We start from the raw sequence: 72,089 nt of genomic DNA, 5'->3' as shown, positions 1-72,089 counted from the left end.
GTAGACAGAAAATAGTGATATTAGTACATCTATTATATTTTATTTTAACCAATGCTGCAGTGCAGCTAGAAACTAGATATTAAACAAAATGAGCAATCTCTCAACTAGAGCGACAATAGATGTAAAATGTTTCTCATCATTTCATTAGGCATTTTAGTAAATATCGTAAATTAAGAGCTCCACAGTATAATCATATGTTTTCAAGTTTGAGTGTGTCGTATTTGCGATGCTTTCTACAAATAAATGTCAATAGTGAGGATAATGGCCTCTTTCTTTTTTCTCCTCATGTGCCTCTGAAAGGCACACACTAATGGCCTTTTTCCAGGTGACCGTCACACAGCTGTGTGCCCATGACACATTTCATGAAGGTGGTCACTTAACTTTCTTATCGAAATATTTATGAGAGCAGTTTCCGCTACAGTAGCAGTCTCATATAAAAAAAATTCACAGGTTCGGAATTTGCGTTACAAATGTGTAGAAACAAAATCCTATAAATATAACAGTGTCCAAAAAATTTTCGCTGGCATTGTGATACATTGACGCATTTACACACCTTTCATAACTCTTAAAGTACAATTCTTGGTTTTCAACATCCTTTTTCACAAGTCAGAGTCCCTAACCACTACTTATTATTCCTTACCTTATTACACATATACATATTCGTCGACACTTCTTCAATAATTCATCATAAGAAATACGTAGCATAATCAAATTACTCATATACGGTAGCATCATCTTATTGATCATAAACATACCTCTACAGCATAATACATATCATCGTCGCAATAATATCAAAACATATCAGTCAATTCTCAAAATCGTCATAGCTTCCTCCAATAATTTGAAAACCTAAAAAAATTCTCTGCTCATTTCAATAGTGTCATCTACCTCAAACGTACTTGAAAATCATGATCCCACACCAAATACATCATTCAGAGCTCTCATAGTATGTCAATGGTTCGAAAAAATATGAACAGTTCACAAAGTACAGACAAAATACAATTTCATAAGTGTGAAGTTATCCAACTGTGTAATTGCGTAAACATCTTTCACTGATGTAGTAAAAAAAAAGGTTGTCTCTCTCTCAGTTAAATGATCAGATAGCTGTGTAATTTATATGTTAGAGAAATATGGTACCGATGTGTAAAGTTGAATAAGCAAATACCGTATTAGCTAGGGCTCAATGTGTTTGCCAGACACATGGTACACAATGTAGGCGTGTACCTCCTGAGGATTAATGTAATTACACTCTCAGGTGTTACAGATTACAGCAATGGAATGAAATGTATCACGGAAAACCTTTGTATCATTGTAGCTCAAAAATCTTTAAAAATAAATGTTCTAAGTACAAAATTAATCACTCAAATACCTGTACTGTAGCGCTAAATGGCTCTGAGCACTATGGGACTCAACATCTGAGGTTATAAGTCCCTAGAACTTAGAACTACTTAAACCTAACTGACCTAAGGACATCGCACACACCCATGTCCGAGGCAGGATTCGAACCTGCGACCGTAGCAGTCCCGCAGTTCCGGACTGCAGCGCCAGAACCGCTAGACCACCGCGGCCGGCTACTGTAGCGCTAAACTGTGCGTCTTGCTGTAAGATAATCTCTGTGGAAGTGTCGTAGTTATCGTCCTCTGAAAGCTAAATTCTGCAGAAGTCAATGTACTTACCTCATGATAAACAAAAGTGAAATGCTTTGCGTGTAGACATCTTACTTATTACGCTTATTGCTGTGATGAAGAAAGTACTGTGGTGTAACGTATTGTTGTGCAACGGAAAAGGCTGTCTCGTTGTAGCTATACCACAAAAGTTACTACTAAAACATGTTTTACTTTCCAGAATAATACAGAGAAACTGTGCAGATATAAAGTAGATACACCGCAAAAGCAACATTGTAAATTGTCACTCATTAGTAGCGTCGTGATAAAATCATGTAGCTGTCACATAAACTAACCACTGTGTCATCTGGTATCTCGCAGAAAGTACTTTAAATCCAGAATGTATTTTCAAGTAAACCAAAATGTTGCATTAATGTCTCATTAGCAGCATATGTTCTAAATATGTAAGCCTTATAGTCGTTACATAGTCGTGCAACTAACAAGCAAGAATGTACACACACAATAACACTGTGACGTCTGTTCACTATAAGAATGCAGTCGTAATTACTGTCTAAATATGTTCATATGTTCCCTAGGTTCTAGACTGGATAGTTTATTTTAAAACATAGTTGCATGTTAACAATTTCTGAGTGTGACAAAGAGTACTAGAAACGTGAAAAGTTATATGGCAAAGACAAAGTTAAAAAGCAGATTATCTCTCAAGAAACGGTTTTACATGTGAAATATGGTGTAAACCTTTACTCTTCCTACTACTCGGAGTTTCAGCTTGAACACAATTATCATGCGGTATACGTCAGTAAAGAATACTGGAATTTTTCTCAAGGTTAGCGTCTATGTCATTTTTCGCTGACCCAGCTGGCGCACGCAGCTGCTTGGCGGTGCGAGTCATTGCCTGTCTCTTTGTTGGCGCGTGTCGTTATTAGGATTAGGAGACCTAACTTCTACAAATTCACCTTGCCGAGAGGGCCCAACCCTGTTTCAATCTCGCCAGTTCTGATGAAATTCAGGTCTGTCGTACTGATGGTATCGTCTGTCGTCATGTCGGTAGTTTCTGTAATTAATTTCTTGTTGGTCACGTGGTGGAGAACTTCTCCCTGAGTCGTAACTGCGCGAAGGACCGTTGTGTCTGAAATTATTCTGTCTCCCTTGATAATAATTGTTTTGATTCCCATATTGTCTGTTTCTGTGGTTATCTCTGTCATATTCATTACTACGGAAATGCGATCTTTCTCTGTAACTGTTATTCTGCCAACAGTTGTCATACGGGTGGTGTCTGTTTTGGTCACGATTTGTGTTGTGAGAATAGCCTTGTCGTGTCCAGTTATTATTTCTTTCATCGCGGAATTGTGACGGATGTGACCTGTAATTGTTGTGTTCCTGTTTTCGCGTTCTGCGATTGTCAGTGTCAATTTCTATTTCTTGTAAGAGTCCCTGAAAAGCTTTAATGTCGTCTTTGCAACGTCCTGCCAAAATAATGTGTCGTAAATGTTCAGGCAATTTGATTAAGCAAATGTGGATGAGTTCTGAGGGGCTGTATGGGTTCAGAGTCACCATATGTAACGTCCCCTCAGAAAAATTAATGAATTACTGTGCTGATAAACCTCTTACATTATTTGCTTTTCAGACAGCTGAGCAAAACTGAACGTACTCAGACATTACTCTCTTTACTTATTCTGATCAACTCTAAACTGACACACAATATATTTGGCGCAACGCAATCTGACTTTCAATAATCCCTACAAAAGAATGGCCCTGACTAACATTAACCTATACCTTTCACAAATCACTTAACTCACAAAAATCTTCGTTACTCAAGCTACTGAAATACAGCGAGCATCACTACTGCCAGCTAAATAAGAGATTCAAACTACTCAAGGCACTAACTACTGATAGGCATAGTTAGCAAATAAAAGATTTTGATAGAGAATAAACAATGTATTTACCTTAATAGTGTTCAAAAGTGATAATATATATAGCAGCTCGTGACGCCCCATCTTACAAATGTATTGTTTCTGATGGACACGCGTCCAGATCACCCACTCTCAATAATCCGCCATCTCACTTCCCACATCCACCACTGCTGGCGGCTCACCTCCAACTGTGCAATGCTACGCGCTGTTAACAGCCAACAGCCCAACACTACAATAGCGATTATTACAACAATACAAACCAGCCACAGACAGCACACAGCACAGCCAGTGATTTTCATACAGAGCGCTACGTGGCGTTACCAATATAAAAACCTAAACAGCCTACTTACACAATCAGTTTCCTGCAAGCAGAGAATGTTTCGAAAGGCACTACCAAAGGTGATAGTTCCAGTATGTCGAGACAGAGTAGGTGCTTAAAAGTGAGCAGTAGGCTTCCTTCGAGAGTATAGCGCGATGGAGCAGTTGCTGCCTTTGGTGAGAAACTTCTGGAAGCAATAGAGTTGAGTACTGAGTGGTGCTTCTCGACACTTCGTGAGCATGTGACTCTGTGCGGCTTGCAGGTGTGCTTGCCACACGTGCGCTTCATGAAATTGTAACTGGAGGAATGTAAATGTCAAGCCACTATCTAGGAATTCTCAAGGGATGAAGCATCTTCGATGGTATACCTCAAGGCTCATTTCTCGGCCCACTGATTTACATACTTCACACATGCCGGGAACACCTTTGGCATAGGTGGCCATATATGCCTAACGTCATTGCGCTCTACAACTGCAGGTTGAGTGCCTAGAACTCCGGAGCTGCCTTCACAGGGTCTACAACGATTTGGCAAAACGAGCAGCTGAATAGAATCTTTGCTTGGATGCTGCGTTGTGGCCAAACGACCCATACATGTGGAATCGCTATTCACGGAAACGACGGGGCTGCTGTACTTTTGTTACACAAGTATTACAGCCTGGTGTTAACATCTAATCCATGCTGTTGTGGTAAGTTTTCTATTACAGAGCGTGCGGTAACGCGACGGTAGAACAACTGAGAATTCTGTAGCGCTTGCAGAACCTGCTCTTTTGTCTTGCGGCAGCTGCTGTGAGATTCTTCTTCTACGTACCTTCTCTGAACCAGAAAGGTTATTCCACTTCCTGACAAATACTGCCTGATCGAAAGTGATTTTTGTGGGAACTTGGCGTATGTAGATGCACATGCAGGCGAGGCGACCCATGAGAAATGTCTCAACGCCACCTCAGTGAGCACACTTCCTTAGTTGCTGCGAACAGTCAGTTGCTGCGAACAATCAGACGAAAACGACTTTTAAACCATTTTGCTCTAAGGGAAAGGATAACCACAAATGACATGAACTAAAACTAGAAGATAACTCTTGCGATACAGTTTAACGTTTTGAACCAGAGCAGGTAGAATGCCACTTTAGTGAGAGAAAGAGCTCCAGTCCACTGAATATCTGTTAATTTTAGAGAGGAGACGTTTGTAGGGGAGATCTCGAATACCGCAGTACTGATGTTAGATTTTGTCCATGTAATTCGTAATGCAGACGAGAGTCTGAAATTTTATGGACAGTCCTAGTGAAAGTTGAAATTTTTGTGGTTAGTACAGGCTTCTATTTTAAAGTACATGGTAAGATATAACTTAGGAGGTTTAGTGATCGGACGAACTGAAGTTTATTAGTTTTAAGGCGATGGATGTGGAATCAGAACTCTAATTTCAATGAAAAGTAAGGATAACAAGTTCGAATAAAATTGTTTTACCAGTGCTTATTGTAAAATCCACGTCTATATTTATTTAGAATAATATTCACGACGGCATTGTGTATGGAATGTGAATGAACATTAATCGTATTCTCGTGATATTAATGAGTAGCACCTCATTTTTAATACAATAATAAATAATTATTGTCAATGACATAATGCAATATTTATTAAAAAATTATATCTTAGGCAATACCCACGGAAAAATGTAATGAAAATCTCAATCTTTTGTTAGCTATGGTTCTTCTAGAAAAATTCTTCTTCTTCTTGTTCGAACCGTTGTACTGATAGGATGTGATTGATGTCAGGTAACACAGACGTCTGTAGAAAACTGTGTTATGTTACTAATTTAATATTTGAAAAATAGAGTTTATGTGTCACAGAAATGAATCTTCCTTGTTTGGAGTTTTATTTCATCGTAATTCTCGTCCTATATAAATGTGAAGTTTTCTGATCAGTTACAAAAGAGCGCAGCCATTAGCGCTACTCAAATGACTTTGAGCACTATGGGACTTAACATCTGAAGTTATCAGTTCCCTAGAATGTAGAACTACTTTAACCTAACTAACGCAAGGACATCACACACATAGATGCCCGAAGCAGGATTCGAACCTGCGACCGTAGCGGTCGCGCGGTTCCAGACTGAAGCGCCGAGAATCGCTCGGCCACAACGGCCGGCCTTAGTGCTATTGATCTACGGTACTGTTTATTGGTAAATGCTGAATAATAATTGATTAACCTCGAGAAATATTTTCAAATCTTAATGCATATAGTGAAGGTTCAAAAAGATTTGATATATATTATGTGTTAGTAGTAAAACAGGGCCTAAAGCAGAATTGATCGATAAGTGATTGTCTTATGTTAGCGGCCGTCTTAGTGAAATATTGCAGCATCAGTTTCAATTTGATTTCCTATACAGACATAAATGTTGTAGGTCATAATTGTCATAGTAATAGGGTATCAGTGATCCAGAACCCACTCTGGGGCAATATATTCCAATTAGACTGTGAATACAGTGGAATTCATGAATCCAAACAGTATCTTACGTGCCATGAATTCTTATCTGCTTATATATGAAGTCTGGTTATTTCGTAACAAATTTTATCGAATATTTTGACAGGAAAAAAGTCATTAGTGTTGTGTCCGTTTGGTAATGTGAGACAAAAGCTGTTCATTTTGCTTAAAGAAAAGTGTTGCCACCTCGAGTAACAGTAGCGTTAAATTAGATAAACGATGTGCAACTAGTAAACAGACTATTATACAACAGCACCGAAAGTTACTAAAAATCGTTGCTGTTGTTTAGTTCAGAATAATTACCATACATGTAGCTGGTTTGCTGGCTATATATGATTACTTTTATTCATGAACTTAGTGCTATTTACACTGCTTGACAGACAACATTGCTTACGCGTTACCATATGGAGATTTCGTTAACAAAATAACGTTAATTAGACCGGAAAGCAGTGATTAAATAAAACCTCATTTTATATTAATAATAAGTAACTAGTTTTATTGTAATCTTGCTGAAATTGTACAGTACGCTGTAAAACCATACACGCCACATTTCTCATGTCTGCAGCAGTCGTCACCATTCCACGTAGAAGACATGGAAACAATGGTAGTTGCTGTGCTCAACGGTAAAACATTAACCGGATTACTAAAGTGATAACTTCACTTTTATAGATACACCCTGAACATTTGGACATTAAACTACTAACGACAGTAAGGATTGCGGTGTTTTGTGATGGCTAATAAAAACGAGTGAGCACCAATTACACAAAATCAACTGTGGGTAGCAACGCAAAATGCGTTCATTAGTATCTCTTCTGAACGATTGAACCCCCATTCCCGAATCACCAAAGAGTCTATACCTCGACATTGTACCGTAGTTTCGAAGGCTCTCGAGGAGCACTTGTTTTGGACATCACATCCAGTGCATTACCATGACGTTTGGCTACTCGAAGTGTATCGCTAATTGTACAAAAAGACATCAGTATTTTGGTACCGTTCTCAAAGGTGAATGGGAATAAATAATGGGAGCAATAAGAGGGCAATGGACGGCACATAATAAGACAGGTTACAGTTGACAGTAAGGAACAATCAGAGAGAGAGAAAGAGAGAAAAAAAGAGAGAGATTATGACTTATTGATGTCAGTGATGAATTCTGCACCAAAATCATCAAAGCTAAATCGCTGTAATATGGGTGCCACTCCACACCGATTCAGGTTGTTCGATAATGGTAGGGACTGTCATTAAAATAACACAGTAATATGAAGCCCTCCGGGCAATTGTAGTCCCTCGGGTTAGTTACATATCAGAAACTAGCTCCGACGTGTCAATTGCACATGCAGAGACAAATATCTTGTTTATTAACAAAACCTATAATTGCGGACGTGGCCAACGTGTATAAACTCATCATTGAGACACAGAAACACGCGAAAAGCAGAGCAGTGATCTACTTCACCAGACCTTACTGTCAGGTCAACTTTCGACCTGATAATTTTTACTTCCGCCTGAAATTTTGTACTGTTCAGCATTTTCATATGGAATCAGTACTTGTACTGCCGCTTTTTCAGTTTTCGGCTGTCATTTTCATGCTTTCGCTCAGGTTTGGTTATTCGCACTCTTTATCTTTCATCTGAGTCCACAGCTCATGGTTTAGTGGATAGCGTTGCTACCGCTGGATCAAGGGGTCCCGGGTTCGATTCCCGGACGGGTTGAGGTTTTTCTCTGCGCAGGGACTATGAGTTCGTGTTGTCCTCATAATTTCATCATCATCATCATTCGTGACAGTGGCTAGACTGAACTCTGTAGAAAAATTGGGGTGTGAAAGAAAATTCGGACTTCGTAAGGGGACTGATAAATTCGCAGATGAGCGTCCCACAAACCAACCATCTTCGTCATCATGTTTCGTTTGCTCCACGCTGTGACATCACAGGTTGGAGGTGAGACGATATTGCAGCACACAAGTTTTGATGGCCAGAAGGCGAGGTAATACCACAGATAATCTCTACGTTATCTCCGCGGGTTTTTGTAAGGTGAGGACTCAACGTACTGCATGGTAGTGGTCAAGATGCAAACTATGGAAGGAGAAACCGTTAGTGCTTTTGTGTGTGCCTACGTGCATGAGTGCACTCCCACACCTGATAGCTCCGATAGTGAGCTGTACTCTGACTTTTTTTACAGCTTCTGCTGGAGGAAAAAACCTTCTCGTTGCTTTGCGCGAAAATTCTCCCTTTTTCCTTCTTGATAAAATATAAGGCGGTTAAGTGCTTTAATGAATAACGTATTCGACGGCAACTTACTTTGAGACCCACCGTTTTTAGCAAAGCTGTGGCAAACCGTAAGCCCTACTTTCTTTCCACCGGCTGACGTTTGCAGTTATCAGAAGGAGATGAATTAGACCTTCCTTTCTTAATTCTTTTAAGACAACTGAAAATGAGTCGGCGACGTAAATAAAATCGCTCGATAGCGATAATAAATGATACTTGAGAAAAGGAAAAGCGAAAACGTTACATACAATCATGATATTAAACGGAAATATTTATACGGCAGCCTTGGGAGGTGTGGTACATAATAAGTAATCATTTACTCAACAAAGTTAACTCACTATTTACTCACTTGGATCGAAGAAACAAGAGAATCGTGAGTGAGCTACAACTGGGGACAACGAAGACAATTCACACAAAAATTCAGTCTTCCTTGTCGATATGGTGGTGCGTACTACTATTCGAAAATTGACTACACTGCTATCAGCTTGCGTCATCTATGCCTGTTACAGTACTGGGGAATAGTTGCATTTTGGATGAAAGGAGAAACTGGAGTGGTAAGGGAGGGACTTTAAAGGGCAGATAAAGACTGCAAACGCAAGTATATTATAGAAGAAGTTGGTGCGGTAGCTACAGAGAGAAGAAAAGACCAGCTTAAGGCAGAAAAACATCTGTCAAATGACTGACGACTTAAAAAACAGAAAAGTTTGCAATTATCGACTCTTGCCATCAGCGTACATCGTATGTCCAAAACCAATGTAAAAATGAAAATTTATATGTATGTTACAAACATCTAAACAGAATGAAGTCTCACGAAACAGGGTAACTGCCTTGTCGCAGTGGATACAACGGTTCCCATCAGATCACCGAAGTTAGGCGCTGTTCGGCCTCGCTAGCACTTGGATGGGTGACCATCCAGGCCGCCTCAGTCTCATGATGCCACTTGAGAATCTACTCGACCGAATATTAGCGACTCCGGTCAAAGACAACCATCATAACAACCGAGAGAGCGGTGTGCTGACCACACGCCCCTCCTATCCGCATCCTCAGCTGAGGATGACACGGCGGTCGGATGGTCACGATGGCCAACTTTAGGCTTGAAGACGGAGTGGTTTTCTCACGAAACAGAGAGAAATTATCAAACTAAGTTCCGTGTGAACATATGCTGAAGCAAAGCTTCAACTGACAATCCGATTAGACAATTTGCATAGCTTGAAGTACTAGCCAACAGTCGGAGTGCGGATATTTCTAGCGATGTCTGAGGACAGTCTGTCGAACAAGACGACATCAGTATTTACTTAATTTTCAGACCAACAGCTATAGCAGAATCTGTTTGATAGCATATTAGGACCAATACTATTCCTGATATGCATCAATTACTTTCTCAGTAGTGTTACTCATGGTGAAAAAAATTCTCTTCGCTGTTGACATTTATATAATGGTCACTGAGAAGACAAGATAACTCCTTGCGGAGAAAGCAAATGAAGCTCTCAAGGAAGTTTACAATTGGTCAATAAGCAATAAAGTGACATTGAACATAAAGAAAAATAACTCCATGGATTTTAGTTTGAAGAGGGAAAATTACAATGTTAAATTAAATGCTGATGGCACCTCTATAGACTGTGTAACAAATGCAAAATCGCATGGAATGAATATTGATTCTCAGTTGAAGTGGTGTGAACACACAAAGGTACTTGCAAACAGAATATCATCAGCATGTTATGCCCTTAGAATCCTATCATCATTATGTAACATGCAGCGTCTTTTAGTTACGTACTATTCATATGTACACTGAATTCTTAACTGTGGCATTCCATTTTGGGGAACAAATGCACAAAATATTAACACAATTTTCAAACTCCAGAAAAGAGCCATAAGAATCATAACCAAAAATGGTAGTCGAGCACATTGTAAGGATCTGCTCAAAACATTTTTAAATGTTTCAAATGGTTCAAATGGCTCTGAGCACTATGGGACTCAACTGCTGAGGTCCTTAGTCCCCTAGAACTTAGAACTAGTTAAACCTAACTAACCTAAGGACATCACACACATCCATGCCCGAGGCAGGATTCGAACCTGCGACCATAGCGGTCTCGCGGTTCCAGACTGCAGCGCCAGAACCGCGCGGCCACTTCGGCCGGCAACATTTTTAAATGTTCTGTGTCAGTTGTGTACATCAAAAGTAGCATTGGTAAATACTGCACGAACAGTTCTGTCCATGACCATGGAACAAGAGCTAGATTCAACGTACAGTTGAAAAGAAAAAAATAAACATAAAACTCAAAACAAAATTTTCTACCAAGGAATGAAACGGTATAGTAAATTACCAAAGGAGATAAAAGAAATTGCAAAATTACACTTATTTGAAAAGTCAGTTAAAAGTACGTATTATGCAATACATTTTATACATTGAAGCATTACTCAGAGTAGGGATTTGGTAAAAAAATGTTACACAAATAAATAATAATAATGATTATAAAACATCCAACATTTCACATAACACCTTCACATTATGGTTTTTCCCTTCTTTTTTCCCTTTTCTAGAAAAACTTACCCCTAAGCTATGCACTGCACAATACTAACATCTCTTCCTCTTTCAGAGCTCAACATGTCACTCATTATAGAGCGATTCTGATTCAGTTTTTCATGATAGCAAATGGGAAGTTGTGGTTCAGAAGATGGCCCAGAGATCAGCAGTGTCTGTATGTGTGTGTGTGTGTGTGTGTGTGTGTGTGTGTGTGTGTATGTGTGTGTGTAGTGAGTGAAGTGTTATGAAACAAGGTGTGTATAGTTTGTGCCGTGACTGATAGTGAGGTACGAGTGAACAGTGTGGCATTACATTACTTAATAAGTTATTGGTAAAAAATGTATTGTATACCAGGAGTAAATCTAATTCTGTAAATGAATGTGTGTACGAACTAGCTTATTTCAAATTGGTCTAAACTTGTAAATAATTTGACGTGTCCTATACCCTTGTAAAAAGAGATCTAAGGCTGAATAAAGCTACTACTACTACTACTACTACTACTACTACTACATTCAATATGCGTAGCACGATCAAGAGAGTAAAGTTTATTTTTGTTGGCACCAGGTCAGGTGTTAGAGAGTGGGTTAGTGAAGGGAAAAGAATAATCTACATTGAGAGGCGTAGTCAATTTCACGCATTTACTTGCGACTGTGCAGAAAAATCAGGCACTAAATTAGAAAAATGAGTGATATATATCTACTTTAAACTACAGAAACTATCACTATACACTGTAACACGATTTCATAATAGTTTCATGAATCAGTATTCGATAGTTCAGCAATCAGTGTAAGTGCTTTAAATGTTTATGTATGTTGGTTCACTTTCGTTAACTTAACGTTTCATCAAAATAATTTTTGCGAGAGCTCGTTAATGAGCTCGAATACGAAGAGGTTTAATTCGGGTTTTCAGTCATCGGGTTATTAATAACATGAGCGTTTCAATTCGTTTGTATCGCTTACTAATTAAGAAGCGTTCATTGTATCTGCGTCATATTTCCTATCTATGTCGGTCGGCCGCTCTGTTTTGAAATGGGTTTTCATGAACTCCAAATAAAAATCTGAAACGTCTGCCGCCACCGGGTGGTGGAAAATTAAAGTCTGTTAACAAAGTCTCTGTGAGTCGGACAGCTGACATCACCCGCATGTTTGTGTTCGTGGTCCGAAGGACGACAATATCGATCGTGAAACTCGCTTTCCAATTAACGGTTGGAATTACTTGCCACTCTGCGCTAGAAATCTTACGGTTGCCTTTATTACTTTCGGCTCCCGTCCACACCGATAATGTAATCAGACCCAGTGTGCAACGTCTGTTTTTAAAATGCATTGTGAATGTCGGAACGCGTAACACTGAAATTGAAAGCAGAAATTATCATTTTAATCATCAGAAAGAGCCAAACATTAGACGTTACAAAGCGATTTTCGTTCTACATCACAGTGAAACATGAGTGATAGTAAATGGTTAGATTCCTATGGCATCTATTGTATGGAGATTACCAAGGGTATAATGTATAAAGCACCAAACTTTAAAGTAAACAGTAATAAATACGAAGATCAGTCAGAAATAACTATCACTGTTAAAGGAGCACATCGGATAACGGATAAAATCATCGAAAGAATACGAGGCCATACATGGTTCTTCTATCACAGGAGGCACATGGACTAGATACTGCTTGCTTAGGTTTCGCGGGTTACCTTGAAAACATGTCACCTACTGAAGTAATCGAAGGACGGTCTAGAAACCTGAAAACAGGCACATAAAAAAGAGCTGACTCTGTACCCTTCAGGCCAACCAAGTTCGTCATTATTTACCCTAATTTTATTTAGGGACGTTTTAATTAACGCTTTATTTCTGATTACATTTTGTGTGCAGTAACTCTCCAGCGGTTTAAAATAAAGTTCCTGATTATAAAATATTTCATTTCTCGCACGATAACGAACACAACCATTAGGAGCCTAGGCACGACACCGTAGATTTAGAATTGCCGACTCGGATGATCGTAGCCCTGCTGTATTGGTAGGTGTGTAAATGTAAATTTAATCCCTCTGGCATACCAGTCGATAAAAAATTTCTTTCTATGCGCTAGAAAGGTAGGAAGAAACTGTGAAATCTCATGGATGAAATAAAGTTTTTCCACATATGGGATCTTCTCAAGTCTTTGGAATTCAACACAGCGATACATGCAGTCACAGGGATACAAATTCTGCTTTCTGGCTGGTATGGCGGCACAGTAAAGTGAAAAACCAGGGAGGCGAGGACTATCTTGATGCATTCCTAGGCTGCTAATGGCTGATTTTATCGACCAATTTGAGAACAGATTTATGAGATATCCTACATTCATGTAGTAGCATATTGGTCCGGGCCTACACATAACCTAACCGAAAAATGTAGTTTTCAACCCATAGTGTTGGGCTGTTGGATGTGAACAGCGAGTAGCGTTGCGTAGTTGGAGATGAGTCGTCAGCAGTGGTGGATGTGGGGAGAGAGATGGCGGAGTTTTGAGAGCGGATGATCTGGACTTGTGTCCGCCAGAAAGAGTAAATTGGTAATACTGGATATCATGAACTGATATTAAGGTAAATACATTGTTTTTTCTCTATTATCATCTTTCATTTGCTAACTATGCCTATCAGTAGTTAGTGCCTTCAGTAGTTAGAATATTTTATTTAGCTGGCAGTAGTGGCGCTCGCTGTATTGCAGTAAATCGAGTAACGAAGATTTTTGTGAGGTAAGTTATTTGTGAAAGGTATTGGTTAATGTTAGTCAGGGCCATTCTTTTGTAGGGATTATTGAAACTCAGATTGCGTTGCGCTAAAAATATTGTTGTTGTTGTTGTGGTCTTCAGTCCTGAGACTGGTTTGATGCAGCTCTCCATGCTACTCTATGCTGTGCAAGCTGCTTCATCTCCCAGTACCTACTGCAACCTACATCCTTCTGAATCTGCTTAGTGTATTCATCTCTTGGTCTCCCTCTACGATTTTTACCCTCCACGCTGCCCTCCAATACTAAATTGGTGATCCATTGATGCCTCAGAACATGTCCTACCAACCGATCCCTTCTTCTGGTCAAGTTGTGCCACAAACTTCTCTTCTCCCCAATCCTATTCAATACTTCCTAATTAGTTATGTGATCTACCCATCTAATCTTCAGCATTCTTCTGTAGCACCACATTTCGAAAGCTTCTATTCTCTTCTTGTCCAAACTATTTATCGTCCATGTTTCACTTCCATACATGGCTACACTCCATACAAATACTTTCAGAATTGACTTCCTGACACTTAAATCTATACTCGATGTTAACAAATTTCTCTTCTTCAGAAACGCTTTCCTTGCCATTGTCAGTCTCTAAAAATATTGTGCGTCAGTTTAGTGTTGATCAGAATACGTAAAGAGAGAAATGTCTGAGTACGTTCAGTTCTGCTCAGCTGTTTGAAAATCAAATAACGTAAGGGGATTATCAGCACAGTAATTACTAAATTTTTCTAAGGGGACGTTTCATCACGCCATGAAGGTATTCATTGTGTCTTGGCGCTGGTGTATATTACAACCTCTCTGCATTTACTGCCAGATTTCAAGAGTTTAGTTGTGCAAACTATTAAAAGCTTCTGGTATCCAAGTCTGTATTCAGTTCGAAGCTTCTGTAAAACTTCGCCAATCATGGGATTTGCGATTTTTCAAATCTGGCATACTTTTTTGTAGCTTCTGCAACAGTATTGTGACTCGTTTCGCGTACCATCGGGAATGAGTTGCATCTCTTATTAATTTTTTTTTTGTGTAAATCCCTAAATTGCTGCCGACACAGTTTCCTTGAATTCAGACCACATCTGATGTACACTTATATATCAGACAGCACGGAAGGAATTGTGTCAGTCTCTTAGGAAGTCACCGACCGAAATTTAACTGTTTTTTAAATAGACGTATTTGAAGTAATTTTCTCATGTTGAGAAAAGACAAGGTGCGGTCTGCAGTGAATATGTAATGTTTGATTTAAGCTGTATAAATGTTAGAAATCTTAACAACTTTCTGTAGTCAAGATCGGATAAATACTTTTTTGTTTTAGGCAACCAGTTTCGACAGATTTTTCTGTCACCTCGGTCTCCAAAATTTTTGATACATAACGCGGTCGTTGTGGGTTGAAACCGCATGCCAAGTTGTCATATCAGTGGATAAAATGAAGCACATGCAAAGGTTTGTCATAAGTAAACGTTTATAAACAAGAAGCACCTTGTACTCATGTCCATGTCCGTATATGCAGCGCTTACAGGTGATTGTTAAGCCTTAAAAGTCACGACATACATGGATAGCGCTCCACGCAATCGGCAACCGGATGGAGGGATATTCGGTGTCCAGCACATAGCGGGGATGACGACGCAATAGAAAGCGTATTTGAAGTAATTTTCTCATGTTGAGAAAAAAATCTTGGCACTGGTCGGACGCCTATCTGGGAGGCCGGTGTGCATGGAGCTGACGGATAAGGCCGAAAAGTGAGACAGGTGAGGTGCGATGTGGCCGACAAACAACGGTGGTTAGGTAGATACACGCAGGAGAACCTCAAGCAAGCTGCGTGTTAGGTTATGCCCCAGAGCCAATATCAGTTAAATTAAATAAATTAAATTACTATCAAATCCACCTTCATTAACAGTATTTCACCATCAAATCCGTTATAAACAAAAATCTATTGTAACCCACCTCCTCTTAACTATAAGCTGCAGTCCAGTCCATTGTCTTCTCATAGCATTCATATACAAGGCCGCAGGTCACATACAGACGTAGACGAGTCCGAGACCACCAACTTCTCACAGCTTTGCTTCCGTCAGTACCTCGTCCCCTACTTTCCAAATTTCACAGAAGCTCTCCAGCGAAACTAGAAAGACTAGCTATCCTGGAAGAAATGATATTGCAGAGGCAGCCTGGGGTAATTTCCGGAATGAAATTTTCACTCTGCAGCGGAGTGTGCAGTGACATGTAACTTCCTGTCAAGAGAAAACTGTGTGCCTCGTATGCTATCTACCAAACTCACAGAAACTCTCCACCGAAACATTCAAACTAGCACTCCTGGAAGAAAGGATACTCCGGAGCTATGGCTTTGTCACAGCCTGGTGGATGTTAACATTATTAAATTTTCTCTCTGCTATGGAGTGTCGCTGATATGAAACTTTCTAGCAGATTAAAACGGTCTGTCAGACCGAGACTCGAGACCTTTCCGCAGACAAGTGGTCTACCAACTGTGCTACACAAGCATGACTCAGAACTCGTCCTCACGACTTCACTTCCGCCATTACCGCGTCTCCTTTCCCCAGGCTATGGCTAAGACTTGTCTCTGCAATATGCTTACTTCACGGAATGCTAGTGTGACATGTTTCACAAAAGAATTTCTGTGAAGTTCGGAAGGTAGGAGGCGAGGTTCTGAAAGTAAAGCTGTGGGGTCAGGTCTTGGGTCGTTCTTCGCTAGCGCAGCGTTTGTCAGCGAAAGGCAAAGATCGCGACCTAGAGTCTCCGATTGGCAAACGGTTATAATCTGTCAGGGAGTTTCAGGTAGAAACTTAACAAGTATTTCTAAAAGACCAGTTCGTGGACTGTTAGAAAAAGAATTCGTAAGACAGTAAGTACCATGGTTTGTGTATGATGCAATGCTGTGTGAAGCATGTTGTGGGTGACGTGGAATGATTTTCACAAAGGATTAATGTTACGATAAGTACCAAGGGCGTCAATCAGTAATGCAACACATTTTCTTTTCGAAACCAGGCTCGTTCTATTAAAGTTTCCAGGAAACCATATTATTCCCCAGTCCTTCGGCTGCAAAATTCTATTATTCAACATAAGCTCCTCTCACTGCTATGGCCTTACGCCACCTTACTGGGAAGGAATGTAGACTCGTACGGTATCACTCTACTGGTCGATGTCGGAGCCAACGTCCTGCTGCATCAACAACCTCTTCATCATCAACGCACTGCTTCCCGCGGAGTGCATCGTTCTTTGGGCCAAACAGCTAAAGTCGGAAGGTGCAAGATCCGGGCTCTAGGATGGATAAGGGACAACAATTCAATGAAGATCTGTGAGCCCCTCTCGGATGCGCAGATCGTGTGAGGGCTTGTGTTCTCAACGAGAAGTTCGTCTGCATTTTTGTGGCAACGTTCCGACATTGCATGACACACGTCTCGCACAACGACTCGCCCTGCTTTTGTTCACTGCTCGATGTCCGTAGACATTACGCAGGTGATTACAAATATCTATGACCATCTGGTTTTCTGTTAAAGGGATGTCAATGACAACTGTCTGATTGCAATGCATCTCCGCTACAGACGCCATTTTGAAGGTTAGGTACAGAGCCGCCGTCTATTCGAACTTCATGAAACTATAGGGGCTATGTCGGAAACATACCACGATGTCCTACAACCAATTTCACATTTTTTTCAAGCGAAATTGGGTGAGAAAAAGAAATATGTTGCATTCGTTATTGAACGCCCTCCGAAGATAACTGGTGCCAGACGTGAGTTCCTGCAAAACTAAGTTTCACATATTTAGGCTTGCAAGGCCAGGGCAGCGAAGTAACCAACAGAATATCTTACATTCAGGACAGTTTCATGCACAGTGACTCAATCATTCACTGGAAATGTGCCATTTGGAGCTACACTACTGGCCATTGAAATTGGTACACCACGAAGACGACGTGCTACAGACACGATATTTAACCGACAGAAAGAAGATGCTGTGATATGCAAATGGTTAGCATTTCAGAACATTCACACAAGGTAGGCGCCGGTGGCGACACCTACTACGTGCTGACATGAGGAAAGTTTCCAACCGATTTCTCATACACGAACAGCAGTAGACCGGCGTTGCCTGGTGAAACGTTGTTGTGATGCCTAATGTAAGGAGGAGAAATGTCTACCATCACGTTTCCAACTGTGATAAAGATCGGATTGTAGCCAATCGCGATTGCAGTTTATCGTATTGCGACATTGCTGCTCGCGTTGGTCGAGATCCAATGACTATTAGCAGAATATGGAATCGGTGGGTTCAGGAGGATAATACGGAAAGCCGTGCTAGATCCCAACGGCCTCGTACCACTAGCAGTCGAAATGACAGGCACCTTATCCGCATGGCAGTATAGGATCGTGCAGCCACGTCTCGATCCCTGAATCAACAGATGGGGCCGTTTGCAAGACAACAACCATCTGCACGAACAGTTCGACGACGTTTGCAGCAGCATGGACTATCAGCTCGGAGACCATGGCTGCGGTTACCCTTGACGCTACATCACAGACAGGAGCGCCTGCGATGGTGTACTCAACGACGAACCTGGGTGCACAAATGGCAAAACTTCATTTTTTCGGATGAATCCAGGTTCCGTTTAAAACATCATGATGGTCGCATCGGTGTTTGACGACTTCGCGGTGAACGCACATTGCAACCGTGTACTCGTCATCGCCATACTGGCGTATCACCCGGCGTGATGGTATGGGGTGCCATTGCTTACACGACTCGGTCACCTCTTGTTCGCATCGACGGAACTTTGAACAGTGGACGGTACATTTCAGGTGTGTTAGGATCCGTGGCTCTACCCTTCACTCGATCCCTGCAAAATCCTACATTTCAGCAGGATAATGTCCGACCGCATGTTGTAAGTCCTGTACGGGCCTTTCTGAATACAGAAAATGTTCGACTGCTGTCCTGGCCAGCACATTCTCCAGATCTCTCGCCAACTGAAAACGTCTGGTCAATGGTGGCCGAGCAACTGGCTCGTCACAATACACCAGTCACTACTCTTGATGAACTGTGGTATCGTGTTGAAGCTACATGGGCAGCTGTACCTCTACACGCCATCCAAGCTGTGTTTTACTCAATACCCAGGAGTATCAAGGCCGTTATTGCGGCCAGAGGTGGTTGTTCTTGGTACTGATTTCTCCGGATCTATGCACCCAAATTGCGTGAATTGTAATCACATGTCAGTTCTAGTATAATATATGTGTCCAATGAATACCCGTTTATCATCTGCATTTCTTCTTGGTATAGCAATTTTAATGGCCAGTAGTGTATTCATGGACGTCATAACGTACGAAGGAATTTTTAAGAGTGACAGTGCGCCATGTCACCAGGCCACAATTTTTCGCCATTAGTTTGAACAACATTCTAGGCAATTCGAGTGGATAATTTGGCCACTCAGACCGCCCATCATAATCCCACAGAACATTTACGAGACATAATCGAGAGGTGAATTCGTGCACAAAATCCTGTACCGGCAACACTTTTGCCATTATCGATGGCCATGGAGACAGCATGGCTCAGTATTTCTGCAAGGGGTCTCAGCGACTTGTTGAGTCCGTGCAACGTCGACCTGCCGCAGTACGTCAGGAAAAAGGAGATCCGACACGATATCAGGAGGTATCACAAGACTCGTACAAAACACTGTCGCAACCCATACAGAATATTCTTCAATTGTGTGGCACCCATACCAATGACGTCTAACTCGGTACAGAAACATAATGAAAAGAAATCCGAATCTACTGCATAAATACTCCCTAAGTCACAGTGCATAGCAACACCACCCAGCAGCCTCTGCCATTCAGCCCACAGTGGTTTTCAGAGTATAGATGTGGATATTACCTAAGTTGGCGGCCCACGACCAGAGGGCGCTCTGTGGGCGGCCCCGCACCGCGCCCGCCCTTCGCTTTGGCCGGCGCCGGCCTCATTAACGTCCCAGACCGCAGCTCGGCGTGGCGCGGCCGTCGCGGGCCGCCGGTCGCAGGCACAGGTCGCACGGGCGGCGGTGGGCGGCACCGACGCGCGCTCCGCCGACGCCGGCCGGACCGGCCTCGTTAGTGGCGGCCTGCGGTCGCTCACGTGACCGCAAACAACAAAGTTCACGACCGCCATGACGTCACGCGCCTGCGCCGCGTGGCGTGTCTGGTGTTTACTGCCCGGATGGACCCGTACGTGCAGCGCGACGACGTGGCTATCTGGACACACTAACACCTCTCAGTTCACCCAATCTCACTTTAAGGCCACCGCACAGTGGTTCAGGTCGAAAAAACTCGATTTTCGGTTTTCATCATTGATATGTCTGCGTAAGCAGAAGAAACTAACGATCAAAGTACGAGAACAATTTATTGGACTGTTCAATTAACCAAAACAAATTCTCCAAGTATAACACCAACACAAAACAGTGATCCGTCTTCAAATCACAACTACATACAAGATTAATATAGAAAACAACTGAAATAATTTGCTACTAGTCTCCGCCAGAGACTTCTCCGATATGCCAAACCTAATCCAGAGATCAGCAAGAAGATCCTAGCCGGGCTACCGGGGCAGCAGCCATCCACGTCTGCTGGCGGTCAATGAACTGCCAATGTGCGGCTTTTTTTTCCTTTATTGAATTTCGATTCCCCCCGAAGGGGGCGGGCTGGCAGCAGCTTAGTGCGCTGCTCTACAGACTACAGACTTTTTAAAAACGTAAGAAGAAAAGAAACAATAAAAGCAGGTGATAAAACGGTGACTTAAATTGTAAAACGGCGGAAAATTGTGGAAAGTTAAACCATAAAGCAAAGCGGTTGGCAATGCTAATAAAATACACAGGAATCAGACAAGTAACATAGTGGACACACAATTAAAATAAAACATGGCGACAGTCTGGTTTCTGTTCGCAAGAGATAAAAAATCACACCCAGCGACAGTATGATGTCCATTCGCAACACTTCCCAAAAGACACACAACACTGAACACTCACTGTATAACACTGCACGAAAATGTCGGCACAAAGATGACACTCCCTAGCCAATGGCAAATGGGGGGGCGACATGGACAGATGAGGGGCAAAACAAGGAGGGAGGAGAGGAAAAAACGAAAAAGGGGGGGGGGAACCAAAGGAGGGAGAGGACTCATAAGGGGGGAGAAGGGCAGGGCAGATGCGAGAGGGAATGGGAAAAGGCAGAGGAGGGAAATGCAAAAGGACTCGGGGGAGAGAAGGAGGGCAGAGAGAGGGTAGGTGGCGAGAAAAGAGGATGGAAGGAGAGGAGGAAGCCCGGGAAAAGGACAGAGGAAAGGAGGGAGAGTGTGGATCAGAGTTGATAGGAGGGATAAATGGAGTGAGAGAGGGCATTATCCGGGAGGGGGAGTTGATGGAAGCCACCTTGGGAAAGGAGATGAAGGGTGTAAAGATGGAGGGTAGGGGGGACACAACAGTAAAGACGTGGCAGGGGGCGAGGATGGGAGAGGAGAGGAGCAACCGGGGGGTGAGGGGGATCAAGGCGGCGGGAACTGTAGAGCATGCGGATTTGTTCGAGGAATAGGAGCAGATTGGGGGATAGGAATGAGGTCATAGAAGATCCGTGTGGGGGACGGGAGGCGTATACGGAAGGCGAGGAGGGGTGCATGACGCTCAAGGATCTGGAGGGACTTATAGAATTTGGGGGAGGGGGCAGGTATCCAGGCAGGACTGGCATGACAGAGGAGATGTGCGGCCGATCACCGGCCTTTATAGCGCGTCGGTGAATGAGTACCTCGGAACTATTTTCCATGACATGGTTTGACGTGTGAAAATAGTTCCGGAATCTGCAGCGACCTCTTCCTTATGTTTATGTGGGACGGTAGTTGCCCCTGGTGGCAACTGGTGTCTTTGCTGTGGTGTTGTTGTTGTCGTTGTTGTTGTGGCCGTTCATCAATATTGCCTGTCGGTTGTGTAGTGCTTCGGTGTGCCTGCGAAGCGGGCAACTCGTGGCTGCAGGCTTTCAGTTTGGTTGCTGATACTCTAGGCGCCGTGATGTCTCATGGAGAAGGCCACAACAATCATATTTCAATAGATTAAGGTTTTATTGAAGTACTCTGAAGAGGATTTTTCTGAAAACAATTTTTTTCGAGCATTTAAAGAGCATCTTCCTATCACGTGTGTTTATGTGCCACGGCCACTTATCTTTCACCCACTTTTCTGCATATATTTTAGATCTTTATAGATCCTACATTGCACGCTACGGATTTTTTTTATTCCCAAGTGTTTTGCCTATCCTTCGAATGCAACTGTCGGTATTCTTTTGTTTCTGCTGTATGTAAACAACACGCTTTCAGACACGTGGTTAGTTTTGTTCAAGTGTCATTGCGACCAGTTGTTCTGCTTACGTTTGCAGTGCTTGTTTACGTGTGTTTTCTTGTGTTTATTGAATAAGGCGAAACGTAAAGGCATTTTCAAGAAACGACAATTTAGAGGAAACGAGTTTAGAAAGCATTCTGCACAAGAGGTTATGTCGCCTGGCAACGATGTTTCTAATTCTAATTCTTTAACAATTGCATCATCATCGAAACTCTCACCATTTCTCTTCCTGCTGCTGTTATTACAGCAATTAAACCTATTTTCAGAGCCTTGGCTCATCCTGACCTTCTAAGGAAATGTCTGCATGGGCAGACACAGAAATGGTTCAAATGGCTCTGAGCACTATGGGACTTAACTTCTGAGGTCATCAGTCCCTTAGTACTTAGAACTACTTAAACCTAACTAACCTAAGGACATCACACACATCCATGCCCGAGGCAGGATTCGAACCTGCGACAGTAGGTTTCACGCGGTTCCAGACTGTAGCGCCTAGAACCGCTCGGCCACTCCGACTGGCGCAGACACAGAACCCAAATGAATGTTTCAACAACATTATTTGGAACCGCCTTCCTGAAACGGTATTTGTACGCATGCATTCAATAAAACTAGGTGTTCAAGATGCTATTATTACATTCTGTTGTGGTAATACTGGAAAGTGTTGGGTACTGAAAAAGCTGGGAGTTAATCCTGGTGAATACTGGGCTGCAACATTGCGAGAAAATGAGGATAGCCGATGCAGACAGGTCTGCATCTAATATGACCAAGAAAGCAAGTGAAAGAAAGTGAAAAGATGCTGGAAGACCTGCTAGGGGCCAAAGAAGGGCCATCATATGAAGCAGTAAAGTTTTAATTAACTGTAAGTAACAAATTTCAAAAGTTTTTTTCTTTAAAGTCAATTTCCTGCAAACTAAAATTTTCAGCACATATGCCCCATTATATTAGAAACTACTCTGCATAACATAAAAAGCCACCTGTGGTACTACATTCATTAATATTCCCCTATTAGGAAGTCCACAAAAAATATTTTATGCAGAAAAATCTTAATATTAATTGTTAATAAATTTAAACAAGTGTTTGTTAAAAACTATAAAATGGATAAAGTACATTTAAGTACAGTTGGCTCTATTAGCATGATGTAACATACAGCAAAAATATTAAGGTCCTGCATCAAACAGTTTTTTTCAGAAATGGGCCAAATACTTGCCTAAATTAACATGGGTTGGATAGGGAGGGTGTGGTCCCCTTAACGTTAACGTAAAATTTGCTTGAATAATTTTCCAACTAACATTTCATTTCAATTGTATTAATTTCGTTTTTGGTTAAAAGTTTGAGTGGAGCGAAAACAAGACTTCATAGATGTTGTGCAATGGACACTTTCGGGATTTTTATAGCCAAAAGAAGAGTGGGAAATCAAAAAGTGCGGTATCAAATTTATCATCGTGAAGTGTAGTTTAGCGTAAAAAAAGTGGGTCAGATGCGAGTAGGACTCGCGCATTGAGGGTTCCGTACAGATTTAATTACATATATAAACAGTTCACCCATTCCGGAAACGAAGGATCTCGACGAGTGTTGCACGTTATCGACATTGACACTGTTAAGACATCGGCGCCAAGAATTCCAAGACTTTGGCGAATATTTTTATTTGAAGTCTGATGACTGATAACTGATGAATAAAAGAATTTTTGTATGGGATACTTATAAATTAAGAATTTATTTCCTTTACTTGTACTTCGAAGTTTCGCTGCTTGCGAAATTTCATGATTCTATGTCAACCGGAAGTACACGATATGTTTTAATGAGTGTGTTTACGAGTATCAAAATTTGTGACATAATGACAGTATCTTGTGAATGCTTTGACAAAGAAGATTGACTTGTATACACCACCAAAGGACCACAAACCTCAGTATCTGACCAAAATTTGAAATTGATATGCCTAACTCATTCTGAGCAAAGGAATCTTAACAGATGGAAGGACAGAAGACAGAGAGATAAACGTATGACAAATTTTACAGTGCAATGTACACTATGTGATCAAAAGAATCCGGACACCTGGCTGAAAATGACTTACAAGTTCTTGACGCCCTACATCAGTAATGCCGGAATTCAATATGGTGTGGCCCACCCTTAGCCTTGATGACAGCTTCCACTCCCGCAGGCATACGGTCAATCAGGTGCCGGAAGGTTTCGTTTTGAATGGCAGCCCATTCTTCACGGAGTGCTGCGCTAAGGAGAGCTATCGATGTCGGTCGGTGGCGCCTGGCACGAAGTCGGCGCTCCAAAACATGCCAAAGGTGTTCTCTACGATTCAGGTCAGGACTCTGTGCAGGCTAGTCCATTACAGGGATGTTACTGTCGTGTAACCACTCCGCCACAGGCCGTGTATTATGAGAAGATCCTCGATCGTGTTCAAAGATGCAGTCGCCATGCCCGAATTGTTTTTCAACAGTGGGAAGCAAGAAGGTGTTGAAAACATTAATGTAGGGCTGTGCCGTGATAGTGCCAAGCAAAACAACAAGGGGTGCAAGCCCTCTTCATGAAAAACACGACCACGCCATAACATCACCGCCTCCGAATTTTACTGTTGGCGCTACACACGCTCGCAATGATGTTCACCGGGCTTTCGCCATACCCACACCCAGCCATCAAATCGCCACATTGTGTGCCGTGATCTGTCACTCCGCACAACGTTTCATCACCGTTCAGTTGTGCAATGTTTACGCTCCTTACACCAAGAGCTTCATATGATGACGCTCCTTACACCGGCTTGATGTGTGGCTTATGAGCAGCTACTCGACCATGAAATCCATGTTTTCTCACCTCCCGTCTAACTGTCATAGTACTTGCAATGTATCCTGACGCAGTTTGAAATTCCTGTGTGATGGTCTTGATAGATGTCTGCCGATTACTCATTACGACCCTCTTCAACTGTCGGCGGTCTCTTTCAGTTCAAATGGTTCAAATGGCTCTAAGCACTCTGGGACATTGAAACGCCCCTTAGAAAAAAATGAAAAATCACAGTGCTGGATAACCTCTTACGTTATTTGTTTTTCAAACAGCTGAGCAAAGCTGAACGTACACAGACATTTCTCTCTTTACTTATTCTGATCATCACTAAACTGACACACAATATTTAGGCGCAACGCAGTCTGACTTTCAGTAATCCCTAAAAAAGAATGGCCTTGACAAACAATAACCAATACCTTTCATGAATCACATACCTCACAAAAATCTTCGTTACTCGAACTACTGCAATACAGCGAGCGCCAATACTGCCAGCTAAATAAAATATTCCAACTACTGAACGCACGAACTACTGATAGGCATAGTTAGCAAATGAAAGATTTTGATAGAGAACAAATAATGTATTTACCTTAATAGTGTTCAAAAGTCATATATATATATATATATATATATATATATATATATATATATATATATATATATATCAATTCATGACATCCATCTGTACAAATTTCCTTTTTCTGGCGGACACACGTCCAGACCGTCCGCTCAAAACTCTAGCATCTCTCTCCCCACACCCACCACTGCTTGCGGCTCACCTCCAACTGCCCAACGCTACGCGCTGTTCACATTCAACTGCCCAACACTACAATAGCGAATATTCCGACAATGCCAACTAGCCACGGACTGCACACATCACAGTCAGTGATTTTCATACAGAGCGCTACATGGCGTTACTAACATGAAAACCTTAACATACCACTTACAACTTAACAGCTGTGGTCATCAGTCTCCTAGACTTAGAACTACCTACACCTAACTGACCTAAGGACATCACACACATCCATTACAGGGGCAGGATTCGAAAATGGGACGAAGCAGCAGCGCGGTTCCGGACTGAAGCGCCTAGAACCGCTCGGTCACAGCGGCCGGTCTCTGTCAGTCAACAGACGAGGTCGGCCTGTACGCTTGTATGTCCCTTCACGTTTCCACTTCGCTATCACACGGGAAACAATGGACCTAGGGATGTTCAGGTGGTTGGAAATCTCGCGTAGAGACGTATGACGCAAGTGACACCCAACCACCTGACAACTTTCGAAGTCCGTGAGTTCCACGGAGCGCCCTATTCTGCTCTCTCACGATGTCTAATGGCTACTGTGGTCGCTGATATGGAGTACCTGGCAGTAGGTCGCAGCACAATGCACCTAAATGAAACGAATGGGTTTGGGGGTGTCTGGATACTTTTGATCGCATAGTGTACTTACTAGTTCACAATTTTCAGATTTCTTTCCTATATTTGTACAGTAATTCCTTGTTGCCAAATGTCATGATTCCAGGCTAAGAGGAAAGATACTACTGTTTTTTTTAGGGAGATCGCCAGTATCAAAAGTTTCATATCAGCGCACACTCCCCTGCAGAGTGAAAATCTCATTCTGGAAACTTCCCCCAGGCTGTGGCTAAGCCATGTCTCCGCAATATCCTTTCTTTGAGGAGTGCTAGTTCTGCAAGGTTCGCAGGAGAGCTTCTGTAAAGTTTGGAAGGTAGGAGACGAGGTGCTGGCAGAAGTAAAGCTGTGAGTACCGGGCGTGAGTCGAACTTCGGTGGCTCAGATGGTAGAGCACTTGCCCGCGAAAGGCAAAGGTGCCGAGTTCGAGTCTCGGTCGGGCACACAGTTTTAATCTGCCACGAAGTTTCATATCAGCGCACACTCCGCTGCAGAGTGAAAATCTCATTCTGGAAACATCCCCCAGGCTGTGGCTAAGCCATACCTCCGCAATATCCTTTCTTTGAGGAGTGCTAGTTCTGCAAGGTTCGCAGGAGAACTTCTGTAAAGTTTGGAAGGTAGGAGACGAGGTACTGGCAGAAGTAAAGCTGTGAGTACCGCGCGTGAGCCGTGCTTCGGTAGCTCAGATGGTAGAGCACTTGCCCGCGAAAGGCAAAGGTGCCTAGTTCGAGTCTCGGTCGGGCACATAGTTTTAATCTGCCAGGAAGTTTTATATCAGCGCACACTCCGCTGCAGAGTGAAAATCTCATTCCAGTATCAAAATATGTTACATAAAAGGCAGTATCTTTTGATTACATTGACTTTGAATCTGACGGTTATTATACTGCCAAGGGGCCATATACCTTTGTATGTGACATTAATTTCAACTATACGTTTGCTCGATTTACTCTTGATTTTAATCAAGAGTAAATCGAGCAAACGTATAGTTGTGACGACCACGGCGGACAGAGCCATCACACCGACGTCATCTCAGACGCCGTCGCAATCTGTTCCACCGCGCGACCGTGGCGCGGGGCGCGGACGGCGGAGGGAGCGCGCCGCGGGCGGAGGGTATTTAAATCGGCCGCCGCCGCGACACAACCCAGTTCCCTCTGAGCATCCATAGCGTACGGATCTCCGTGCCGGCACGTTCACAGGAGCTCAGTCCGTCAGTTCACCTGATGATGGCGACATGTATGATCGCCGAAATATTGTGCCCGTTGGACACTATAGACCGGCAGCACACCCGTGGATATTTTGATTATCAAATACGCCGGGAGAAACTCAAGAATCATGGAAATATGTTGCCTGGTTGGACATGTCACATTTCAAAAAGTATCGAGCGGATTAACGTGTACGGGTGTGGATACAACCTCATGAGTCCATGGACTCTGAATGTCAACTGGGACCTCTTCAAGCTTGGGAGGCTCTGTAGTGCTGTGGGCCGTGTGCTGCTGGAATGATATGAGACCCCTGATACGCCGATATACGACTGTAACAGGTGACACGTACGTAAGCATTCTGTTTGATCACTTGCATGCATTCATGCCCATTATGCATTCCGACGGAGATGGTCAATTCCAGTAGGACAATGCGATATACCAAAAGTCTACATTTGCTTCAGAGTCGCTCCAGGAACACTCAGACTCTCCAGACACGAACATTACTGAGCTTATCTGGGACGCCTTGCAACGGGCTGTGCAGAAGAGATCTCTAACTCCTCCTACTCTTACGGATTTATGGAAAGCCCTGCAGGACTCATGCTGGCAGCTCCCTCCAGCACTACTTCTGACATTAGTCGAGTGCATGCCTAGTCGTGATGCGGCCATTCAGCGTTCTCTCGGGGACTCTATTAGGCAGGTGTACCATTTCTTTGGCACTTCAGTTTATGTTACATAAATGGCAGTATCATTAGATTACACTGACCTCGAAGATATTATATCGCCAACGGACCATATACCTCAGTATGTGACATTAATTTCAACTTAATACGTCTTCCCGTTCTTCAGAAAAATGGTTTTAAGATACCAAGGAATAAAAATGAAAAAAATTCTTGTGGTATGATTAGAAAGATAGAATTTTCGGATTTTTTGTTTTGGTTGTGCTGTGAAACATCGAATTTTTCCGAATTTCATGATCTATAGAGTTTGATGAGTGAGTTCTCGAGTATCAAAGTTTGTGGCCTAAATGACCGTCTCTTTTGGTTACCATGACTTAGAGACTTGCATTTATATACCGTAAGGGGACCTTAGACCTTTATACATGACATAAATTTAAATATTATACGTCTTCCGGTTTCTGAGAAAAATGGAACTTCACAGACGGCCCCACAGACAGACAACGGGAAGACGGCCCCACAGACAGACAACGGGATGACAAATGAAAAAAAAATTTTTTTCGTGTGACATAATTACATATTAACGCTTTTATAATTTTTTCCTATACTTATCGTGTAGAACCTTGCTTCTTGCTAAACTGCATGATTCTACATCAACGTGAAGTACCCTAGAGGTTTTGATGAGTGAGTTTTCGAGTATCAATATACAGGGTGTTACAAAAAGGTACGGCCAAACTTTCAGGAAACATTCCTCACACACAAAGAAAGAAAATATGTTATGTGGACATGTGGCCGGAAACGCTTACTTTCCATGTTGGAGTTCATTTTATTACTTCTATTCAAATCACATTAATCATGGAATGGAAACACACAGCAACAGAACGTACCAGCGTGACTTCAAACACTTTGTTACAGGAAATGTTCAAAATGTCCTCCGTTAGCGAGGATACATCCATCAACCCTCCGTCGCATGCAATCCCCGATGCGCTGATGCAGCCCTGGAGAATGGCGTATTGTATCACAGCCGTCCACAATACGAGCACGAAGAGTCTCTACATTTGGTACCGGGGTTGCGTAGACAAGAGCTTTCAAATGCCCCCATAAATGAAAGTCAAGAGGGTTGAGGTCAGGAGAGCGTGGAGGCCATGGAATTGGTCCGCCTCTATCAATCCATCGGTCACCGAATCTGTTTTTGAGAAGCCTACGAACACTTCGACTGAAATGTGCAGGAGCTACATCGTGCATGAACCACATGTTGTGTCGTACTTGTAAATAAAGGCACATGTTCTAGCAGCACAGGTAGAGTATCCCGTATGAAATCATGACAACGTGCTCCATCGAGCGTAGGTGGAAGAACAAACTAAAATGAGCACTAACATGGAAATTAAGCGTTTCCGGACACATGTCCATATAACATCTTTTCTTTATTTGTGTGTGAGGAATGGTTCCTGAAAGTTTGGCCGTACCTTTTTGTAACACCCTGTATATGAGATAAATGGTCTCATCTTTTGACTGTATTGACATGTAAGCTTCAAGTTTTGCAACGTTGAGGGACTGTAGAGCTTAGTATGTGACCCAAATTTCAGCTTGGTACGTCCAACAGTTCCTGAGAGAAAGGCTTTTAACAGTCGGGGAGACTGAGAGATGGGCAACAAATTGATTCTACACTCCTGGAAATGGAAAAAAGAACACATTGACACCGGTGTGTCAGACCCACCATACTTGCTCCGGACACTGCGAGAGGGCTGTACAAGCAATGATCACACGCACGGCACAGCGGACACACCAGGAACCGCGGTGTTGGCAGTCGAATGGCGCTAGCTGCGAAGCATTTGTGCACCGCCGCCGTCAGTGTCAGCCAGTTTGCCGTGGCATACGGAGCTCCATCGCCGTCTTTAACACTGGTAGCATGCCGCGACAGCGTGGACGTGAACCGTATGTGCAGTTGACGGACTTTGAGCGAGGGCGTATAGTGGGCATGCGGGAGGCCGGGTGGACGTACCGCCGAATTGCTCAACACGTGGGGCGTGAGGTCTCCACAGTACATCGATGTTGTCGCCAGTGGTCGGCGGAAGGTGCACGTGCCCGTCGACCTGGGACCGGACTGCAGCGACGCACGGATGCATGCCAAGACCGTAGGATCCTACGCAGTGCCGTAGGGGACCGCACCGCCACTTCCCAGCAAATTAGGGACACTGTTGCTCCTGGGGTATCGGCGAGGACCATTCGCAACCGTCTCCATGAAGCTGGGCTACGGTCCCGAACACCGTTAGGCCGTCTTCCGCTCACGCCCCAACATCGTGCAGCCCGCCTCCAGTGGTGTCGCGACAGGCGTGAATGGAGGGACGAATAGAGACGTGTCGTCTTCAGCGATGAGAGTCGCTTCTGCCTTGGTGCCAATGATGGTCGTATGCGTGTTTGGCGCCGTGCAGGTGAGCGCCACAATCAGGACTGCATACGACCGAGGCACACAGGGCCAACACCCGGCATCATGGTGTGGGGAGCGATCTCCTACACTGGCCGTACACCACTGGTGATCGTCGAGGGGACACTGAATAGTGCACGGTACATCCAAACCGTCATCGAACCCATCGTTCTACCATTCCTAGACCGGCAAGGGAACTTGCTGTTCCAACAGGACAATGCACGTCCGCATGTATCCCGTGCCACCCAACGTGCTCTAGAAGGTGTAAGTCAACTACCCTGGCCAGCAAGATCTCCGGATCTGTCCCCCATTGAGCATGTTTGGGACTGGATGAAGCGTCGTCTCACGCGGTCTGCACGTCCAGCACGAACGCTGGTCCAACTGAGGCGCCAGGTGGAAATGGCATGGCAAGCCGTTCCACAGGACTACATCCAGCATCTCTACGATCGTCTCCATGGGAGAATAGCAGCCTGCACTGCTGCGAAAGGTGGATATACACTGTACTAGTGCCGACATTGTGCATGCTCTGTTGCCTGTGTCTATGTGCCTGTGGTTCTGTCAGTGTGATCATGTGATGTATCTGACCCCAGGAATGTGTCAATAAAGTTTCCCCTTCCTGGGACAATGAATTCACGGTGTTCTTATTTCAATTTCCAGGAGTGTATAAGGGTCACGTTTTTACCCACTGGGGCAGGGAACTCTAAAAAGGTTTAATTGTTTTAAAATTATCAGGATAATTAAGAAAAACTTAATTGTTGATTTTATGGAAACTATTTGTTCTTACTTTCATACGCAAACGAAGAGTACGAATTGGACGGATGGGTCACTACAATGACCAGCGTGAACTATAGTTTTGCAAAAAAAAAAAGGTTTTAATGCTTGTTATGATCAGGGTAGTTAAGAAAAAACAGAGGTTTGTGGAGATATTTTTGCCCGTACTTTCATAGTTGCACGTAGATTTGGAAATAGATAAAAAGTATTTTCGAAAAATGAAATTACTGATTTTTCACGAACAAGTGATCCTATGTAAATGAGGTGTTAAGAATTTCATTTTTTCATGACGCATAAAAAGTTTCATTAGTAATTAATTTACCTGTCAGTAAAAATTTGAAACCGTAAAATTTTGGACTAAAACGGTCAAATATTTAGTGAGAGTCAAAAACGGTAAAATATTTGGTGAAATGATTATGTCCTCCCCTTTCTTCTTTTATTTGGGTTATCATGTCTGTATTCTGCACTCACCGTGGCTAGGTGTTTATGTCCTCGGTGGAGGGAGGTGCCTGAAATGTTCTTCATTCTTGGAGATCTTAGTCGCTTGTTGGACTTTCCTAACTCTTCTTCTTCCTTGATTTTACCCACTTACGCAGCGCGTTTTAAGTTTGTAATTGTCATGATGGTATTGGGTTTTTCCCAAAATTTCTTCATGATTTCTCTATGCTTTTTCTTCCGCTTCTGTTATAATTGTAACCTTCTCCGTGAATGTCTGCTTCCCTACTAACACTGCAAAGGCTAGCACATTTATAATGTTTTATTCTGCAATACTCATGGCGTACTGATTTTTCCTAGTTTTTACGAACGAGCTGCTTTTCATCTTGTTTGACCTAATTACTCTGAGTAGCCTTTTTGTGAGTCGTTGCTGTGTGTTCTGTAAATATGGCCTTAGAATTTTCAGCGCCTATTGCGTGCGCTGTTAGCGAACTTATCGATTTACGTGTAGGCATCACATGTTCCCGTCTTCATTCATATCAAATTTTCAGGTGAAAGACCATAGAGTTTCCCGTGAATTTTCCGTCTTTGTTATGCAGTTGTGTGCTTTGGAATAGTTATACTATAGCTCAAACTAGTTTTGAGTGATAATACACTCGGGAAACAAATTCCTCAGAAGAAAAATTTAAATGAAAGGACTTAATTACCAAACCTTAATAGTTTGTTTTATGCTTTCTTACACACATATAAACAAATTACATAGGCTCATAAGCATTTTGTTAAAACTAAACAGAAGAAAAACAATAGTGAAGTCTTGACCCATGACCTTCTTGGCTTAATACTTGGTTGCACAGCATCTTACGTGTATTATTGCAGCACACCTGGATGGTAGAGAATCCACGAGTTTTGCCAGTCGCCCCTGAGGAATCTTCTTCCACTGGTCACAAAATTCTTTGTTGCAAGCCTCCTTGTTGGTGCACATTTATTGGCGAACATGTCTATCCAGCTCGTCCCAAATACGTTCTGTGTGATTGAAGTCTGAACTTTGGCTTGGCCGTTCGAATACATTTACTTCGTGTTGCTTTAGAATTGTCTTTACGTGGCCATAAGTCAGCTTCGGATTGTTTTCACGCTGAAACTGACGATTACGAGGCATATTTCGTCTTCCATGAGATATCATACGGAATGTTAATATGTCACCATAGTTCAGACTATCAATTACCCGAAGAATTCGACGAGAGGACCTACAGCAATTCGTGAGAAACAGTCACACACCATGCTATTTCCTTCTCCGTGCTTGGTAGTGGGTACTTGCTATTTTGTGTCATTCCTCTTGTTTTTCGGCCATCGAACGTATTGTTTCTCGTCTGAGGAGAAGAGATTAAATTTGCTTTCATCACTCTACAGAATTTTTGACCAATCCTCAGTGGACCATGACGCTCACTTCTAAGCAAACTATAGTCTGTCCTCACTGTTTTTCGCACTTATCATGGATTTTCGAGAAAGTTGCCTGTCATTTACATCTATAGCTACTAACCGACGTTTTACTGTCGAAGCATGCACCTTCATCCCGTGTTGTAACTGTAGAACTTATTGCTCTGGCTGGGTGTTTTTTTGTGATTAGCCATCGATTGTCTTCGAATGATTCTATCATATTTTCAAGAGGCCGACCACTTCGTGCATTGTTCTCTGTCGTCCGCTCTTTTTCTGAAGCCAGGCCACGTACTTACCCACACACTCACAAGCTGTTGTGAGATACCAAACACCTTCGCAACGATGGACTGAGTTTGGCATCGACGCAGTTCTGTTAAGACAGATTGTTTGCAAGTTAGTGAATATCCTTTAGTTTTAGGCATTGCTGTAAGTAAATAAGAACATCAGAATTAGATTTGTTTTCCGTAGTTAGATTTTTTGCAAGAAATAGCTACGAAAGCCCTGTAAACAGTGTTTGTTGCTGAAGTCCACCCTTATCTTCACTCACCAATCAATACATGTAACCACGGTGAGGTCAAGGAGTCTTCTCTCCGAACAACCATCATGTTTTGATTCCGCGTACAGATAAACACGCATACCAAGCTACTAGTTCAAGTACAAAATTCCTTTGATCTATTCAATATTTCCCTCTGTATTTCAAAAAACTTTGTGGAAAATCTGAAATCCCTTCCACTGCCGACAATGGTAAACGCATGGAAGGGAGTTCAGCTGATAATGCTCCAGAGCATATGAATCGCTTACTGCAGAAATCCAATTAGTCTAAAATCTATAAATTTCCTTATTTTGACGATTATGGTTCTGAGAGAATCAATGGATTGCTTACTGCAAAAGGAAACCACTTTGCACGTTAACACGGGTCTGCAACGCTGTCAGTTTCCCGTTTACTGCAGATAGGGAACTAGTCCGAGACATCTTTTCTTTCTGCAGTAAATAAAGAGAGTGGTCGTCGCTGAACTTCTGGTGCATAAGCGCAGAGACAAAGTTTCATCTCACTTAAGGAAATCTCCGCAAAATGGGTGAAAAGGCCTAAACGTAATGTTAGAATCTGTACTGATTTCTTGGGCATAATCTCTCTACCTTGTATTCCCGTTCACAAAACCTGCGATTTGAGGCAACATACCGTGAATGATTTCGGTGTCCATAACCTAGCTTTACGCGAAATGACAGTATTCATCAACTGTGAAGGTGAGGGAAGAAAGGGATCAAATGAACTGTATACGATGTTAAACAGGTACATTTAAAATAACATGGACAAGGACGTAAAAACGTTATACGAGTCAGAGAACAATCGTGCGGGCAAAAATAAATGCAATACTCTCGTTGATGATGATAGCGCTGTGTGAGATCAAAAGATTCAATTATTTTCAATTTATTTTAAAGCAGAATACGATGGATTTCAGGATAATTAGGAGAAAGCTGGAGAAGTAGGAAAGGTACTATGCAGTGGATAACGTTGTTGAACTAACAAAACATCTTCAACAAACGGAAAAAAATTTCCATTGCTCAAATGAAGGTGGATTCATTTATCAGCTACAGTTTCTGGTGGCCTACCTTCTATAAGAGAACTTCTCTGAGCTGTCATTCGTATGTTAAAGTTGTCCATTGACACCTGAAAACTGTTCTCAGTATTTCAAAATACCACGAATTAACCTTTTCAATTGGAAATCCACATTGTCTTACGTGTAACAGGAATACTGCTGGCATGAAGATGGACACTTTTAGGCTGATAGAAGCTGAACAAGCATTACAGCTCTCTTCAAAGGAAAACCACACATACGTACTGCATATAAATAACAACAAAATGCATGACCTCAATAAATGTTATGTCTATATCCCACAAGAGAATAAACCGTTTTGGAATCCAGTAACATTATGGCCAACAATAACGGCATCTCGTGATGTAGACGAAATACATGACTAGCGTAACCATGCAAAACATCAAATATTCTGAAATATTAAAAAAAGTGTTTATTACAAAAACTGTTCAAATGTGTGTGAATTCCTAAGGGACCAAACTGCTTAGGTCATCGGTCCCTAGACTTACACACTACTTAAACTAACTTATGCTAAGAACAACAGACACACCCGTGCCCGAGGGAGAACTCGAACCTCCGGCGGGAGGTGCCGCGCAGTCCGTGACATGGCGCCTCAAACCGCACGGCCACTCGGTGCGACTGTTTATTACAATAAACGACGTCTGTATGTACGACTCCATTTCGAAACAAGTTAATTATCCCTAAAATTAATTTTAAAATCCACTGTAGTGCAACATCAACACAATTCCACGTTTTTTCCCTTGCGTCTTACTTGGGTTTTACATTTATATAACAAGCAAATGTATCTACATTAAGAAAGCAAAAATACATTCAGGAGATAAATTGCATTAAACTGGTTTTATTTGGAGTCTGTCTCTACTATAAAAGTAGAAAATGTGAACATGTTACCTACCTGCATTTAGAAGTTCATTTAGCAAGCCTAAAGGAAGTCTATTTAGATGCTACTTCGTAGCAGCATCCAAACCAGAAGAAAGCAGTGTATTTTCGCATGCATTCGAAATCTGTGGAAATAATAGCTAGGACTCAGTTTCTTAAGCAAAACACTGCTCGGCAACGGCTATAAGGTTGTCCCATAGATAGGACCTTCAAATGAAAAAGTATTACTTATGCTAAAAAGAAGAACGAGGAAACGCCATCTCACCTTTTTAAGGCCACTGTTCGTTTCTAGAATTACTGATTACATAAACAAAAGTCATAAGGAAATGATATAAGTCCCATAATTTTCTGTCAATCAAAAGCAGAATACTTTTCGTGACCAACAACGGACGAGCCTGATCACCTCCACGCTGAGGGAGTGTAGGAAGGCACGGGTAGCTGTGGTAAGGCGCTTGTGGGTAAAACTTGATGGTCAGTGAAAGGAAGAATCAGAGTGCACGAACGCCACGTTCGTTTAGAACTTTGAAATCTGTGGCCGTGGAACATAAAGAGGGCTGCAGACAGGAAACCGAATTTAGTGACATACGAATACTAGCTAAAGGCTGTCTCGCGTCCGTCGGCCGTCGTAATTTAATATATTATTATTATTATTATTATTATTATTATTTTGATTGTTGCCGACTTACGTGGTGGGCCTCAATATAAATGATATTTCATTCAATTTTTATTTACGGTTAAATGCTTTTGTGAAGTTCTCCTTTTTAACAATATTAATCTTAAATTATTTGTTACGTTAATGAATGTTAGACTAGCTGAATCTTAAAACAGGAGCATATAAGCTGAACAATGTAAAAACTATTCAAATTAATTTCCTCGGCTAGTCAGTTAACCTTAAAACAAAAGATCTTTAGTTATTAAATACAATTGCGGCCCACACACGCGCGAGAGTTTTTTTTTTTCTTACCTCCGTTAACCATTGTATTGTAGTCGGAGTCCTGGCTCTGGCTATGGTACCGAAAATCAGAATCTTAAAGCTACGTATTCCTGCAACTTCGTGCGGCTGTGGAGAAAAATTAATATTATGTTAACAGTGGGCGAGTTTTTTGCTTCCGCTAATTTTTCATAAGTTAATATCGCCACGTAATGGCGTCGTTGGCTGCATTGGGCGCTGCGATTGTTGAACTGTAAATTACTTGAATGCAGGTTAATTCAAGGAAGGCGGACATGAAATCGGGATCACCTCTTACAAATTAAAAGTGCACAATAATATTAAATCAATATATTGTCTGCTTAACTCATACAAATATTCTTACATTTGCCAGCACTCGCAAGATGTCCGTCTACACACAATCAAGACAAGAGAAGACGTGAAGACGACTAAAAAATTAACAAAAGAGCGTATCTTGTCATCTCTTTAGATCATTTTGTTATATTTCTTTGCATTCGAAACCTACACAGAGAAATCATTATTTTATGTCTACATGATAAAAACATATTTTTCAATTTTTACATGTCTCTTCTTTATAAATACCGTTTTTTTAAGTCATTTCGTAATATAGCACTGGGGACGCTATATTGCCCCCAGAAATGTTTATGCCATAAAAATGTTCGTGTTTTTTGACATAAATATTTCCTCTTTCATGTCCACAGTGTCCACACGCAGATTTTTCTTTCACAGTCTACATATGTCACATCGTATGTTTAAACCGTTGTAATTACTGAGGCGTGTTGCACACAGAGTGTAATACAGATGCCCGCATCTCGTGGTCGTGCGGTAGCGTTCTCGCTTCCCACGCCCGGGTTCCCGGGTTCGATTCCCGGCGGGGTCAGGGATTTTCTCTGCCTCGTGATGGCTGGGTGTTGTGTGCTGTCCTTAGGTTAGTTAGGTTTAAGTAGTTCTAAGTTCTAGGGGACTTATGACCACAGCAGTTGAGTCCCATAGTGCTCAGAGCCATTTTGTAATACAGATGAAGTTATCTACATAACAATGTAATATACAATTGGTTACGTATACAGTCATGTACAAAAGAAAAGGACATAGAATACAATTAGTTTCATTTTGGCTGGTTCTTCTTAGGGTTCAACTTTTGCAGTGTTCAAGGTATACAATCACGAGTTAGTCTGTAGTACTTGAAGTCCCAGGGGTGTCAACTGTTCGCTGCCCATTTGGCGCGGCCGTAGGGAAACCCTGGGGAAAACCTCGGCGTAGCGGCAGACTAACTGGTTTGGTTACTTTCACTTAAATGTTTCTGGGATGTCATTGGAGTACAGTATGTGCATACATTACAAATAATTTTTTGTTGCACTATGCAAAAAATGAGGTCATTATAACAATTGATTGCGGTGTCGTTAATAATCTACGCCGCGACGTTTAGCTTGCGACGGCGCCGGTTGGTGTTTTCTGTGTTCGGCTTTCGCGGCGGCTGCGGAGAGGTCAACGCCCGCTGGACGCCAGCGTGTCTCTCGCCGTCGTGGAACGTCAGAATCAGCTGATCGGCTGCCCGGCTGGCGATGCGCTTCTGTCTCGTCCGGGCGTGACGGAGTGGGGTGATATTCGACTCCCGCGCTTGTTGGCAGGAGTCAGCTCTGCTACGCATCTCCGACGTAGTACATGAAACATACACACAACCAACGTAATATTTGTTTCCCGCTGCAGATGGTTACGCTAGTGGGAAAGAAGCATTTATTAGTGCGGCAGTTGTTGTTAAGTTTTCGCCAGTTTTCGATTGTCAAGCCAGCACTGTCCTGCAGAATACATGACATGGATCTTCTCCCGTGAATGAAGTTTTGATGCGCCACTGTTTCCATTACATGTCATTTTTTGTTTTGATAAAATTATTTATGTTTTCGCCGCACTCGCAGACACTGGTGAGTGTCCCAGTACGAGCTTAGCACAAACATTCGCCGTTTCTGCGGTCGCTGTTTTGCAACAGTCCACGCATCGCATTCCAATCTCGCATTATTGTGTTCACTGAAACTACAGTCTGTCCCAAAAATATTGACTGTGGGATCACTTCACGTTAACAGTTCACATTTACAAGCAAATTCACAGTTTTTCGTGCGTAATATTGGCGTTTGGCGTCTTCACCGCTGTTGAACGTTCAATACTAGCACTTCACTGTCCGTATCACAGTTTCACCTTCACAGTTTTTCACACTGTTTAAAGTAACTGTTTCGATCAGTTCACAAACACTAATGCATTTCATTCAGTCTGAACTGGATTTTGACTCTTGCTGGATTTTACCAGTCTCTCACACTAATTATCTCTTTTCATTTTCGACGCAGAGTCGTACTTGCCTTCAGATTTTTTGACTATACAATTGTATTTCCGTCTCATCTGAGGTAAGTCCCCATGTAATGTCTGCCCACTCATTGCGTACTTGCCCTCCAGAGCCAGGCTCGACTTTACAGAACTTTGCCTCTCGCATTATTGTGCACATTTTATAATCTAGGCCTAGCGTGCAAGTTCCTAGATTAGTGTTAGGTTTGAGACTTTTGTTTACACGATAAATTTGTGCAAATCTCTGCCTTAGAAGATGGCATTATATTTTAACAGTGCTTAGCGTTAGTCGCGTTTACTGATTTGCCTCCCGGGTTCGATTCCCGACGGGGTCAGGGATTTTCTCTGCCTCGTGATGACTGCGTGTTGTGTGATGTCCTTATGTTAGTTGGGTTTAAGTAGTTCTAAGCTCTAGGGGACCGATGACCATAGATGTTATGTCCCATAGTGCTCAGAGCCATTTGAACCATTTGAACTGATTTGCTTTGTACCTTGTCCACAACACATGAGGTACCTTGGGTGATGTACACCCCGCACTCACGTTATTTAGTAAATTATGATTGAGCATACTTCAGGATCGGTATAGACACAAATACATGGAACAACATATACACTATAATATTGAATTTCATACGTTTCATTACTACTACAGTTCAAAAATATTCATGACACACTAACGAAAAATTCCTTCATCATTACATCCTGCTGAATTTTTTTAAGTATTTATAAAGCATTTTTAAAAATGAAATTTGTAAATTATTCTTAAATCTACGTTCATTTTTTCTTTCAAAATACAATTGCTTACAAATACTGTTATTCCTTAACATCTACAAAATTGAATCGCACTAATCTTGTGTGCCTTATCGTCTTTACCTCTTACACTGAAATCTGAACATTTACACACAGACAAAAAATACTTTCTAAACTTAACACAGTATTCACATTTGTAAAAGTTGCTCTACTGAGCGAACGTCTTTAAGTCTTTGTAAGTATTTTTCTTGTTTCCTTGGTAACTGCCTCCTTCTTTGACCACGGGATAGTGTAGTTTGTGTGACAGAAAGTATCGTGAGGTACCACTTCGATGTTATAGGTGTAGCCCTCGATAGCACCAGGTTTTTCCGAAAACACATTCTCATAATATGTAAGTAGCTGAGTCAATTCGTTTTGTTGTGCTTCAGTCAAATATTCCGACTCCCTGACTTTCATGGCTATCAGTTTCCTTTTTTCCCCTTTGTCTTCAGTAATAAATTCTTTATAGTATGCTTGTCTTGTATTTAAGTCAGAATATAAATTCATTACCTGTATTTCTTCGAATCTAGACTGAATGTTCCGGCAATATTTACCGTGCACTTCCCGTGTCCTCAATAACGGCAAAACTACACGTCTACCCTCATTCATAAGGCTTACTTGCCCGCACAAGAGGTCGATTTTTGCGTCCATCTGGCGTAAAAATTCCATCCCCAGGATGCAAGCAACACCTAATCCCTTAACTACTGGGAACGAGCTTTTCATTGCTTCATTTCCTACCGTAAACTCGACTTGCACCTGCTGCTTTATGATATGAGATTGTGCATCTATTGCACCTGTCACACCCCAATTCTTCACTGCAATACGGGTATTCTAATATTTTGACTCAAGTACTTGTAAAAATTTGCACTCATGACATTGGTTGACGCACCTGTATCGACTATTATCTGTATTGGTGCTCCGTACATATCTGCTTGCAATATAGCCTGCACAGCACTTTTGTCGGTTCGGTTACGTTTCTGCTGTATGTCTACAAGTTCCTTTTCTATTTTCATTCCCTCATTGTATCTAAACATACAAAGTTTATGGTTGTCATCCGTGAATGTGCCCTCGCTACACCATCCTGCAGCCAACAACGGTGAGCGTATTGTGGCTGTCTTTAGTTTTACGGATGAGCATTAGAGGGTTGATAGTTGTCTGTCACTTCCACTAACCTCACATTGTGGTTCTGGTTGTTGTTGTTGCTACTGTTGGTTTGGCCGCCCTGCCTCCCCGATGGTGTATTTTGATATTGTGTATGGCTCTGGTTTTGCGGTGGTCGGTTGTAACTCCCTGACATGTTCTGTGATGGACCTGGGTTGGCGTTCCATTGTGGCGCTGTGTTTTGTTGCCACTGTGGGGTCGGTTCATTACTACCACGCCTCTTGTTTCGGTTGTTCCGCCATTGCGGATTGCCGTTACCATTATATCCATTCGTCATGCGTCCATCATGATGTCTCTTTCGATTTTGACAATTATAACCGCTGCCGTTATAACCATTGCCACTGTATTTGCTTCGATTCTGTTGCCGGTGCTCTTGCCTATTACCGTTACCATTTGGTACTAAGTTACTACCGTTACTGTGGCTGCCATTGTAATCGGCTTTTTGTTGATTACAACCTGCATGGTTCCACTTGTTTTCGGTTTTCATATCTTCGATCAATAAGTCAACAGAGTCCACTATTTCCATGAATTGTTCTATGCCGTATTCCGGCACATTGATGAAATATCTTTTAATTTCACTGGGCAACTTCATTTTTATTAATCTGATTATGTCACGATCGGACATTGGCTCGTCCCAGTACCTGGTTTTGTTTATATACTTTTCAAAATATTTGCGTAACGTTCCCATCTTAGGATTGTACATTTCTGGACTGTACAACTCCTTGTGTAGTCTTTCTTGGACGCTATCGGACCAGAATTTTTGTAAGAATGTACCTTCAAACTGTTGCATCGTTAGACATTTTTCGGACACGTCGGTGGCCCACAGTGCCGCGTCACCTTGAATAACGGAGACCACGAACTGTATTCTTTGTCTTTCCGTCCATGTTCTGGGAAACACATTCCTAAAGCTCTTAATAAATACAACAGTGTGGACATTTCGTTTTTCGCTATTGAAGGGTTGGAATGTCTTGTGTTTTATTACATCGTCCTCTTTTTTGCACATCTGATTGCTACATTCTGTGACATTCATTACTTCGTGATGTGCGCTGCACGGTATCGCATGTTGTTCGTGCCCGTAATTCACATTAGGTTGCGGTTGCGCACTCGCACCCTGCATAAAGTCTGCGTTATTATAGTAATCAGTACGCGGAGTCGGATTCATTATCTATCCGCCACTGTTTACATTGCTTTCCAACCAACACAAACAGTCCGCGCGACTTCCTGTTGCCAATTTGGCAACTCTGCTGTCACACGGGATTTGATATGTGTTATTTCGGCATGTAGTGCGGCAGCGCTAGCGTCAGTATTTACACTCGCGGCCGCAGTCGCTTGTTCTACAGCTGTTTTTACGTCGATTTCAATCTTTGCAGATATCTCACGATCCTTTACTTCTAGCCATTCATTAAATTCTTTTTCGACTTTTTGAGCTTGCACTTACAAATATGTATCAATACTTTTCCGTGCATCTATCTCCACATTATCAACGCGGTTGGATAAGTCTGGACATTGTCTTCAAGCCTAGCCTGCGATATCTGTAATTTTTGCATCTCGCCAGCTAAGCTTTGCACAAGATCGGGTATTTCTTTGCAAGCGTCCCGCATCTCGACAAGTTCGCTTCGGTTATTGTCTAGTTTCGCTTCATTGCGCTGCTCTTGCTCACGTAGCATCTGAGCCAGTTTTTCGTCTCTTTCTTTTTCCCTCTGTTCTAACATTCTTCCTTTTTCCCTTTTTTCTGTTCTCTTTGTTGCTCTTGCTCTTAGAGCATCTGAGCCAGTTTCTGATCTCTCTCCCTATCTCTTTCTTGTAACCTGTGCAGAAATACTGCTAATGGGTCTGCAATCGGTGAGCATACTAGTGCCCCGCTTAATCTAGCACTCGATTGGCCCCCCTGCCCAGGAAGTGGAGTTGTTTCTCTATTCCCATTGTGCTGTGGAGCGTCATTCACCGTCCACAGATCCTCGCCCCCCGCTCCAGAAATTATGTTATCCGAGGCGGTGGCTTGGGATTCGTTTACGGATTGCAAATGACCCTCACTTTCCATATTAACAAAATTTTGTCCGTCTGGTACGGATGCTTTAGCTTGCCCTATCTTACCCACTTTAACACTCATACACACACGAATAAATTATCCCCTCCAAAAATAAACACCTTAACACACAAATACACACAGAATTTAATTTGCACTTTACTTACTATTTTTTTTACCGAAGGTATCACATGCGCATATGGGTTCCATATTCCGCACAGAGGTACACAGGATGCTTGCACAATGGAAATTATATTAGTTACTTCTGTTTATAGAAATCCTTTTCCTTTTCTACACTTTTTCTTCTCCAGATCTCCTCAGGGTGTGGTTTTGTTGTTGTACATGTAAAAGAATTGATATAAGCATTAATATTTTACAACAATTAGACACATACATAACTGCATTCATTACAATAGAGTCAGATATAATAAATTTCGTATTTTCGTTGATCGGGCCCCAAAGTTGTTGCGCCAATCTCGCGTCCGTCGGCCGTCGTAATTTAATATATTATTATTGTTATTATTATTATTTTGATTGTTGCCGACTTACGTGGTGGGCCTCAATAAAAATGATATTTCATTCAATTTTGATTTACGGTTAAATGCTTTTGTGAAGTTCTCCTATTTAACAATATTAATCTTAAATTATTTGTTACGTTAATGAATGTTAGACTCGCTGAATCTTAAAACAGGAGCATATAAGCTGAACAATGTAATAAACTTTTCATATTAATTTCCTCGGCTAGTCAGTTCACTTTAAAGCAAAAGATCTTTAGTTATTAATTACAATTGCGGCCCACACACGCGCGAGAGTATTTTTTTTTCTTACATCCGTTAACCATTGTATTGTAGTCGGAGCCCTGGCTCTGGCTCTCGGCTATGTTACTGAAAATCAGAATCTTAAAGCTACGTATTCCTGCAACTTCGTGCGGCTGTGGAGAAAAATTAATATTTTGTTAATAGCGGGCGAGTGTTTTGCTTCCGCTAATTTTTCATAAGTTAATATCGCCACGTAATGGCGTCGTTGGCTGCATCGGGCGCTGCGATTGTTGAACTGTAAATTACTTGAATGCAGGTTAATTCAAGGAAGGCGGACATGAAATCGGGATCATCTCTTAGAAATTAAAAGTGCACGATAATATTAAATCAATATATTATCTGCTTAACTCATACAAATATGCTTACATTTGCCAGCACTCGCAAGATGTCCGTCTACACACAATCAAGACAAGAGAAGAAGTGAAGACGACTAAAAGTTTAACAAAAGAGCGTATCTTGTTATCTCTTTAGATCATTTTGTTATATTTCTTTGCATTCGGAACCTACACATAGAAATTATTATTTTACGTCTCCATGATAAAAATATATTATTCAATTTTTAAATGTCTCTTATTTATAAATACCGTTTTTTTAAGTCATTTCGTAATATAGCACTGGGGACGCTATAGCTGTAACATTTACGGAGGATCCGAGAGGAGGTTAATATTTTGATAAGGGTTCCTTGTCTCTCTCACCGTACGTTACCACCAACTGTTCAGTGTCGAAGGCCCAGCAATCGTAGCCTGAGCAATGTTACCCAATAATTCCAACCATCCTGAATAAGAGCAGTAAAACATCGTTTTGTAAGTGTGGGTCGCAATGGTTTCAGTCAGTGTTCAAACTGCTGGAAAGGTGATACGTCGGCCCCTCGTCAAACGACCATCAGGGACTAAGTGGGAGGAGTGGACCTAATGGCAGGAAGAGCCTCAGTCACATTTTGTTACACACAAGGGTTTATTCATGTAAAGTAAACAATTAATCCGTATAACAATTATAATGAAGAATTTGGCCAAATGAGTGGTTACCAGATACCTAAACAGGCACAAAATGGCCCTTGAGACTATAACTGTGGTACAGATATGATCAGCAAAAGCAAAAAAACTAGCATTAAAAAACACTACACTTAACAGCTTGTCGCTATAGTGATTGCTAGTTACACATCAGACGGCAGCAGCCGACTTACTCTGATGAAACTTTCGTGGGATCATTGTAGAATGGCCGCGCGATATTAGTCGAGCGGTATCAGGTGCTGCAGTCATGGACTTTGCGGCTGGTTGCGGCGGAGGTTCGAGATCTCCCTCGGGAGTGGGTGTATGTGTTTGTCCTTAGGATAATTTAAGTTAAGTAGTATGTAAGCTTAGGGACTGATGACCTTAGCAGTTAAGTCCCATAAGATTTCACACACAGTTGAACATTTGAACATTGTACCATGATTAAGCGTAAAACGATAGAGATTGATCGATACAGCTCAAACGGCAGGAGCCAATATACGTTAAGCAAATTTCATGGTATTATAGTAATGCGATTACAATAAAATGCTCTCAGCGTTAAGTATCTCGAGGGCTAGGCTGAAGACAAACTGAACAGTGACAAAATTGACTTACAGACAGTAAACGACACTCTTGTGAAATGCGTTCGTAATTGAATAAATTAAGCAACTTTAAACATCCAAGTCTTTCATCTGAAACACAACGTAGATAACGGCTGAAAAGGGGAGGCAATAATACAAGTACAGAAATTCCTTTTAAGTTTGTAAATCTTTAACCACTAAACGACACTTGTCTTACAATCGTATCTGAGCTACAGGTGCCAACCAGGTCCAGATACGAACGCCGTACACAACAGGCAAAGTGTATGGCGACCAGTTGTCACATCGGCTGCTAAATGTCGGCCAGACTAATAATGCGACATATCCTTGAACCTGGGTTGTGAGTTTTGCCTACGCCTTCGGGCCGTTGAGTGTCTTTCTTATTAAAAAGACTTTAAAGTTACTCAGGCCAACTTGGTTTCGCATACACTCCATCAAACAGTATTAACTTTAAAACAGGCAACTGTTATTGGGTCTACCTGGAACACAAACGTAACTTTAAAGTCTTTTTAATAAGAAAGACACTCAACGGCCCGAAGGCGTAGGCAAAACTCACAACCCAGGTTCAAGGATATGACAAATCGCAGGAAATTAAGATCCAATACGTAGTGTTTCTCAATACGATAACGAACGTACATCAACTTCATCGGCTTAGGTACATAATCCTATCCTAATAAACCCAAGGCAGTGCACTTAGAATAATATTAGATCAAGCAGCATCAATTTAGTACCAAAACACGTTAAACAAATTGTCACCGCCTCCAAGAAGTAACCAAATCACACTCTAATCCCAATTATTTTAAAGAAGTAATTCAAATGACACTAACATAAAATAACCTCGAGAAAAGGCATAAAACTATAAATTTGTCTTAGTATAATTAAACGTCCCTGATGGACCCCAACATTCAAGACTCCGCAGAAGGATCTGGCGGAATGAACATACATTGTCGCATTGCTCTGTTCAGTGGCACACAGTGCTTTCTGAAACACACTAAACACTAAGATTAGGAAATAATGCACAGTAAGCCCCAAGGTTTAAGTGGTAAATCAGAATATCGACGCACTCAGATACCAATACGAATTACTACAGTCAGAATAGCATAAGTTTCGTAGCTGCGAACCAAAAGATAAATTGTGTACAGAGTTTCAGGACTAAGAATCAACCAGTAATCCGTAAGAGGTTCATCACGCTTGCAACACGGAGGGCAGAAAATGTGTCTCCAATGAATGAAGTAATGCAATGATACTATCTTATTACGTCAGTTGAAGTTCGTGTTCGACAGCACAAGGTAGGTCACAAGTCTGGACTCCCAACAACATGTAATTGGCTAACGACCACCAAATTTCTTCGCTACGCATTCCATTCCCGAACGTGACCAATACAGCCGGCACCGACCCGAATGAACGCCTTCTTACCGACAAAGCTCGCCGCCAGGGTTGCTTCTCGTGTCTGCTACCAACCACGTACTGTTACTAACTCGCCTCACACCGCACGTTTGCTCTGACGATACTCTCTCGAGCGCGCCACTTCGCGACCGCATGACGAGCGCCGAAAGGGTACGATCTCTGGGGGAGAATCAGTAGGGCTCAGCTGGAGATATCAGAAGAGTACTGAATAAGAAAAAAATGCCATCTTCTTACTGGAGCAGTTTTATTTGTCCAAATCGCAGTAAAAACATACAGTATATAGACAACTATCTTCGGCATTTTAAACTGCCATTTTCAGATTAGAAACATACATCTACCATTGTGCCACTCAGTGTCGTGTATTGTGACCTAGAGCCTGAATTTCTTAATGATAGGTGTATGTAGATGATTTGAAGATGGTAAGTGGAATCAGTGAAACTGGTTGTGTATATACGTACAACGATCGTTGAATAAGTAATCCAAATTATACTCGTTTCTCAAAGCATGTTGATTCTACTCAGGATTCCTTTAAACCGTATTATTCAACACTCTTTTGGCTATAAAATCCTATATTTTGAACTTCATTCCCTTACGCCACCTCACTGGGAACGTCTGTATGCCTGCGTCGTACCACTCTACTGCTCGACGTTGGAGACTACCTCTTGCTGCATCATTAACATCACCATCATCCACGTATTGCTTCCGTCGGAGTGCCCCCTTTATTGGGCCAAACAGATGGAAGTTTAAGGTGCGAGATCCAGGCTGTAGAGTGGACGAGGGAGAACAGTCCAATGAAGTTTTGTGAGCTCTTCTCAGGGACGCAGTCTTATTTGAGACCTTCCGTTTTCGTGGAGTAGGACAAGTCCTTTCCATTTTTGTGGCGACGAACACGCTGAGGTTGTCTCTAGAATTTCCTGAGGGTAGCACAATACACTCCAGAGTTGATCGTTGCACCGTGAGGGAAGACATCAAACAGAATAACTCTTCCGACCGTAGCTATGACTTTAGATGTTGAAGGTCCGATTTTGAACTTTCAGAGGAGAGGTGATGTGGCATTACACAGTAAGATGCCGCTTTCTTTCCGGTTCGGAGTGATGAACCCATGTTTCATCGCCTGTAACGGTGTTGCCAAAAAGTTTCTTCACGACGAGCCTCGTAACGCGCAAGCAGTTCCGTACAGATGGTCCTTCGTTGCTCTTTCTGGTTTTCTGTTAGGTGGTGAAGAACCTAGTGGCCACACTCCTTTGATTATCCCTAATGGTGAACGAGTGTGTCTGCACCATCATCAGAGACGCCCATTTGAGCAGCGAATTGTTCAATTGTGAGCCGTCGATCACCTGAAATGTGAACGTCTGCACGTTCTAACATGACAGGAGTCACAGCTGTGTGCAGACGTCTGGCACGCCGGAGATCAAAGACGTTTGTCAGACCTTGTTGCGATGAAGACGGACTCCTCGCCCAATAACTCGCCGTGCTTTTGTTCCCTGTCAGGTCTCAAGCGCTCAGGAATATCTTCGATGCTCTTGTTTTCCGCTGAAAGAACCTCAATAAGAGCTCTCTGCTTGGAACGCACTAGTGTTAGAGACGCCATTTTGAAGGCTGCTTACAACGCCACCACCCATCGGAACTTTATGGAGCTACTTTAGCTGAGGTGAGAATATTCGTCTATGTTCCACAACAAATTCCACATTATTTCAACCGAAATTGGTAAAAAAAAATGTTGCTTTTATTATTGAATGTTCCTTGTATTTATTGAGATCTGGGCAAATAAAATTCAAATGGTTCAACTGGCTCTGAGCACTATGGGGCTTAACATCTGAGGTCATCAATACCCTAGAACTTAGAACTACTTAAACCCACCTAACCTAAGGACATCAGAAACGTCCATGCCCGAGGCAGGATTCGAACCTGCGACCACAGCGGTCGCGCGGTTCCAGACTCAAGCGCCTAGAACCGCTCGGCCACAGCGACCAGAAGGCAAATAAAACATCTCTAGTAGAAGACTACATTTTTTTTCAAATTTAGGAATCCCTCTCCTGCTGACAGCGTCAGATAAGCGTAGTCCTGAAGAATATTCAAGAAGAAGGGTAGGACCGACGACTAACGAGAAGATGTCTGAAGCGGAACAAATGCAGTCTTGCGGTTCAGTGTCTTATCATGAATGACATCGTCCACAAAGTTAGCAGACCTAAACAAATTGAAAATTGAAATGCCTCTCATTTATGTACAAGGTATTCGGGAGTTTTCTCCTGCTTTTAATGCAAATGTCAGGACTGGAAATCCCGATATAAATATTCCCAATAAGGACTGCGTCACTACCAGTTCGCCGGGATTACAATGCACTTACTCTTCGTTCTTCGCCGCCCGGAGTGACCAAGCGGTTCTAGGCGCTACAGTCTGGAACCGCGCGACCGCTACGGTCGCAGGTTCGAATCCTGCCTCGGGCATGGATGTGTGTGATGTCCTTAGGTTAGTTAGATTTAAGTAGTTCTAGTTTCTAGGGGACTGATGACCTCAGATGTTAAGTCCCATAGTGCTCAGAGCCATTTGAACCATTCTTCGTTCTTCACTATTACAGCCAAAGAATGCTATACGAGCTCTGAATCATCGTAGAGTATAGAAAAGTAAATCGGATACATTGCATACAATGAGCAAGTCACCGAAAGTGTACCCATACCACTAAAAACCTATCTAAAAGTTATCCCGGAACCCTTTATCAGTCTCAGACTGCGTATGTTACAGCTTACAGAGGCTAAAAGAATTCAATTTCAAATATTTCGCGTGGTTGTGGACTGAATTAAAAATATAAAAATTCTGTCACAATCTACTTATTAACATATATACTGCTATGTTGCAAGTTTAACATAATAACACAAGTATTAACATAATATACGAATGCGTGAAATACTCTTCACAGCAGCATAGTAGGAAGGCTAGAAAGCTTAATAAATAAGCCTTATCACGCAGGTTGCCCAGGCGTTTGATAATGTGCCACGTTTCCTTCTCTTAGAGGAAAAACCGTATGTCTTGTGGTTCGCAAATATTCGCAATTTACTAGTATCTCAGAATGAGAGCACTTAACGACTTTCAACGAACTTTACATAATTTCAAAATTTTGCGAAACTCTTTCTCGCTGACATCCTCATAAAATGACGAAAGGAAAGAAGTTTATCGCTTACTACATTTTTACTATTCATGCAGCAAAATATTAGCATTAGATATGTTCTAATTCACTACTTAATTATTACTGACTGCATCGGCAGCAAAGCTTGCCGGACAGAATCCACGTATACCACTAAATGTATCTCAAAATTTTATCGTTATACATATTTCAGGAGACATAACTTCATAAACATAGAGATGCGCGAAACACTTCGTTTCACTTGAAATGGAGCGCCCAGAGCATATTCATGCAGGGTTTCATAATTAGAGCACTTGGCGTCTTCCAACGAACTTTAAACATACCTTCAAACCTTTTCTAAATTTTTGTCGCTTACGTGCTTACATGCTTGACTTCAGATATTGAACCCATTAATGTTTTTGTTAAGCAATCAGACATTTAAATTGTTTTATTCACGGTATTTCGGTTATCCAAAGCATCGGAGGATTACTTGTTCTTTCTAACACTAATAAATAGATATTCAAAGACGCACCAACCCTTCTTATGTCCCAGAGAGACATAAATAATGCTCGAGGCCACCAATTCCTACCGCTGTTTTTCATAGTTTTCGTTTGATCGTAACGCAAATTCCAGCGCTGGTAACTCGTTCCCAAACGTTTTCATCTGCAAAGTTCCGTGGCTCGCCCCAAATCTCTCGCATTTCACCGGAAAGTTCCGAGCTCTACAGTGTACCGCATCTCAAACAGACCGTTCCACCATTAGGTATAGAGAACCAAACGTAGTCAATAATCATATAAAATACTTTTAACTTTGGCCCGAATCCATCATGCAAGTCAGGGCGGATTTCCTGGCCGTGATTGGTTGGAACGCTGGAGACAGTGACAGCGTCGAATGGCGTGTATTACGTCACTGTATAAGCGTAGTGTGTAGTTTTAATCTTTCTGACACGTATTGTTGAAAGTAAATATTGATTTGCAATATATGATTATAAACTGTGTTCGTTATCGTTACTATTCAAGAGTGTCCGTGAGCAGTGTGTGGCTCGCGTTGATGCCGTTCATAGCTTGGCATCTTGTAGTAGCGATAGTGGCGTCTCGTTTTCTTAGTGTGTTCACTGGCCCTACTGCTTTTGTTCGCCTTGTCTGCTCTTGAGTGGCAGCAGCAGCGCTTATCGATAGCGCGTAATGTGGTACCATCTTTGGAGCGGCCTCTAGTATTTCCGGGTCGTCTCGTGTCGAGCTAGTTGAGTTGGGACGGAGCAGTAGTGAGGTCCTGACAGCCAGTACTCGCCCGACCACGGGCGACACACATGCACTGTCAGACGGAAGGATGTGGTCGCCAGATTGAACGACCACGTCAAGGACCGGATTCAGCAAGTTTTAGTGATATTCGAGTAGTGCAACTTTCACTTGTGTGTGTGTGTGTGTGTGTGTGTGTGTGTGTGTGTGTGTCCACCCGACGAAGTGACCTTATGGCAAGAAGTTGTCAGTCTACGATCTATACTGGGATCTTTCCTGTGCCTGATGTGAGTGGGGACGACCATTGGTTGTCGCAGCGGACGACGTACATTTGGTCTTCCGACCGCTTTTGGCTTCTCTGTGTTTGTGGCGACTCATAATTCGTCCGTGTTGTTTGACGGTGACTGGTTTTAGAATTATGAGCTGTTGCTGGAATTGTTTTCCCGGATCCGTGTGTATCTTGTGCTTTTGAATGAGCAGTTATTTTAATGCTGTCTGCGTACTGGATTTGGTGAGGAGGGCTGCGAGCGGAGATGAGTTCGGTTGGGGCGCAGCAGCGAGCAGGTCCGTGCAGCGCGAGGACAAGCTGGGGCCGCTGGCAGTGTGCTGCCACTGCCGGGTCGAGGAGGGGTAGCTGTGAGAGCGACGACGTCGTTGCACACCGAACCCTGAATGCTTAAGTTGAGTGAAGAGTTAATTGCTAATGCAACCTCGACTATTCTGAGATCTCGCCTTTGGTTGGTGTGTTGTTGCCCCCAGGGCCGCTGAGCCTGGCGGCAATGAATGAAGTGTTTTGAGGCGGTGAAATATTGCAGCTGTCTTTCTCTATTTGTTACTCCTCATTGAATTTAGTATTATTCTTATTAGTGAAGTGCAACCAGCGGTATTTTATGCCTTGTGGCCGCTAACACCTTGGTTACCTGTCCTGGAGGTTAGCGTACTTTTCTGGCAGTATGCCTTTCCTCATGCTGTCCGACACGGCGTGTAGTTCGACAGCCTCTTGTATTGTACTGTGCATATTTTTTGGGAGGTCTGCCTTGGTTCTAGTGTTTCCTTCAGCCTTGGGTGTTTTTTGAAGACGTAGTGCTGTCTTTCCCTTCGCCCTTGCCTAAAAATATTCCATCGTTGTACCGGTGATCGGACGTTAGGCGGATTGGTTAGTCGGTCAGTCGGCGCTTAAGTTGCCCCTTGTTTGACTTGCCATCCTGTTACGCGAGTACAACTCTAGGCTGCCTGTCTCACTTTACCTTATGTTTGAGTTACCTTCCTAGACCGTCCCTTTGAACACTTGCTGAGAACCACTTGTCCTGATTTCTTAGATTGTGGTGTTGTTTTAAGGATATTTGTAACATTCCAATTATTGTTGGTGTGGCCATCTGCAGAGCAATAATTTCATTTCCTTCGTGATAAGGTCTTAAGCCATGTTACAGTAAGTTTTTTAAGCAAACTTGCTTTAAAAGCAAGGTATTTATTCTAAAAGTGCTATTTGGGATTGTTCTTCTGACTTCTAATTAAGGTCTTTAGCCGTTGGTGATTTAAAATTGTGTGTGGCCTTCAGATGGCTAATAATTTCATTTCTTTCATAATAAGGCCTTCAGCCATGTTACAATAAGCTTCTTTTTAAGCAAACTTGTTCTAAAAGCAAGCGTTTTGTTGAGTTGTGTGCTATTTGGAATTGTTTTCCTGACTTCTAATTCAGGTCTTCAGCCGACTAATAATTTCGCTTCTTTTATAATAAGCCGTGAGCCGTGTTTTCGTTTGTTTTAAAACGAAGTATTTATCTTAATATGTGCTATTTGGAATTGTTCTTCTGACTTCTAATTCAGTCTTCAGCCGTTTATTGTTTGAGGCCTTCGGCCGCAAAATTGTAAAATTTTTTTTCTGTAACAAGGCCTTCAGCCGTGATACAGTCAATTGTGTTTTTTTAAGAGATTGTTTAAAAATTCTAATTTCTTGATATAAAGTTTACGTATTTGCTGTGCAACCGAAAGTAATTGATTACAACCCCATCCACAATCGTAACCTTATCCTGCCCCGTCCTGAGAACCCAGCTCTCAGCCGGGGAGTTTTTTACATGAGTGACATACTGCGTAAAACACACTGTCTGTGACGTTAACAATGCTGTGACAAGAAGTACAGCGCCCAGTACAAAGGCATTCCTTGGAACAAGGTTTGTGTGCTGAGAGCCATCACCCAGCTCTGCCTTCGGCGTTGTGAGAGAAATCTCTGGAAGGTGCGAGATGAGTTCTAACTAGAAATGCTGCAGTGCAGTGTCTGAGAACACCGTGATGACGAAAAAAGTCTCTTTTTTTTTTTTGCTGACACCCCACTTTCAGACTTCGAAATTGAGTGTTCACATAAGATATGAACTTGGTACGCAACTGCACTGTGATTTGATCCGGAGTATTGCTACGTTTACAGCACGCATTTACGAACTTTGCTTGCGGATTCTTCCCTCCATCAGCTCTTTTAATTAATTTCTCCCATTATGATGTTATAAGTCGCAAGTAATTTCAGTCTTAATTCATAAAATTAATTTTGTTTAGCTTTCGCTCATTTAATTCAGCTGCCTTATCTTACTAAATACGTTTGCAATTTTAATTTTTTGCGCAGTTCTCTTAACAATTGCTAGGGTATTCAGTAAAACGTCGGCGATTCTATAGGCGAAATGTCCATAAGGCGATAATTGAAGCAATGTATAACCACTCTTACTTTAAACATGTTTTCGAACATGACTGTGCATTTACCTGACCCTCTGCGATTTAGACTGCAACTTTCGCCACCACATTGATTTTCTGCAATATAGTTGTTTACTATATCACACTGAACGACAATCAGAAAACCTATATGTCAACTGACTCTGACTACAGATGTCTACGCACAGATATTGTTTTTATTAATAGAAAGAGAGAGAAGAGAACACAGTATGTATCAAAATTACTAAAAGTAACACTGTGTCAGTGACAGCAGGAATTCCGCAGTTTACTTCAGCTCTGCTTTACTAAGCTCTACTCGTATTACAAACTGCCAGTGGAATCTGCAGCGCTCGTGTCAGAATTATAACGCATCCATATGCTGAGGAACATAATTGTTAAAGTGGGATTTATTAAAGTTAAGACTTGTAGTGCTGGCAACCTCATGAATACAAAACTAGCTCCAGCGTTATTCAGAAAACTAATGAAGACTTACAGCCAGTAGTTACATTACGATATGTACTGTAAAGTCATGTGTAGTTATCCGGTTGCTTCGCTTTATCAGTGACCGTTTACCAGGAATAGGTCTACACGCCTCTTTATCTGTACAAGTGTCTTGTGTCACCTGTAATTTCTGCGTGGTCTCTTCAGTCCAATCTTCTATCCCTACTTTTTCTCTACCTTCCTGAAGGTTTCCATGCCCATACCTTCTGAGCTACATTTTTATCATCCATACGTCTAATATGGCCGTGCTATTCTACCCTTGGTGGTTTTCTTTCTATCCACTGTAATGATGGTGGATCTATTTCTGTCAAAGCTTTTGATGTCGTCGTTGCTCACTGTATTAATTACTGTGGAATAACAACACTATCCGCAGTCAATTCCATTGAGTGAAATCTTTCTTTCATTTTATTTGCATGGTTCAGACTTCTGTTCTATGTAACAATGGACTTCCCAGAAATCTCTTGTACAGACACTTCTCTGTAACTCTGGAGAGGCTTTTGGAAGTAGTTTTTCACTCATGACGTTGGATTCTGTTGTTTTGTTTCATATATATTGAAAATCTCTTTCATTCTCTGTTGTAGTGATGCCTAAGTACTTATGAGACGCTGCACTTACATACGTCTTGACTTTTAACTCACGTTCTCTTTTACAACGGCCATATCGTAATTATTTCAGAATTTGTATAAGTATCCCTCCAATTTTCTAAACATATAACATATGTCTTCTTTACCTCTATCGACAATCATCTGGTTATCTAAAAAAAAAAAAAAAGACTGCAGATATCCTCAGTTTCCATTTGCAGATCATTGCCTTGACTTTTGCCCTCCAATTATTAATGACCTCATCCCTAGACATTTTGAACAACATGAGAGATATGCAACATCATTGTGTCAATCCTTTATTGGCAGTAACTGGTTTCGATTGCCGTTTTTAGACTTACATTATTCTTATAAGGATGTTCCCCTGCATTGTTTTGTTAAAACTACAGCCGAGAACTCTCCTCTGACTTTACCCAATGCTCTTATTGTTTACAACACCTAAGAAAACTGCACCACACTAGAAAAGACAGGTTTTAAATTCTTTTTATTTACTTATTTGCTGCCATATATCTGGTTTAACAGTACAAGTGTTGCTACATTAACACATAAATACAGAAAAATAAAAATAAAAATTACTTAAGAAAGTAATCCTACCGGCTTATTTGCTAACAAGTCAGAAATTATAGTTCACTCTAAATCTGGTATCATCCGGCGGTATGTTCGCTGTGCAAACGGATGGTGTCATGATCTGGCTCTCCAGAACACGTGGTCCTGGTTCCCTAATGCGTTACGTGTCATTCATTATACGCCACATACATAGTTGCTGTATAATAATCTCTTTCTTGTGTTAAGCTATAGCCGTACGAAACGTATCACTGTCATTGCCAGTCACATTAATGACAACTTGCAACATGTTAATTTACTGCACAGGGAGGACAGAACCCGTGTGTGTGTGTGCACCAGCCATCCTGAATGTGGTTTTTAGGCAGTTACCCACGCAAGTGGTAAATGCTGGGCTGATGTCTAAACTCCATCGCAGACAATACCACTCTCACATACCTAATCATGATAACAAACAGAGCAACGTTTCAAAAGTTTTTAGTCATATAGTACACGCGAGTATCTCCCTTAAGATACCCTGATGACTGCGGCGCCTGGAACAGTATATACCGATGAACCAAAACATAATGAGTACCTGCTTAATACCTTGTTTATCCGTATTTGACTCGACGTACATCACTGATTATGCGTATCAGGAGTCCGACAATTTGCTGGTAGGACTGTGGAGGTATGTGGTACTAGATGTCTAAGCACAGGTCATGCAGCTCGAGAAAATAACGGGCCGCTGATTTGCGTACGCCGTGACGGCGCCCGATAGTGACCCAGATGGGTTCCATAGGATTTACATCAGGCGAATTTGGTCGCCAAGACATCAACGTACGGTCACTATAATGCTCCTGAAAACACTGTAGAACAGTTCTGGCTCCAAGACCGGACAATTACATTGGTGAAAGAAGACATTTCCGTCGGAAAGAAATCAAGCACTGAGGGGTGCAGCTGGTTCGCAGCTTTACGCTTGTCTCCAGTTACTGCTACAGGCCCCATGCAAGGGCAGGAGAATAACTCTCATAGCTTAATACTGCTCCCACCAGATTACGTCCGTGGCGCGGTGCGCGTTTTAATCCGCTGTTCATCTCGACGATCACTTTTGTTGAGACGACCATCGACCTAGTGTAGCAAAAGTGTGATTCACAAGGAGTTGCTTACACATTTCCATTGATCGACGGTTGAATCCCGGTGGTCCAATGCCCACTGCAACGATGACGTTGGTTCATCATGTAAACACGTAGAGGTGGCCTGCTGTGGAGCACCATGGACAACAATGTACGGTGTGCTCCGAAGTACAAGTGCGTGCACAAGTATTGTACTTTTTCGACAGAGATGCCACAGATCTCCATCAGCCCTACTGATGCAGACAAGTCTCCGAATCCCACGTTCAGTGAAGAGTCATGTACATCCAACCATTTAGCACCGCGTGGTAATTTCAATCCCCTTCTGCCTCTTTCCGTAGATATTTTGGCTTAAGTGTATCTGTATCTTAACTGTACAAGTTTTACTACCTTAACACAGAAATGCAGAAAATAAAAAATAGTTACTTAAGAAAATAATTCTGCCGTCTTATTTCCCAACAAGTCATGAATTATATCTAATTCTAGTTCCGGTATGAACCCGCAGTATGTTCGGTACACAAACGGATGGTGTCATAATCTGGCTCTCCGGTCATGGCGTTGGCTCGGAGGTGCGCCACGTGTCCTTATTCACCACATACCTTGTTGCTGTATGATAATCCCTTCCTTGTGTTAAGCGACAGCGGTACGAAATGTATGACAATGGATACCAGTCACATTCATGACATCTTGCAGCGTGATAGTGTGTGAAACATCCCCTTAGAAAAATTAATGAACTACTGTGCTGATAAACCTCTTCTGTTATTTAATTTTCAAACAACTGAGCAAAACTTAACGTACAAAGACATTTCTCTGTTTTCTTTTTCTGATAATCACTAAACTGACACACTCTTTTTTAAGGGCAACGCAATCTGACTTTCAATAATCCCTACAAAAGAATGGCCCTGACTAAGAATAACCCACACCTTTCATGAATCACTTACCTCACAAAACTCTTCGTTACTCAAACTACTGCAATTCAGCATGTGCCAATACAGCCAGCAGAATATAAGATTCTAACTACTGAAGGCACTAACTACTGATAGACATAGTTAGCAAATGAAATATTTTGATAGAGAACGAACAATATATTTACCTTAATAATGTACAAAAGTTATATATATATACACTCCTGGAAATGGAAAAAAGAACACATTGACACCGGTGTGTCAGACCCACCATACTTGCTCCGGACACTGCGAGAGGGCTGTACAAGCAATGATCACACGCACGGCACAGCGGACACACCAGGAACCGCGGTGTTGGCCGTCGAATGGCGCTAGCTGCGCAGCATTTGTGCACCGCCGCCGTCAGTGTCAGCCAGTTTGCCGTGGCATACGGAGCTCCATCGCAGTATTTAACACTGGTAGCATGCCGCGACAGCGTGGACGTGAACCGTATGTGCAGTTGACGGACTTTGAGCGAGGGCGTATAGTGGACATGCGGGAGGCCGGGTGGACGTACCGCCGAATTGCTCAACACGTGGGGCGTGAGGTCTCCACAGTACATCGATGTTGTCGCCAGTGGTCGGCGGAAGGTGCACGTGCCCGTCGACCTGGGACCGGACCGCAGCGACGCACGGATGCACGCCAAGACCGTAGGATCCTACGCAGTGCCGTAGGGGACCGCACCGCCACTTGCCAGCAAATTAGGGACACTGTTGCTCCTGGGGTATCGGCGAGGACCATTCGCAACCGTCTCCATGAAGCTGGGCTACGGTCCCGCACACCGTTAGGCCGTCTTCCGCTCACGCCCCAACATCGTTCAGCCCGCCTCCAGTGGTGTCGCTACAGGCGTGAATGGAGGGACGAATGGAGACGTGTCGTCTTCAGCGATGAGAGTCGCTTCTGCCTTGGTGCCAATGATGGTCGTATGCGTGTTTGGCGCCGTGCAGGTGAGCGCCACAATCAGGACTGCATACGACCGAGACACACAGGGCCAACACCCGGCATCATGGTGTGGGGAGCGATCTCCTACACTGGCCGTACACCACTGGTGATCGTCGAGGGGACACTGAATAGTGCACGGTACATCCAAACCGTCATCGAACACATCGTTCTACCATTCCTAGACCGGCAAGGGAACTTGCTGTTCCAACAGGACAATGCACGTCCGCATGTATCCCGTGCCACCCAACGTGCTCTATAAGGTGTAAGTCAACTACCCTGGCCAGCAAGATCTCCGGATCTGTCCCCCATTGAGCATGTTTGGGACTGGATGAGGCGTCGTCTCACGCGGTCTGCACGTCCAGCACGAACGCTGGTCCAACTGAGGCGCCAGGTAGAAATGGCATGGCAAGCCGTTCCACAGGACTACATCCAGCATCTCTACGATCGTCTCCATGGGAGAATAGCAGCCTGCATTGCTGCGAAAGGTGGATATACACTGTAATAGTGCCGACATTGTGCATGCTCTGTTGCCTGTGTCTATGTGCCTGTGGTTCTGTCAGTGTGATCATGTGATGTATCTGACCCCAGGAATGTGTCAATAAAGTTTCCCCTTCCTGGGACAATGAATTCACGGTGTTCTTATTTCAATTTCCAGGAGTATATATATATATATATATATATATATATATATATATATATATATATATACACACACAGAGTGAGTCACCTACCGTTAGCGCTGGATATATTTCGTAAACCACATCAAATACTGACGAACCGATTCCACAGACCGAACGTGAGGAGAGGGGCTAGTGTAATTGTTTAATACAAACCATACAAAAATGCACGGAGGTATGTTTTTTAACACAAACCTACGTTTTTTTAAATGGAACCACCTTAGTTTTGTTAGCACATCTTAACATATAAACAAATACGTACTCAGTGCCGTTTGTTGCACTGTAAAATGTTAATTACATCTGGAGATATTGTAACCTAAAGTTGACGCTTGAAACCTCCAACGTTCAGTTACGTGTGTAAGAGGTATGCGCTATCTGCGATATAGTATCGCTGACCAGAGAGCAGTGTTGACTGCAGTACGAACTGTGTAACTGTAGCAGTTAGCTGTTGCTAGTCGCTTGTCTGAGGTGGTCTGCGCTTGTCTGCAGTCTGCTCTGGTCGGGAATCTGGAGATGGAGTATTGTTGTATAAGGTAAAGAAGCAGCGTCGCGCATATCTAGTAATGTATCTGAACTGTCATCCAAAAGTATTTAAAAAATGTCCTAATAATAATTTTGGTAATATAAAGCAATTGTTTAAAAAAAGCATTCATTTAAAAAAAATCAGTTGCTTCCTTTCACAAATCACAAATGTATAATCCAGCATTGCACGGAGCTGTGCCGAAAAAATTTTTAGGTAAGAGCAGATATATTCGCCGTTTTTATTGAGGTAAGAATTTTTGCTTTTTATTCAGAATGATCTTACAGGGCCACGACGCAGCACTCCTGTCGTCGAAATTTTACCAGGGTACTGAATTTATTTTTTTATTATGAGGCTTAGGAATTTTTCTGTTTCGTGATTACATTAAATGAGAAAAGAATTTTGTGGGTACATTAAATGGGAACCAGTTTTGTTCCGAGGTCACGCGAAAATTAGACTCGCTATCCATAATAATTATTACTAAATTCCAATTTATTTGATTTTGTTTGTGAGGGGGTTACACTTGGCGTGAATATTATTTATGTTCACATTTTCTGTTGAGAGGTTGTGGTGATCAAATTTACGTGTGGGGAGGTTACACGTGTTGTAACAAACACGGGCCTTGGTCAGCGAGTAGCATCTGCAGGGATATGTTTACGATGACGACCGTGTTTACGAGTGTGGCTGTAGTGCACTTTTGTGGTTTGGTCTAGCTGTCGCAGTGTCCGCATGTAGCGCTTGCAGCTATTGTTATTCTGCATTCGTCTCCGCACGCAGACCAACTGTAGTACACCGTGTTACCAGACGTCTGTGATAGTGTAGTGTTGTAGGAACTGTGACAATGGTGTATTCGAAATCTGAAAAGACGGAGATGATACTCATCTATGGCGAGTGTCGACGAAATGCAGCTGAAGCCTGCAGGGTGTATGCAGAACGGTACCCGGACAGAGAGCATCCAACGTGTCGCACATTGCAAAACATCTACCGCCAACTGTATGCAACAGGTATGGTCGTAGCACGCAAACGGGTCCGTAACAGGCCCGTCACAGGAGAAGCGGATGCAGTTGGTGTGTCAGCTGCTGTTGCCATGAACCCACAGACATTGCGAGAGCCGGTGGACTGAGTCAAAGTAGTGTCATGCGCATACTGCATCGTCACCGCTTTCACCCGTTTCATGTGTCGCTATATCAGCAATTACATGGTGATGACTTTAATCATCGAGTGCAATTCTGTCAATGGGCATGAACAGAGAATGCGTTGCAGTTCTACCTGTTTACCGATGAAGCGGGTTTCACAAACCACGGGGCAGTGAATCTACGGAACATGCATTACTGGTCCGTGGACAATCCTCGCTGGCTCAGACAAGTAGAGCGACAGCGACCGAGGACTGTAAATGTATGGTGCGGAATCATTGGCGACCACCTCATTGGTCCTCACTTCATTGCAGGGGCCCAAACAGCTACAACATACATCTGGTTTCTACAGAATGATCTGCCAACGTTGCTCGAAAATGTCCCACTGGAAACGCGTCGACGTATGTGGTATCAGCATGATGGTGCACCTGCACATTCCGCAATTAACACTAGGCTGACCCTTGACAGGATGTTCGACGGGCGTTTCATAGGACGTGGAGGACGCATAAATTGGCCAGCCTGTTCTCCTGATCTTACACCTCTGCACTGCTTTCTGTAGGGTACGTTAAAGGAGAATGTGTACCGTGATGTGCCTACAACCCCAGACGATATGAAACAACGTATTGTGGCAGCCTGCGGCGACATTACACCAGATGTACTGCGGCGTGTACGACATTCATTACGCCAGAGACTGCAATTGTGTGCAGCAAATGATGGCCACCACATTGAACATCTATTGGCCTGACATGCCGGGACACCCTCCGTAATTGAAAACGGAAACCACGTGTGCACGTGTACCACACCCCTCATGGTAATGTACACGTGCGTCAGTGAAAAAGACCAATAAAAAGGTGTTAGCATGTGGACGTAATGTGCTGTTCCAGTCTCTTCTGTACCTAAGGTCCATCACCGTTCCCTTTGGAACCCTACGTAATTCGGTTCTCTCCGATACACACGATCGAACAGCGGAGGAGTGGTACTCAAGCGTCAACTTTAGTATACAATATCTCCGGATGTAATTAACATTTTACAATGCAACAAACGGCACTGATTACGTGTTTGTTTATATGTTCAGATGTGCTAACAAAACTAACGGGGTTCCATTGAAAAAAAAGTAGGTTTGTGTTAAAAAACATACTTCCGTGCATTTTTTTATGGTTTGTATTAACCATTTACACTAGCCCCTCTCCTCACGTTCGGTCTGTGGAATCGATTCGTCAGTATTTGATGTGGTTTACGATATATATCCAGCGGTAATGTTAGGTGACTCACCCTGTATATCAGTTCGTGATATCCAATATTACAAATTTACTCTTTCTGATGGACTCACGTCCAGATCGTCCGCTCTCAAAATTCTGCCATGTCTCTCCCCACATCCACCACTCCACCACTGCTGGCGGCTCACCTCGAACTGCGCAACGCTACGCGCTGTTCACATCCAACTGCCCAACACTACAGTAGCAAATATTCCAACAATGCAAACCAGTCAAAGACTGCACACAGCACAGTCAGTGATATTCGTACAGAGCGCTACGTGGCATTACCAACATAAAAACCTAAACAGCCTACTTACATTTGCTACACACGAAGGTGGTCCACAGCCGGACCAAACCCATGGGTCGGGTTGAAATTGTGAGCTGGTACACCAGTGAGTCTGAATGTAGATTTCAGTCAGTTACCCACGCGAATGGTAAATGCTGGGCTGGCCTCCAAATTCCATACAATACGACACTCAGTCATCTTATCACGATAACCAACACATTTCATTGACATATAGTGCGCACAAATATCTCCCTTAAGCTACCTTGATGACATTGGCTTCAGGAATACTATCCCTCCATAAAGTTAAGTAAAATTTCGCAAGTCCCGACGAAAATGACTCTGTACTAGCCGGAGTAGTTGCTCAGGAAAGGAGGAGGAAAAAATTTGTCATTGACGTTACATGGACTATAACGTCTTATTATCACTTCACGTGTTGCGCAATGATAAAATATTAAATAGTATCTTTTCCTTGCCGGGATTTGCCCTGGTTCAGTTTCGTCAAATGAAAAAGAAGGGAAAGACAAAAGCACATGTTTTTAAAATAAATGGGAATATGATATGCTTTTTAATCTCCTTCTTCCCCCTCTCTTTCTCCAGCTCCTCCTCCTTTCCGATGTCGGCCCCATTGAAGGAAGAAAGTGTTTCATATCCTGGAGGACTTTGGGGACCGCATTATGGCTCTGGAATACCCAGAGTCCACTGGCGCCTCGATTGGTCGCCTTGTTCACCGATATGAACACATGAGAATCCTTTTTGTGGGGCTTTATTAAAGACAAGGTGTACAGCAATAACCCAAAAATCATTGCTGAACTGAAAACAGCCATTCAGGAGGGCGTGACAGCATCGATGTTCCGACTCTTCAGCGGATGATGCAGAATTTCGCTATTGGTCTGCGCCACGTCATTGCCAATGATACAAGCATATCGAAAATTTCATTACCTACATCTGAATATGTGTAAAGTTGTTTAGACGCTGAGCAAAGTGTGTGCACACCGTAGTTTGTAACTAATTTGCGTTTTTTTTATATACTTCAGTAACTGTCAACCTATATACACTCCTGGAAATTGAAATAAGAACACCGTGAATTCATTGTCCCAGGAAGGGGAAACTTTATTGACACATTCCTGGGGTCAGATACATCACATGATCACACTGACAGAACCACAGGCACGTAGACACAGGCAACAGAGCATGCACAATGTCGGCACCAGTACAGTGTATATCCACCTTTCGCAGCAATGCAGGCTGCTATTCTCCCATGGAGACGATCGTAGAGATGCTGGATGTAGTCCTGTGGAACGGCTTGCCATGCCATTTCCACCTGGCGCCTCAGTTGGACCAGCGTTCGTGCTGGACGTGCAGACCGCGTGAGACGACGCTTCATCCAGTCCCAAACATGCTCAATGGGGGACAGATCCGGAGATCTTGCTGGCCAGGGTAGTTGACTTACACCTTCTAGAGCACGTTGGGTGGCACGGGATACATGCGGACGTGCATTGTCCTGTTGGAACAGCAAGTTCCCTTGCCGGTCTAGGAATGGTAGAACGATGGGTTCGATGACGGTTTGGATGTACCGTGCACTATTCAGTGTCCCCTCGACGATCACCAGTGGTGTACGGCCAGTGTAGGAGATCGCTCCCCACACCATGATGCCGGGTGTTGGCCCTGTGTGCCTCGGTCGTATGCAGTCCTGATTGTGGCGCTCACCTGCACGGCGCCAAACACGCATACGACCATCATTGGCACCAAGGCAGAGGCGACTCTCATCGCTGAAGACGACACGTCTCCATTCGTCCCTCCATTCACGCCTGTCGCGACACCACTGGAGGCGGGCTGCACGATGTTGGGGCGTGAGCGGAAGACGGCCTAACGGTATGCGGGACCGTAGCCCAGCTTCATGGAGACGGTTGCGAATGGTCCTCGCCGATACCCCAGGAGCAACAGTGTCCCTAATTTGCTGGGAAGTGGCGGTGCGGTCCCCTACGGCACTGCGTAGGATCCTACGGTCTTGGCGTGCATCCGTGCGTCGCTGCGGTCCGGTCCCAGGTCGACGGGCACGTGCACCTTCCGCCGACCACTGGCGACAACATCGATGTACTGTGGAGACCTCACGCCCCACGTGTTGAGCAATTCGGCGGTACCTCCACCCGGCCTCCCGCATGCCCACTATACGCCCTCGCTCAAAGTCCGTCAACTGCACATACGGTTCACGTCCACGCTGTCGCGGCATGCTACCAGTGTTAAAGACTGCGATGGAGCTCCGTATGCCACGGCAAACTGGCTGACACTGACGGCGGCGGTGCACAAATGCTGCGCAGCTAGCGCCATTCGACGGCCAACACCGCGGTTCCTGGTGTGTCCGCTGTGCCGTGCGTGTGATCATTGCTTGTACAGCCCTCTCGTAGTGTCCGGAGCAAGTATGGTGGGTCTGACACACCGGTGTCAATGTGTTCTTTTTTCCATTTCCAGGAGTGTAGATGCATATTATGTGGTATCGCGGGACTTCGTCCCTGAGCGGTGAGCAGCCGCACGCCTGGTGTGAACTCTGACTTTTCGCGTAGATAACTTGTATTTCACGATGAGTTTGGAGATCTCGTGCCCAATCCGAAATGTACCCTTTTATGTCTCCAGCCGAACTGTCCGCTTTCGCGTCTGTACCAGCACTCCCTCTGCCCGTCCCCCGCCGCGTTTCCCGCGCCGAATATCCTCGCTCAACTGACAAGGTCAATTCCCTTTCTTGAAACGATCCATCTGATTGGCTACAGCTTATACTACATTATTTTACATCTGAAAATATTTAAATAATCAAAGATTGACCACTTTCACGTTCTAAATAAAGTAACAATAATATCCATTATATAATAAACGTTAAATTATTTTACAGAAACCAATACAATTTCCTTCTTAACTTTGAATGTCACGGTCAGTAGCCTTGCGCCAATGTGTTTGATGATAAATAAATAAAGAAAAAAGTCGCTATTATACACTAAACTTCACAACAAATATTCTTTTACCTAATGATTTAATGAGGTTTCATGCTGCCATCATTGAATGTGTTTTGTGTGGAGGAAATGATGATATGATGCTAACTGAAAATACTGATAATTTAAATTTACTATACCTTTCAATCAAACAAAGTTACAGAGCTGATATTTACAACATTTGTCATTTTAATGATGCGCTTCTATATGAAATGTCGATCGTTAAGATCGACCAAAGCGTTCGTACTTTAGCATCCAGGTCTTTATTATAAAACTTGTTAATTTCCCTTTAACGGTAAATACTAATCTATTATAGATATGGTCAATATTCAAGTTTTATTGGGATCACCATGAAATTTTGTTGAGGATGGCAGATTAAAATTACTGCGGCTTCATTCGCTGCAGTACTACAGAATTAAATAATATTCATAAATGTTTCCCTTAGGGCCGCCATAATTTAACACAGCTATGTCTCCTTGGCCAGAAAAGCCTTCTGCTGGATTTCCCTATGACGTAGGTTCTCGTCTGTCTCACTGGCACACTACAGCGCTTAGGCCTCAATAGACAATAGGCGCCTGTGAGTTTCCCCAACTCATGGTGAATGTGCGCCATGTCCTCGACGACATGGTTGGTTGCACAATTCCGGTAAGCTGACTCTTTCGGCCATAAGTTTAAATGAGAGCGCAATGCTCGTTAACTCACAAAGGGTCAAAGCATATTAATTATCTGTTTCAAGGCCTAACATATGACAAATAATCTATTAACAACGCGTTGTTGTTGTTGTGGTCTTCAGTCCTGAGACTGGTTTGATGCAGCTCTCCATGCTACTCTATCCTGTGCTAGCTTCTTCATCTCCCAGTATCTACTGCAACCTACATCCTTCTGAATCTGCTTAGTGTATTCATCTCTTGGTCTCCCTCTACGATTTTTACCCTCCACACTACCCTCCAATGCTAAATTTGTGATCCCTTGATGCCTCAAAACATGTCCTACCAACCGATCCCTTCTTCTAGTCAAGTTGTGCCACAAACTTCTCTTCTCCCCAATCCTATTCAATACCTCCTCATTAGTTACGTGATCTACCCACCTTATCTTCAGCATTCTTCTGTAGCACCACATTTCGAAAGCTTCTATTCTCTTCTTGTCCAAACTAGTTATCGTCCATGTTTCACTTCCATACATGGCTACACTCCATACAAATACTTTCAGAAACGACTTTCTGACACTTAAATCTATACTCGATGTTAACAAATTCCTCTTCTTGAGAAACGCTTTCCTTGCCATTGCCAGTCTACATTTTATATCCTCTCTACTTCGACCATCATCGGTTATTTTACTCCCTAAATAGCAAAACTCATTTACTACTTTAAGTGTCTCATTTCCTAATCTAATTCCCTCAGCATCACCCGACTTAATTCGACTACATTCCATTATCCTCGTTTTGCTTTTGTTGATGTTCATCTTATATCCTCCTTTCAAGACACTGTCCATTCCGTTCAACTGCTGTTCCAAGTCCTTTGCTGTCTCTGACAGAATTACAATGTCATCGGCGAACCTCAAAGATTTTACTTCTTCTCCATGAATTTTAATACCTACTCCGAATTTTTCTTTTGTTTCCTTTACTGCTTGCTCAATATACAGATTGAATAACATCGGGGAGAGGCTACAACCCTGTCTTACTCCTTTCCCAACCACTGCTTCTCTTTCATGCCCCTCGACTCTTATAACTGCCATCTGGTTTCTGTACAAACTGTAAATAGCCTTTCGCTCCCTGTATTTTACCCCTGCCACCTTCAGAATTTGAAAGAGAGTATTCCAGTTAACATTGTCAAAAGCTTTCTCTAAGTCTACAAATGCTAGAAACGTAGGTTTGCCTTTTCTTAATCTTTCTTCTAAGATAAGTCGTAAGGTCAGTATTGCCACACGTGTTCCAACATTTCTACGGAATCCAAACTGATCTTCCCCGAGGTCGGCTTCTACCAGTTTTTCCATTCGTCTGTAAAGAATTCGCGTTAGTATTTTGCAGCTGTGACTTATTAAACTGATAGTTCGGTAATTTTCACATCTGTCAACACCTGCTTTCTTTGGGATTGGAATTATTATATTCTTCTTGAAGTCTGAGGGTATTTCGCCTGTCTCATACATCGTGCTCACCAGATGGTAGAGTTTTGTCATGACTGGCTCTCCCGAGGCCATCAGTAGTTCAAATGGAATGTTGTCTACTCCCGGGGCCTTGTTTCGACTCAGGTCTTTCAGTGCTCTGTCAAACTCTTCACGCAGTATCTTTTCTCCCATTTCGTCTTCATCTACATCCTCTTCCATTTCCATAATATTGTCCTCAAGTACATCGCCCTTGTATAAACCCTCTATATACTCCTTCCACCTTTCTGCCTTCCCTTCTTTGCTTGGAACTGGGTTGCCATCTGAGCTCTTGATATTCATACAAGTGGTTCTCTTCTCTCCAAAGGTCTCTTTAATTTTCCTGTAGGCAGTATCTATCTTACCCCTAGTGAGACAAGCCTCTACATCCTTACATTTGTCCTCTAGCCATCCCTGCTTAGCCATTTTGCACTTCCTGTCGATATCATTTTTGAGACGTCTGTATTCCTTTTTGCCTGCTTCATTTACTGCATTTTTGTATTTTCTCCTTTCATCAATTAAATTCAATATTTCTTCTGTTACCCAAGGATTTCTATTAGCCCTCGTCTTTTTACCTACTTGATCCTCTGCTGCCTTCACTACTTCATCCCTCAGAGCTACCCATTCTTCTTCTACTGTATTTCTTTCCCCCATTCCTGTCAATTGTTCTCTCTACAACCTCTGGTTCTTTCAGTTTATCCAGGTCCCATCTCCTTAAATTCCCACCTTTTTGCAGTTTCTTCAGTTTCAATCTGCAGTTCATAACCAATAGATTGTGGTCAGAATCCACATCTGCCCCAGGAAACGCGTAATACACCAATTCGTGATTTACAACTGTCAGTATTAAATAAATGCTACCGTATCTTTGACTGCAATCAAGAACAATGAATATAATGAATGTTATAAATGATATTCCTTTAAACCTGTTACAGTCTGACTGAACTTTCTAACTGCATTATTCGTAATAAAAATGTCCAAATGCATGCACCCTTGTTGGATGCGTTGATGTAAGCGCTTCTCGGTGTTAGCATGGACACCTCCTGATATTTCTGCAGATACTGAAGAGCAAACATGACGTATTCGTTTTTTCATCACATCTGGATTATAAGGTTTCGTTTCGTAAACCTTAGCTTTGATATAACCCTATAAGATAAAATCCAAGGGCGTTAAATCAGGCGATCTCGCAGGCCATCGAATGCAGCCACCACGACCTGTCCACTGTTAGGTGTACACCTTGTTGAGATATTCCCTAACCCCTTTACAACAATGGGGTGGTGCGACTTCGTGCTGAAACCAGTGCCTCACAGCGAATGAAGTGGAATGTCTTGCAGGAGATGCCCCTGACTGATCTCATTATGTAGGAATTACAAGTACAACCTACTAATCAGTCTGAGAGTCTTATAAACCGGTCCAGTGATGTGGTCTCCTAAAATGTTTCACCTTATGTTAGCAACCCAGTGCGCTATCATCTGATGTGGTCGTAACCAGTGAGTATTTGCAGAAATCCAGTAATATAGTCTGTGTCTAATTACAGTGGCGTCATTGCAGAAATAGCATTCATCTCCCTATAAAATATGAGTGATGAAATCCAGATTTACAGCAACTTTACTTACTAGATGTCTGCCGAATTGTGCTCTATTTTGGAAATCATTTCCATATAGCTGCTGGTGTAGGTGCAGGTCCAAGGGATGCCATTTTCTTCCTCCAGAATCCCTTCTAAAATAGACCTCCATATCCCCAGGTCTCCTGCAGCTCTTCTTTGTCCTAATTACGATGACCAGTAGGTATTACTGTGCGGGGTCCAATGAATTTCATAATATAAATAATAATGACCAAAGTATTATTACTATTATTATTATTGATATTACTATAGTACAAACAATACTGCAACCTAAATGCAATTCCACGCTAAAACTTTCCTCTATAGTACTTTGTACGTACGCGTTACTTTCATTTAAGCTATGCTTAACGTGTGTGGTATGTACTCCAAACTACTCAGTAACGTTCCAGGAACATCGAGTGCTTTGCCCATTGGTCTTTCCACGACACGTTGTTCCTGGAAAGCTCCCTTTGTTCTCAAACATACCCCTGTACGTCTAAAAAGGTAGACGTCACGTTGTAAAACTTTGTGAATACAGATTTCCGGCCTCAGATGTATTGTGAGACGTCTCCCCATAGAACAGTATCATATCGGTATAGCATTCAATGGAACATCGCCGTTGTTACATCTTTCACTGCGAGACCCGACTCGAATTACAAACAGAGGGTCCCGCGATCTTATTGGAACGGAATCAGGAGGAAAATGCACGCAGATGGCGGTCACAGTTCTGAAGAGGTTCGTTTGTACGTGCACTTCCCGTTTGGACAGCAGTGACAAGGCAGCCTTCCTTGCACTAACGTAAGCGAAAACATTTTGCATCACCCCAGTTCCCAGGACTCCTGAACACGTTGACTGTGGATATTGTATCACGGACACAGTCCCTTTGGCTGTTCAGAGATGTCACTAAACCCGCCCAAAGATGTAAATAACCACGCATGAGCAGCGCCTATTAGACGGAGGGGGTTCGACAGCTGATCAGTTCTAGACATTCCTCCAGGAAGGAGGTACACGGATCGCGTAGCCTGTAGTTCAACCATGCCTAGACGGTCAATACCGAGGTTCGATCGCGTTTGTATTATTACTTTGTGTCAGGATGGGCTCTCACAAAAAGGGAAGTGTGCAGGCCTCTCGGAGTGAGCCAAAGCAATGTTGTTCGGACATGGAGGAGATACAGAAAAACAGAAACTGTCGATGACATGCCTAGCTCAAGCCGCCCAAGGGATACTACTGAAGTGGATGACCTCTACCAACAGGCTATGGATTGGAATAACACTGCAAGCAACTCTGAATGGGCATGTTGAATAATGCCTTTCGTGCAGCGAACAGGACGTCGTGTTATGACTCTAACTGCGGGCAATAGGTTTCATGATGCGCAACCTCACTCATGACGTCCATAGCGAGGTCCATCATTGCAACCACTACACCATGCAGCGAGGCCGAACGACATGCCAAATGCACTGCTCAGAACTGACATCACGTTCTCTTCACCGATGAGTGTCGCATATGCCTTCAACCAGACAATCGTTGGAGATTTGTTTGGAGGCAACTTTGTCAGACCGAACGCCTTGGACACTCTGTCCAGTGAGTGCATCAAAGTGGATCTTCCCTGCTGTTTTGGGGTGGCATTATGTGGGGCCGACGTACGCAGGTGGTAATCATGGAAGGCGCCGTAACGGTTCTACGATATGTGAATGCCGTCCTCCGACCGATAGTGCAACGATATCGGCAGCATAATGGCGACGCATTCGTCTTCCTGGACGACAATTCGTGCCCCCATCGTGCACATTTTGTGAATGACTTCCTTCAGGATAACGACATCGCTTGACTAAAGTGGCCACCATGTTCTCCAGACATGAACCCTATCGAACATGCCTGGGATGGATTGAAAAGAACTGTTTAAGGACGACGTGGCCCACCAACCACTCTGAATGATCAACGCTGAATCGCCGTTGAGGAGTGGGACAATATGGACCAACAGAGCCCTGATGAACCTGTGGATAGTCTGCCACAACGAATACAGGCATGCATCAATGAAAGAGGACGTTCCACTGGATATTATAGGTACCGGTGTGTACAGCAATCTGGACCACCATCTCTGAATGTTTCGCTGTATGGTTGTACAACCTTCAATGTGAAGTTTCATGACGAAACAAAAGGGCAGAATTGATGTTATTGTTGATCTATTCCGATTTTCTTTACAGGTTCAGGAATTCTCGTCAAGAACAGACATGTGATTACATTTTCACGCAATTTGGGTGCATCGATCCTGAGAAATCAGTACCCACAATAACCACCTCTGGCCGTAATAACGGCCTTGATACGCCTGGGCATTGAGTCAAACAGAGCTTGGATGGCGTGTACAGGTACAGCTGCCCATGCAGCTTCTACACGATACCACAGTTCATCAAGAGTAGTGACTGGCGTATTGCTCGGCTACCATTGAACAGACGTTTTCAATTGGTGAGAGATCTGCAGAATGTGCTGGCCAGGGCAGCAGTCGAACATTTTCTGTATCCAGAAAAGCCCGTACAGGACCTGGAACATGCGGTCGTGCAGTATCCTGCTGAATTGTAGGGTTTCGCAGCGATCGAATGAAGGGTGGAGCCACAGGTCGTAACACATCTGAAAGTAACGTCCACTGTTCAAAGTGCCATCAATGCGAACAAGAGGTGACCGAGAAGTGTAACCAATGGCACCCCATATCATCACGCCGGGTGATACGCCAGTATGGCAATGACGAACACACGCCTCTAATGTGCGTTCACAGCGATGTCGCCAAACACGGATGCGACCATCATGATGCTGCAAACAGAACCTGGATTCATCCGAAAAAATAACGTTTTGCCATCCGTGCACCCAGGTTCGTCGTTGAGTACACCATCCCAGGCGCTCCTGTCTGTGATGTA

Source organism: Schistocerca cancellata, chromosome 7 (genome assembly GCF_023864275.1).
Source record: "Schistocerca cancellata isolate TAMUIC-IGC-003103 chromosome 7, iqSchCanc2.1, whole genome shotgun sequence".
Classification (NCBI taxonomy): Eukaryota; Metazoa; Arthropoda; class Insecta; order Orthoptera; family Acrididae; genus Schistocerca; species Schistocerca cancellata.
Note: the sequence above shows the minus strand (reverse complement) of the source record.